Here is a 60,948-nt window from a genome sequence, read left to right as displayed (position 1 = left end):
TAAGCAAGGCACTTGCTCTCAATTACTTCAGTAAAATTACACTGCGTATAAATGGTACTTCTAAGTAGCTTCTGATCTTAAGTTGCTTTGGAGAAAAACATCAGCTGAATGAATAAATGTAAATGGATGAGTGTGTATCTGCAGCTACCCCCCAGTTTTCATCCAGTGATTCCAAGGTAGGCTCTGGACTGCCTTAACCCTGACCAGGACAAGTAGTTAGTGAAACTGAGTGAGTGATATGCTGTTACAACACATGGCAGTACATGCATGAAAACTCTTAAATGCATTCTATTAACATAAAATCCCAACTTCACATACAATAAAATCTGTTTATGCTCGTGTAAACATACATGTTTTTCCCTAGCAGGAATGACATTTCATTGATTAAACTAGAAAGAACTATCAATTTCAAATTAAAATAATTATTGTTTTTCAAAGTAAAGTATCTCTGGTCAGATTTATTTTTTAGTTTTTCACAACGGTTTTGAGTGACCAGAATCGTACAGGAAAATAGTAAGAAAAAAAATAAAGGGGTTACGAAAGGAACATGGTTCAGAGTATGCAGTTTATGCAAATAAACGGTGGCAAAAGCATCTATGCCTGGGCTGCAGCTTGTGTGTTTTTAAAACATACATGTGTAATAAGCTCAAACTGCATAAGGAATCGCATATTGCTCAGCTATAGCAATAAATCTGAATCGTTATATTAAATATTTGCAGGAAGCAACTCTATATTTGGAGTGAGCCACTGTCATTTTTGCATATATCTGAGGAGTATTTAAGAAGTATAAACACACACACACACTTTCTGAACCGCTTGTCCCATACAGGGTCGCGGGGAACCGGAGCCTAACCCGGCAACACAGGGCATAAGGCCAGAGGGGGAGGGGACACACCCAGGACGGGATGCCAGTCCGCCGCAAGGCACCCCAAGCGGGACTCGAACCCCAGACACACCGGAGAGCAGGACCCAGTCCAACCCACTGTGCCATTGCACCCCCTCAGTATAAAAACAGTGATACGATTTCCCAGGAGCTGTTTCTATTGGAATATAGAACCTGAAAAGGCTAAACAAATAAGATTAAATATTTCACTCACTTGTATTCTAAAGGGTTTATATTCGATTCTTGACTGGAAAACCGCAATGAAATTCCCAACTACAATTCAAACCCTATAAACAAATAATATGGGTGAGACCTCATCTAAGCAATGAAGCTCTGATGCAACCTGATATGCATGTTTGCTTCATGGAAAAAGAATGCAAAGAGGTGACAGAGCCACCACACCAATCTACCTTTTAATATGACATTTTAAATACCAGAAGACAGACAATTGTCATTTTGTTATCCTGCATTTCAGACAATATGTTCCCCTTTCTGAGACGTGTTGTTTTCACATGTGTGTCAGTATTAAATTCTAAATGTCACCCTAGAGAATATATCTTCACCTCTGGTCCTTGTAGTTCTGTAAAACACGTTAACTGCATCTTACACACACCGAGATCCTCCATGACCTCCATGACCAGGAGTTAAGTAGCAGGTTTCATTCGTGAACATGCATGTTCTACCTTTCCACATGGACTCATTTAAGGGTTTTAATACTGAGCTTGTTACCTTTTGGAAAACCAAGGGCAAGAAAAACTTGCATGCCCTGTAACTCTAGAGACGAGAGAGAACATTGCAGCGTGGCTGTTTCACAAATAAACACAGAGAAATCTATGCATAACATCTTGAATATGTTTTCCAGTAATTTATTACTCATTTGAGGGCATCATGCTAAATTACTCAGTATAGTATGACAGTATTTGAATTCATTACAATTATTCACAAAATAAATACAGTATACAACGCAAAAGAAATGCAGGAATGACTATGGTTAAAGGCCATGAAAAATAATTTACTTTATTTACTTTCGTGAAAGCAGTTAGTTTGCAAGGCAAATATATTTATTAATTTAGTATTTATGACACATGCATGCATTAATAAATAACTGAAACAATGCAACCTCCAAATATTCTAAAATTGTTTCAAAAACAGAAGGGTGAGAAGGAAGATGCTGAGAAAGCTATATCCCAGATCAATGCTAAGTGGAGCGTTCATCAGCTACAACCACACAGTTGAGTCAGCGCTAGCTTCACCATGGTCATTGAAAACACAGGACCTGGATCTCCTTCGGAACATGGTGGCACCGGGGGCTTTCTTCTTAGTAAGCCGAAGGTAGATGTCAGAGCTCAGGAACCTTGGATAGCAGTCCTTTTTCATTAGGCTGTAAACTTTGCTCTGTGCCACATCGAAGCAAGATGCTGTGGGCTGACGAATGTTCTGCTGGATTGCCACCCTGGTTGGATGGTCAATGTTAATCTGCAAGACAGAACCAAAGTGAGGAAAATCTGCACCACACTGCAACAACCCTTATATGCTTGGGGGGTAGAGTGTGCAACAGGCAGAGCGGCAGGCAGTGTAGAGATTAAAAATGTGGACTCAGGACTGAAGGACTTACAGTATAACCTATCGGTTCAAGCCCCACCCACTGCTGCAACTATAGGACCCTTAGAGAATGTCTTGAATTAATAAAGCAAAATAAAGTACCCAGCTGTACAAATGGTTCAAACTGTGCAAGTTACTTTGGATAAAAGCATCAGCTAAGCAGAGAATTAATAATGACAGGTAATTTCTCCACGTGTCTTCAAGGGACTCAATACAATCATTTCCCTCCATAAGGAAAACAGACAATCTCTGGAACAAGGGCCTGTGTCTCATCTGATGAGTGCATTTAGGAGATCCAAACATTACAGAAGTATCTTTTCACACACCTCATCTGGGGGGCCAGCCACATAAGCATTGCCATATTTCAACACTAATAAATCGCAGGTACAGTATGTGGGTTGGTGAATTTCACATTTTTGTAGGAGCAGGTTCAAGGCTTAGGCTATAATCTATGTATTTATGAGTTTTTATACTAAAACATGACATTTCCAACCATGCTTTGCTCGAGAAGAATGGAACGCAGAGATCTTTGACAGGTAGGGACTCTTACCTCTTTGGGGGCGTCCACCTCTATGTACACAGCATAGATTTGTTTGGCTTTAGAAAGCAGTTTAGTTTCAGAGCTGGTGCTCTTGTAGTCCTCACAAGCCAGCCAGAACTCAATGTTCTCCTCACTAAATTCTGTCCTCAGGAACTGGCTGAAGGTTTCCACTCCATCTACATTGAAAGGGCAAGACACTGCACCCTTATCAATCTTCTATGACCTTGCTGCCAAAGCTGTCTACAGCATGATATATCTGCTTGGCAACTTTTATGAAACTTTAACATGACAGGAACATTCATGACCACAATAAAATGTAAAGTTAAGGAAAAAAAATCCACGACAGGTAATGCCTGACAGATGGTGTCATAAATTCAGTTTGGATATGACTATTTATGATTTGTGGTGAATAGTAATGTAAGGTAATGTAATGGTGTTTAGAATATTATATTCTCTATATTTTTGTTAAGATTAACACATAATAAAGATCTAACTACAGTCTGTAAAGTGAAAATACCTGTGTCTTTTATATTTTTTTCTCAAAGTCAGTTCTTATCAATGGCTATTTATGTACAAAAGTTAAAATAATTTGGGTGAATTAACGTGAAGTCAGTTTAAATTGTGTTATCTTTTGACATGCTGAGGGGTTGAACAGTACTTGTGGATTCTCTACTTCCATAAGTTAAAAAAAAAAAAAAAATCTGTTGGCTGCAGAAATATATCACAGCTGGCTTTAGATGAAAAAGGTAACATTAAAGGTAATCTCATCGCTGCGGTATTTGTGTCACTGTAAATGCCAGTGAAGAAACTGGTTACAGCATAATTGTGAGTGCTTCTCAATAAATAAATAAATAAATAAACAAATACCTGTAAATAAATAAAATAATTAGAAGAGCCTAACCTGAATGATTTAGTAGTTCTTCAAAGGATTCGCCCCATTTGAAAGCATCTTCTGGATTAATGCTGTGAAAAAGCATACACCCACAGTGATGAATATGCAAGTTATCAGGGCTCACACCTAATAGCACACATCCTACTGAACAGCATTGCAAGTATATTTTTCCATCTATTACTGACTGCATTTGCTGTTACTGTGGGAGAGTATCAAAAAATTTTAACTTGATTATGATAAAATGCTGCTATACCACACTATTTTGCTTTGCATTAAACATGTTAAAAATACAAACTTTACAGGCACAGACCATTTAGAGGAAATATAAAACTCTAATGATAGCAGACTCTATAATGAGCTATGTATAAGAGTGTGGTCTTCTGTATGACAAGTCCAAAGACATGCTGATCAGGTTCACCCATAGTGTGTGAGTGACACAGAGAGTGTGTGTGTTCACTGATGTATGGATGAGTGACCCAGTGTAAGTAGTGTATCTAGCAGTTTAAGTCACTGCGGTGAATAAGGTGTGTGGGTTCATAACACTACAGAGAGTTCATTGGAAGTTGCTTTGGAGAAAAGCATCTGCTAAATAAATAAATGTAAATGTACCAGCTGTGGTACTAATGTTAACATTTTTAAGTTTAATCCTGAGTAATGTTTAAACATTAATACTTATTCATAAGCACATTGCAAAAAAGTTAGGGAGCTGCTAAGAGTAGAACAAAAGGTGCTGAATTTGGACCTTTTTGAGAGCTTACCTTGATAGTGCTTATTTCACTCGCTTTATTCTTGTTTGTATTATGCATATACAGTATATTGTGGTGAGACTAATGCAGTTACACTTGAATGATAACAAATCCTGAAATTATTTCTTTGTTTATAATGCTTCCATGTATGCAGTTCCTGATGAGAACTACTTCCATAAAAAGTTTTCATTGTTTTGAAAGGTTTTAGGAAATTAGAAAGTTTATCAGCGAAACCATTTTCGTACCGATAGCATGCATATTCTCAACGTGCAGAACTCTCTTACTTTGTATTTTTTGCTGTCTTTTTTTCAGGGCTGACGTTTTCATGAGAACCCGACCTCGTGAGTAAGAGGCTTAGTCTGCTCTTTTTGTCCTTTTCTTTATACCTAGAAGCACAAAAAAAGAATATACTGAGTTCTTTACTTCTCAATTTTTGTTGTATGCTTTTTCTCGTCTTCACACAGGTAATTGTAAAAAGTTACAGATTAAAAATATCTCTTCAGCAACAAGCTTAAAGTTAAGAAAAAAAAGAGTCTAGCAAAGCTTTTGTGCAGCTTAACGACTAGGAAAATCACATTAATAGAGAATATTTCATTTTATGTCTCACAAATTCCATTCTTTAAAGGTAAGGGAAAGAGAATAAATACCAGAGACCAATGCTACAGAAAAGTTACTGTACTGACAATATGCAGTGTCTGCAGTGGATGGAAACTTCACTCTCAGACTAAGTTTCACATTTTACATTGCACACACTGAATGCAGAACACCATAGCTTTACTTTTATTTTTTTTAATTAGTTCACATATGTTAATACACAATAGGTTTATGCACATGTTAGGTTTAGCTTCTGCAATTTAACTGTCCTATCAGGTGTCATAAATGACATAGAAATTCTGCTGTAAATAACACCCAACTAGTGATTTTCTTGTTTTACCACCACGTATTGGTTTGTTGTTATATTTTTGCCCCTTATTTCAGCTTTACATGACATTATGTTGTGATATGACATTAAATATTCCACATTTATGTAACTTTCCTTAAAAAAGAGTTTTCACTTTTCACACGAGTGTCAAAAGCAGAATAAAAATTTCACAGTCATAAGGTACATCAGATACTATATTTCAAGATCCAAAACAAGTAAAAAGCTGTCATAAGTGCAAGAAACAAAAATGGCGTATGCTCACAGCACCACCTTGAAAATTCATTCAACAAAGCAAAACTAGGAAGTATATGTATCTGATGGGATTATATAAAAATGAAAAAAACTCTGTTTATTAAATGTGCACAGCTTCAGCTTGGCTGTTCTGTGAGTTTCCAAAAGGTCTTGGTACATTTTATTCACACCTACCTGGGTTTGTTATCTTGCATTCTGGCGACTGGTAAATCGTCTGGACCAAGTATTTTGAAATATGCTTCCTCCTTCGGGGCTGCAAAGTTCAATTGAGGAAATAGAAAAACAAATGTCTCCATGGTGTTCCTTAAACTTTACAGAACTTTCAGCTCAGACCACTTGCGATCTGTGTTGCATCTCCATCGAAAAATACGAAACCTTTGCTTATAAAGCTTCTTGATATAGCATTTCCTCCACCTGTAGCATAACTTCCCGCCCTTGGAAATGACAGCACATTTACCAAATTTTCTCAAAGAAAGAATTTCCCACTACCTCTACATCCTGCTGGCAACAATTATAAAATGACTCTTAGCTATGATTTTCCCCTGTCTCAAAATCATGAAACTTAAAGAATTCTGTTCTGTTGACTCTGATTTCACTATTTCTTAAATTGATGAAATAATTAATGTTTTGTTGAACAAGAGCTACAGTTTTGCAGATTAATCTTTCATGTCTATCAATATCTCAGCTTTAATCTATGCAAGATTTTTTTACATTTTAAACCTTTTTTTAATGAATAGACGTATCCACGTATATCTCATAGGAGCAACTGAGGATATTCTTTCGTTGTGTGTAACTGTGTTTCAGTTAATAATGGACGCCTGGAAACTGGTTGAGCAGCATAATTTCAGACTTTCATTTACCTTCTGGGAATTTAACAGTTTTAAAAATATTTTAAAAGATAAACACTGTTTAGAATGGTACACAAACGAATAGCACCAGTTTTCTGTGTATGGCTCTTTCACCGTCAACACAGCAGACAGGAAGGAACTACACACATTTCAGTTTCACTATCTATCTACAGAGTTCCCCATTTTTCTGTTTGCTTTTGTGAGGTGCATCCTCATTTACTGCATAGGCAAACATGTAATGTCTATCCAAGAAAAATGCTTCCCTTAGATACATATATTCATGGTCATACATTTCTCATGTTTAATAGTTTTTAACTGAACTGTAACAGAACTGCAATGGACTTTCAGGCCAGGACTGCTTGAACTAGGTTTTCAATTATTTCTAACTTATGTCTATAAAATATTGGGGCATTCTGTAAATGTGGCTTTGTGAAAACTATTCAATTTCCCCAGTACATATTTTAGAGTTTGACAGACACTGAAGCACACACATTTTCTGAAGCCTCTTGTCCCCTGCAGGAGCCAGAGCCTAACCTGGAAACAGGAGGCATAAGGCTGGAGGGGGAGGGGACAGACACATGACAAGACGCCACTCCGTCGCAAGGCACCCCAAGCGGAACTCAAACCCCAGACCCACCGGAGAGTAGGACCCGGTCAAACCCACTGCACCACAGCACCCCCCCTCCCCACCACCGCTGAAACAATGCCATAAAATAGTGAGCGCCGAATAGTCAAATGTTACCTTAAATGCCTAAGCAATATGAACTTCTGGTACTTGTGAACCAAAGCAAATGGTACCCGTTGAAACTACAAGGCATTGCAATAGATTATTTTGGAGTACTATGTGTTATATTTTAAAAAAGAACACCTTACCTTAAGACCTTACTTAAAAGCTTGCTGGTTCAAGTCTCTGGTGGGAACTTGCGTTCAATGAGGTTGGGCAACACAGTGGCACAGTGAGTAGTGGTGCTATCTCAGCACCTGCGTGGTGTGAGAGGACATGGGTTCAGTTTCCCACTCAGTCTCTGTGGAGTTTGCATGTTCTCCCTGTGTCTGTGTTGGTTTTCTCTGGGTGCTCTGGTTTCCTCCCAAAGACATGCTGATCAAGTTTACCCATAGTGTGTGAGTGACAGAGAGTAAGCAATCAGAATTTCTGTACAACAAAAGAGCGCTGTCCAAGCAGCTAAAAAAGGGAAAAAAAAAATCAAATTTTAGTTTTATTACTACAATGTATGAGATAAAAGAGAAATTTTTGAAGGCAAAGTCAAAATTCTAGCTATATACATACACTTTTTTCTTAACCAGAACCCAGCTGTTGTAAATAAACAGAGCTTAGCTATGTCTGTATTGAGAAGCAATTGATTCCAGATTTGGTGTATGTGTGGTAAACATTCTGTTTAATGAGAGCACACACACACAATGTGGGCAACCACTTGTCCCAAGCAGGGTCCTGGCGAGCCGGGGCATACCCCGACAGCGCAGGGTGCAGGGCCGGAGGGTGAGGAGACACCCCCTGGACGGGACGCCACTCCACCACAAGGCAACCTAAGGAGGACTCAAACCCCAGACCTACCACACAGCAGGCCCCAGCCAAACTTGCTGCACCACCGCATCCCCTGTGAGACTACAGTTAAAGAACAATTAAGAATGCCAAATAACAGTACTGGAGAATTTTCTTAGGCAAAAGTGCATATATAGATCAGGTTGAATATACATAAATATATATATATATATATATATATATAACATGTGTCTATAAAAAGCTAATAAGTGGAAGCTCTCTATCTTTATATATGTATATACATATATACATATATATAGCATATATATATAGCTTTTCCAGCCTTCAGCTGATATATGGGAATGAAGGTGAAGTAGGTAATGTGAAGTCATATCAGCTAATGGGTGGTAAGCTGCATTCTTTTGTAAGAATGCCTTGAACTGTGTGTAATTTTAGGAGAAGGGTATTGTTAAACAGTCTCTGCTGTTGGTAGACATTGATCTTGCAAGAAAATAATGTTCAGCAGGCCACATTATTAAAGTCTTTTAGTGACCAAGCCCCTCAAGCTGATTGGAATACTGGACCTGAGGGCTGGCCCTACATGGTGGCATAAAAAAATGGGATAAATGAGATGAATAGGTTTTAACCTGTCACTATTTCATCACTTCTGTCATCTTCTTGGCAAAAAAAAAAAAAATCTTCAGCAGTCTGCTGTACTGAGGAAATAGTTTTCAGTTCTGCAATTAATGTGCTGCTTGGTGCATGTACAAAAATGGATTACTGTCCATTTACATGGATATTACCAACTTAGGAGGCAAAATTTTGTTGAAAACCTCATAAGTAGTTTTGAGGTTTCACTTTCATGTTTTGCTGATCTTTTGACACATTGCCGTTTAACGTGCTAAATCATTTCAGGGCTAAGTCAACATCGGCTGCAGCTAGCGTTACAGTTCCACTTCTCTCCAGCTTCCAAAAATCTGCTTTAGTAAGTTCTATAAACATTGCGACAGAATGTGCTAAATGGCGCTTGAGCTACGATGCATTTGCGTGGGATCCCCTCGGTCTGTGGTTATGAGAACACCGTTAGCTTCCAGGAAGCCTGCGCATGAGAGATCCAGCGCCGATAGGCAGCCGGCCTGTTCTTGAACCCCCTGGACCAATAGCTTAGTTAGTGCTCGGGTTATGTCTCTGTATTTGGTTTGTTCTCAAAAGCCCCTCTTAATGCGTTAGATGATGAAACCGCAACGAAACCGCGGTGACTGCGTCACTAGCGCCTGAAAATATGCGCAGGACCAGGTGAACGTTTTTTATAAACCTCAAGACTAAAGGGGGAAGTACATCATAAAAAAACCAGATATAAAAAAGTGAAAACTATACTTGCTACCAAGTGATTTTAATGCTTTGCTCTGTTTGAAGGGAACTCAAGCTTTCCTTGAGCTCATGAGTCACATTTTGTTTCATCGCAAAAGCTTGGTATCTTTATTCTGTGAACGCAGACATTGGGTAGTTTCAGTGCGAATGACAATATGTTGTGAAGCTGCCCAGCTGTTGCAGCACCATCTCCAGACACTTCCTGTGGCCTGCCATAATGCTACCTCAACTTACCCGTGGTGTAGTCAGTGGAGGTTGAGTAAGGCCGTCTTACATGCTGTCAACAGGCGCCCATTTGATCCGATTTAAAACAAAAAAAGCCTCTTGTTAAAGGGAGTCCATTGAAATATGTAAGCCAATCCAAATCCCAGTCACAAATGGCTGAGCAAGTACGGTACAGAGCAAAGCAATGGAAATGGATATACTGAATAAAGACGTGGCATCAGGAGGGGGCTACTCTTGTACCGTTGAGACACATACAATTAAAATCCTCAGTCAAGAATATCCAGCTGTGCTACCTTTGCTTTTATTTGTTTAGCTGATGCTTTTCTCCAAAGCAACATATAATGATTTACCCAGTTTTTTCCCCCATTTACACAGCCAGGTAATTTCACCATATCGGTTCGGGGAAAGTTTCTTTCATCAAGGGAAATACAGCACAAAAAGAATCTGAACCTAGTTCTCGGAATGCAAGGAAGTAGCTCTGACCACCATGTCACCTGTGTAAATGGAGAACAAATGGTAAAGTATATATACATAGTGCATATGCATACATGTATAAACAAGGAAAATATTGAAAATTGTCAAAGTTTCTTTTGATGAGAGTGGATGATGAGGTACCACTAATAAATAAATTATATCGATAATAAATTTAAACTTGTGCACAATTCATAGTAATTGCTTTATTGTGAAAAAGAAATTCCTTCAGTACCTTCATCATCCAACTTCTATTATACACTACAGAACCAGTGTTCAGGATAGGTGGGATAATGAAGAACGTGCTACTTTATCAATGCGTAGCAGTGGTTCTAAATTATTTAACTGAATAAAAAGCGGAAAGTTCTATATTGCCAGCAAAATATTGACATTACAAGACCAAACACATACCATATTAATTTCATACAGCTTTCTCTCTGACATTTAAAGGACTAAGCCTCGCTTACATCTGTGCAGTCAAGATTCAAATAGCAGAGTCCTATTGATGTACTTCACCCAGGGCTCTGTTCAGTGTATTGAAATCCACTATTTAATGATAATTATATAGGGTGGAGAAGATTCGCTGAGTAACTCAGTCAATATTGCTATTGATGTGCAGTCAAAACTGTGGGTGTCTTGAGGTATTATTGAATGTCATAGTCTTGCACAGCATCACACAGGAGAAAGTTATGTAAAACAGCAATGGAATACTACTTTATATCAGACATCAATATTAAAAGTTTTCTTTTTTTCATTTTTTAACTTGTAAAGAAATTGCCTGATGCATCAGAATGTATTCATATATAGGCTATTGCCTTGACATGCAGCGTCAGTACATCTACAACATAAATGGATAAATTACTATAAAATTGATTATGTAATGTTTAAGTCACCTTGGGTAAAAACTGTCACGACTACAGCTACTACAACTACTACTAAGATAACAGCTAGTAGTGTTGTGTTTAGAGCTACTGCTTTTGAATCCAAAGGTTGCAGCCTTGAGCCTCACCTCTAGCTGTAATACCCTTGAGCAAAGTACTTAGCCTAAAATTGCTCTAGTGAAGTTAGCCAGCTCTATAAACGAGGGAGTAATTGTAAGCTTATAATAATTGTGTCATTAACATTGTAAGTTGCTTTGGAGAAAAGCGTCAGCTAAAGGGCTAGGGGGGTGCGGAGTTGCAGCAGGCTTGTCCGGGTCCCGTTCTCTGGTGAATCTGGGGTTCCAGTTGCTCTTGGGGTGCCTTGTGATGGACTGGCTCCCCGTCCTGGGTGTGTCCCCTCTCCTGCCCTGTGTTGCCAGGTTAGGCTCCTGTTCACCATGACCCAGCTCAGGACAAGCTGCTTCCGCCTGTGTGTGTCAGCTAAATGAAAAAATGTACTAAGAAGAAGAATATGGTGTATTATGTTCCATTTTGCCAGTATGGTGTCCTTTTTATTTCAGGAATGCTTAGCTTGTTCTTTTATTAGGCAAGTAGACTACAGAATGACTTTTGCCCTAGATAGGGTATAGGGTTCAAGTTTGTCCATGGCCATTTTTATTGATTGAGAAGTTTTAGGAGCTTTGTATGTTAACAATAAAAGCTCCAGTGTTATAATTCAGACCTTCTGGGACCCTTATAAATAGCCGCAAAGTTCAGCACTTTAAAACCCAACTTAGGCATTATTCTGATGATGATGTGATGCTTGAGGAGGTAAAGCTGTGAAACAGGGTACTTTGAAACACAGCAACAAATGAATTTACTTAGACTCATCGTGTACTTCAAAGAGTGCCAAAAAGTCATGCAGCCATCTATCCATCGTCAACAACTGCTTGTCCCAAACGGGGTCGTGGTGAACCAGAGCCTAACCTGGCAACACGGTGCAAGGCCAGAGGGGGAGGGGACACACCCAAGAAGGGACACCAGTCCGTCACAAGGCACCCCAAGCAGGACTCAAACCCAAGGGCTCAAACCTGCCACGCCACCACACCCCCTACACCACCCCCGCTTCGCCCCCCTGCCAGCCCTGCCATACAGCCTTATTAATAAACAATTTGCACCTTTTATTGAAAATGTCAATGCATAATGAAGTGCAACATTGTTATTAATACATAGATACAAATGTGTTGAAGAAATGACTCTATAATGCTAGTAAATGGTATTCACATTCGCATTCTTTCTGCCTTGTTCCAGCCGCTATCCAAAGAGTGTATGCTGAATGACAGAGAATGGACACCTGCAGGACATTCTTAGTGTCATTACAGCATTATTGCGTTTCAGTGACTTTAATTAGACATTCACAGAGTGCTGTGAACTGTGAGCACTTTAGTTCTTCCAGGCTGGTGAGGAACTGGGTGACAGCATTACAGCACACATCAAAACGTTTACATTGGCAGCAACCCCCATTTCACGCAGTAATTTGAATGTAATTTGCCAGTTTTCACTCAGAGCTTCAACGTACTGAAGCTGAGATTGGCCTTATCACTGAGTGTTAATAAGTTTCTTGAGCTCCCAACAGCTCTCTCTGAACATTCTTGTGGATTCAGAAGAAAAACATGCAATGCCTAGGCTTAGTAAATACATCTGTGATAAAATCAGAAGACTTACAGGTGACTATACAAAAACAGAAAGAACTGGGAAAGTGGTTGAAGTTCCGTATTTTTGCTGTCTGCTGTACAACTGCCCTCTGGTGGTTAGTTTTGTCTTCAAAAGCTGCTGGTGGCTATCGGTGCTGGTGACAATTCTGTGATGGATGTGAAGAAGATGTTGGAATGGCCGGCATGCGAAGCGTATCTGCTTCCATCCGCGCTATAAAGACGTTGGTGCATCCCGTAAAATGGGGATCTAATATTTCCATTGCTTTCATTCAATTAACGATTCACAGCTGATAAATGTTTGCAAGAATATATCCCTAATTAAAAGACAAGAGCTCCCAAAGACTCACTTTCCCATTCTTCATCTAGTGTTCCAATGAGGTGGTGAATTGAATCATCAAGCTATTCTGTCTCACTGGCATTTAATTCGTCCTAGAAAATAAATGTGTCTGAGAGTCGTAATCACCGAGCATGTACATTATAGCAGGAAAAAAACTTGATTGAATACCGCGAATGTATTAATGTTACATTTTTATTTTATTTGCATTGGTCTGTTATTCTTTTGACGCCTACATAATGACGTGCTTAATTTCTTTGCAGTCTCCTGCAGGTAGCAGGAAAAGACAAGATTCGGGAGCTCTGGAGAGCTGAGATGTCCTACTTCTTTGACATCCTAAAATATGTGGTTTTCGAAAGCAGTGGACAGCTTTCTTATCATAGGTCCATAAAAGTCCCAGAGTTTCTTTGGTCATCAATATAGAATGCCAATACTGATGGATTCTATTGTCTGAGTGGCCTTTTTTAGAGCACAGTACACATACAAATCTGGATTTACACGGCAGCATCCCTCTCTAATCAATATACATTCTGTCCTCAAAAACATTTTTCCCCTACCCGGAAAGTTTAATATAATATTTGTAACTGTTTACCTCTTGGGTAAATGAGCTCATAAACACAATGTTGCAAGCCACTGAGCTGCAGCATTTAATATGCAGTCTATTTAAACAATGAAAAATCAGGGTTTGCTGTAGACATTTTCAGGCAGTGCTTTTAATTGATTTCACAAGGATGCCATGCAGTCTTCCTTCAAGGCAAACAAAAGAGAAAATATGCTAAATGCAGATTTTGTTCACAATCTCTCCAGGCAAAGCGAAGGGAAACTACCTGACAGATGTTGTTCAAGTGTAAAATTTAAAAAAAAAAAAAAATGTTCACGTTAACATTTTTATTAAAGATTGTATTTCCTTTGGCATGCTGATTTGTTCAGTAATTTCCCTTACTGATTTTGTGGACAATGTTATGAAGCAACACTATAGCAGATTTTTGTGACATCAGGAAAAAACAACATGAAGGACTATGTTTATTTTCTTGGATACATCTTAATTACAATCAAACACAGTCTCAAATCATAATGACGTGCTGAGGCTACATTGGAAAAACAAAAATTATGGTCAAAGCAGAAAATTAAAAATTATATGAAATTCCTTTCCGTTTTGCAGCTGTTAAGGCTTCAGTTCAGCTTTGCTGTCTGTCAGCAATGCCATGTACTGAGTACATTTTACAAGAATACAACAAAGAGCATTAGCTCATCACAGACATGATGAAATATTGTATGAAATGAAATGAATGATACAGAGGTGTGGCAGTGAGCCAGCAAAACCATAGTCCTTTTCTCTCCCCAGGCAGCGGTATCTATGAGAGCTCAATACCTTGGTGTCAGACTAAACCGCTACTAATTCACCATTATACAGAGCACAGAAAAAATCAGGACGTGACAAAGGTTGGTTTGTAAGATGTAATCATCCCATAGTCTGCTCTTTTTTACTTACAACAGCTGTAATGTTTCTTATACTTAATCATTCATGCCCTGGACAAAAATTCTCAGTTCTTACAGAATATGAGTTCCAATAAAACATGAAAATTAAATAGTGTTTTTTAAAAAAGATCTGCTTAGGAATTATGTAATGTAGAGATTTTTATAAGCAGCACACTGAATGCTGAATTCATTCCCAGTTCTTCTACATTCAAAAGATGACCAATAAAGACTGGAACAGTAGGCTGTAAGAGACAAGAGTCTGTAAAAACGACTGAACTTGAGATAGGTGTCTTCCTTTTTTCAGACTTCTGTTTTTACTAGCTACTTGGCTCTAATTAGATCTTGTGACACAATGCATAACATTGTAAGGAAGCTCTCAAAATGGAGTGAATTTAAAGAGTAGACTTACTTTAAAATGACTATACTTCCGTAAGATCAAGTGGGCTTCAAGAGCACACAATGTGTTACAGAAAATTATGTGTCATTGACCGATTCATTTTGTCAGGAAAAAAACAATTTCTGTCACAGCTAGTAACCCAAACAAACCAGTGTAGAGTAGCAGCAATGTGATCTGTCTTTATAATTCCGCAGCAGTCTGAACTGTATGGTTCAAATAAAGACAGGATTCCAGGTTGAAGTCCTCTGAAGTAAACTGGTACCTACAAAAGTGTAAGAACAGAAGACGTTAAATAAACCCTAGATTTTTAACCTGGAAATTATTGGACAATTTGAAGATCTGTAACTGTGTGAGTTAATTCCTTTCAATTTAGATAGCTTTGAATTGGCAGGTTGCTGTATATGCAATGGCATGGCATTGTTGAATATTTCTTGAAGCCTTGAATATCACTGTGAGCAAAATAAGCATTCTGTGTTTGATCAATAATCATTCAGTCGATGTATTACATAGCGGTCGGTCTTTTTTCAGTCATTTGAGTTGTTATTGTGTTGAATGTTTGTGGTCTGTTTTGGCTATGTCTCCCTTGAAAAAGAGACTTCAGTGGGAATACATGCAAATAAATAAATAAATAAGTAAGTAAATTTAAAAAAAGTATAATTTTCCGCTGGCATTGTATAGGTGCTGTGCAATGAAGCATAACAATTATGATTCATTTAACCTTTCAATCCATCACAATGATTCTGGATAGAAACTATCCATTTTTGAAGGTACAATTAACCAACTGAACGTCTGATAATGTCAGATGACAGCTATCTTTTGTAGAATATTTGTATTGACAGTTACTGTTCAGAGTAGTCCAGAACAGACGCATTACTATAATAGAGTAATAAGACTTCTCAAGAAAGTTGTTGTTCATTTATGAATAATCACCCATTTTCAAAGAAATGAAGACAAACTTATTGTGTATAAGAGGCAAAATAAATGTCGAGTTCTTGCATGCTTATAAGAGATGAATGTCATCAGTCAACTTGTGAATAAGCTACTATCTATCTACAGTCTTAAACACTTAAGCCTAACCTGCCGCCATCCAGCCAGACAAAAATTACATTTCTTGAATGTATGAATACTGAAATACTGATTCAATGAGCCTTCAGTCATTAAGCCGTACAGCTTGTGAGCTGTTTTTTGAACAGGCCTTTCCAATGCACATGAATAATGGTTCCGTCTTTTGACTTCCCTCTCTGCCTGTGAAATGTTCGCCAGTGTAACATAACAATCTGAACTGAAATGTTTATTAAATTACAAAGCGCTTGCCAGAGACAAGCAAACCACAGCAAACAAGGCAGCTGACAGAGTGAAGCAAAAAGCAGAAGCCAGTGATTACAGGCTGATGGCTTCTACAGCGATGATGTCTCATAGCCATTTCTGCAGGTACAGTAATATTCTCATCTAGAACCTTATCTCACTGTGTCTCTGAGGATTCCATATGTTTTGAAAGAAGATACGGTAGCTGAGTCAGAAAATGGTACATGAAGCCAAATGACTAGCATCTTTTCTCGTTTTCCCTTTCATTGGACAGTCAATAATCCAACGTCACATCGTTTAATTGTTTGTTTTAAAAATGAAAACATTAAGAAAACAATTTTACACATTATTCAGTCTAGTCCAGTTAACCATCCATACATTTAGAATGCTATATATTTGTCTACCTCCAGGTTTATAATGAAGCAAACACATGACTTCATTATAAACTTGGAGTTGAAATAAGGTTGAAACATAATACCGAAATGAAAGCACAGGCTGCAGAAAGGTCTAGGTGAGGAAACATTCACCTATTTGCTGAAGTGAGGGTCTGTCTGAGACAGTGCCAGCACTGAACAAATACAGCTGGGTTGCATGAAGCTGTTATTATCATATGCAAATCTTTCTATTCGGGTGTATAGGACCACTAAATTGCAAGCACATTTCCAAATACTGTAATTAACTCTTGGACAGATACCAAGTGCCTACAATATGTGGAGAGAGATGGGTTCGAATAAACACTGGATTCCAGGTTAGGGCTGTCTATATATGACTGTGATGAATAGAAAGTACTGAATTGTGCCAGAACTGAACAGTGAATATTTGGGGAAATGCCATTTATTGTTGCAGAAGGAATACTCTCCTACCTAAATAAATACATAATAAGAATATTCAGATGGCCAAGACTTCCTCAAATGTTGATGACTGATTCAATACCTGGCTTATGGAGATGACAGAAGAGATACAGTGCAGTAGACATATGTTTAGTTGGCACAAAAACTGTGGAAACGATCTCTACTCAGGATTCATTATTGCATTTCTGTCAGCTTAGAATTTCTCATGGAAACACCTGCCAAGATACAAAGTTAGACAAACAGTTCAAATTCAAGAAGGAAAACCTTTTACGGCTGAACTTGTTGCTTTGTGACGTTCTAGGGAACACACATGGCATTTTGCCCAGGGAAATGAAATATTTCTTTTATTAAAACTACTGCCAGAAATGGCTTTAACAAATTATTCAGTTATTATAGTTGTATCCATGTGTACTTTAACAACAGCAAAGGGGAGGAAGGTATTAAAACATACTGATGGGTACAATCAGTAACTTTTCAAAAAAAAAAAATAGGACTGGCTTTGATTCTGTTCTTTCTCCTACTACTTTAGATCAATGCCTTGGATTTCTCTGTCTTGATATGTGTCCTAGTTAACACCTCATTGGACAGCTGTTGTTTCCTCACTTCCTTCAGGACAGCCTCTGTCAAACCTTCCCTGAATAGAACTACCAGCTGAAACTCTACAACTGTTTTTTTTTTTTTTTTTTTTTCTCACCCTGCAGCTGTATCTGTTCAGTTTGGATTAAACTCATTCCTCGTCTTTCCCATAAACCTTCTCGGATTTCCACTTCTCAATCCTGCAGAGCGCACTTCATCACCCGATTCATTGTGAACCTCTCTGACTTCTGAGGAATTCACCTAGAACATTCCTAAAATGATTTCCAGAGGATTCTCATTTAACCTCAAGTTAAAATCTGGTTACCGTTTGTGAGAATTACAACACAACGCAGTCTAATATAACACTCCATCCTGAAATCAAACTCAAAGTGCTTTCATGCAGTTAAAGATAAAATAAATGACATACTATCACAATTTGCAAAAGAGATTATATATATCAAAGGACAACAAAGATAATAATAAGGACAAAAGCAAACAGTTAAATAACTGAACAAGTGCTTGAATAAATAATAACAATGCAGTCATCTCCAGTGCAGTTTATAACGAAGAAGCAGCCACCTGGCGACAGAGGAGAGAAAAACAAAAACTTCAGATTGATGTTAAACTGGAGAAAATAAACCTGTGCGGGGGGGTTATGGTCCGGCCCCTAGAGGTTCAATTCATCCAGCGGATAAATCAGGCTGACCCAGGCCAGTTGGCTGCCCACTACATGCTGGGTGAATTCAAGAGTGTCTCAGCCTCAGTGTTTAACGACAGGTGAGCTAATGAAATTGATTCAATTGAACAAATAATAGCAGTGCAAAAAAGTGAATTCGAGCCTGCAAACAGTGTTACTGGTTCAAGAAGAACTCTTGCCACCTGAGCTACCTATTTAAAATAGTATCAGAGCAGCCCTCCATCAGTCTGTTATATTCCGCCTTGCTTTTGTCCCCCAGTCCATTAGCAGGTGTGCAGCACAGAGTCGAAATTCATTCAGGATTAAATTTGTCCAAATTCAGCAGCTCTCAGTTGTTGGAATGGAAATTGATTGGAATGTGTCACATGGATGTCTCTATCCTGATATCCTATTTAATGGCCTCCAGTTTAGTGCCTGATAAAATGGGTGTTCCCTCAAATCAATGAGCAGTAAAAATACCCGAGTTTTCTTCTCATTTTTTCATTCATTTGTTCTCCAGGCTTAATGTTCAGCTTTGAGAGTCTGTTTTTGGAGTGATCCATTTTGCTTATTTTGACCAAAATATGAATCAAGTGCAGTCAGGCCTTTTTTTTCTTTTTACCCCCTTTATATATGCGTTATATATAGAAACATACATTTATAATGCTCTGAGTCCACCATATTTCTATAATATACCATCTGAAATTATTACACATAATCATTGTGATCGTAATCAACAGTTTTCTCTTCCTATGATTTTATTTCATCGTTTTTATCAGTTGGAAAGGCATTAATTTCAGAGTTTACAGAAATCTAGGCAGACTTTAATCAACCCAGAATACACGTAAATATAAAGGATTTTCTGTGTTCACCTAAGGGAAATTGGATCAGGTGTAATAAGTTATCATTCTTGAACCCTGCAGTGCATGTTGGCTTTTATTCCATCCCTCATCAGGACCTCATTTCACTTAATAAAGCAGATAATTTGTTCTGAGTCAAAAATACAAACTCAAGCATTTCGTATAATTATCAGAAAATATTAGTAGCGCTTTTGGTTCATAAAAGCACATGGCAGCTTAGTTTTACAATTTGAAACTTTTTTGGGGGAATTCAGCAAGATAGTATTAAAGAGGGTATTGGTTCCAGAAAAAGCCCACATAAACTGTAACCTGGAGGAACAAAAGTTGAGTGCTGTATTACACAGTGGTAGGATGTAATACCCATCAAGTCACCAAACCTTCTGCAATCCACTGCTCTGAGGAAAATATGAAAAAGTTAACAGAACCATCAAAGAAACATAGAAATCCATTCCGCGTTACTGGCATCAAAACGTGGACTCATAAAGGAAATATCTCTCGCTCCCACCTACCAAGGCACCCTTTAACCCTACAAGATGACTTCTGTCGGTGCTCCTTTCAGACACCTTGAACTCAAGTAGAAAAATCCCCACAAGGGTTAATTACTACTCAGAAGCAAAAGTGTACCTGATGGTGGCATTAAATCACCTCACCAGTTGTGCTACCCCTGTGAAAGGAGGTGGATATGACTCGGACATGATTCAACCTGAGCTTTCTCTTTTGTCCAACTTTGAGATACACAATCAGTTCTGATGTGTGGTAGGCGTGGCAAGGGAGAGAAGAAGCTGTAATTCTTCATGTTTGTGAAAGCACTTGATGGGTTGTTTGTTTTGGTTGGTAGTATTCGTGTAAGTGCTGTGTGGCGGAGGAGTGTGGACATTTTGGACATTTAGTTTTGCCTACTTTAAATGTATGCGAAGACATGGTTTTGGCTCCCCACACACACACACACACACATTTTCAGAACCGCTTGTCCCTGACGGGGTCACGGGGAACCGGAGCCAACCCGGCAACACAGGGCGTTAGGCCAGAGGGGGAAGGGGACACACCCAGGACGGGACGCCAGTCCGCCGCAAGGCACCCCAAGCAGGACTCGAACCCCAGACCCACCGGAAAGTAGGACTGCGGGCCAACCCACTGCGCCACCGCACCCCGTTTTGGCTCCCCATTATGGTACAAAACGGTGTGGGCACTGCCAGTTCCATTTAAGCAAGATGGTTTCATTCAAAGGAGAAGTTAATGTTCTTCTAAAGATCAAATTTGCCCTCATCACTGGCTTCGTTCATTATCTAGCTTACACAGAAGATAGGTAATACTGCACAAGGTTAAAGTGAAAATACTGTATGTATATAAGTGACATTTTTAGAGATGAACCGCAAGATACACTTCTTCAATGTTGACAGAAATATTTTCCAGGGTTGTGAAAATGGAAACCTTTTACCTTGTGCCAGTTGGAGGAGCAGAGGTTTAGGCAGGGTGGTAGGTGGTAGGTGGTGGGGGTGGAGGGGGTGTGTGTGATTTGACTGCTCTACATAGACGATGCACACATCGGTCGAAAATGACTTCTGTCTCGGCTGGATCAGCTTCAGAGGTTTCACAGTAGAAGGGAAAAAAAGAGCTATTTGTGAACACAGTGTTATGCCAGCTCTGTCTGCCTTTTTAGTTTCTTCTACCCCCCTTTTTCTATTAATTGGCCACCTTCTTTTCATGTGGACATTTTTATTATGATCTGAAGCAAGTGCTGTAGCAAGGTTATCCTAAGCGTAAAGATTAAATATAAAGTAGTCAGTTTCAAAGTAATTATCAAAAAAATTAGGTTCAATTCAATTTTTTTTTTCAGTTCAGTTCTTCACAGTTTAGTCTATTTTGTACACTATCCTCCCAAATGGTTTCACAATACAAATAGCAAAGTACTTACAGCATTCATAGTTACAATGGGCTCCCATCATCACCTTGTCATTCTAACTCTACACGAGTGTCAGTTTGTGTTCAGTCAGCAGTTTCTGAAACAGCCTGATAGCCATCTGGACGGTTCCTGTCTGGTTAGCAGGAGATACAGTATGTAGTATGCAATGCAATACAAATTGTGAGGACCTGGGGGATTTAGAGGACAAGCAGGTATTTATGATCAAAAGATATTGATGATTCCTACACACACTGACAGTAAGTATCATAACACTGAGTATGCTACGGGAAAATGGAGAGAATTAAAGCTAGTTTTTGATATATTGACTGCAGTGGAATCCGAAACATTGTGTAGTAGACTGTTTCCCTGTTTGAGACCTAAAACTGAACATTTTCTTTTAAAGAGTTATTTCTTTATTCTTGGAATTGTGTGAATTCTACGTACAACAAAAATTCTATGTACAACGAAATCACCGAATTTAACCCAGAAATATGCACGCTATTCTAGGGTCTATATAAATTAGCACAATAAGCTGTTCCATTTCTGTATCTGGCTTTTGTGTCTCAAAAGACTGAAATTCACCAAGGCTTGAATGTATCTATACATTTGCATTAAGTATAGCTGCAAGGCACCCTGCACATCCTGAGCAATGGGCTTTCTGTGAAAATGTAAAACTGGTACTATCATATGTGAATGTCTAGAAAAGGTTCCTGTCAGTAGGCAGAGATCTCATCTTGTGCTTACTATCAAATCACTAATCAAGACTGCTTTTGGATCTATCTATCTATCTATCTATCTATCTATCTATCTCTCTATCTATCTATCTATCTATCTATCTATCTATCTATCTATCTATCTATCTAACGATATTTACATTTACATTTATTCATTCAGCAGACGCTTTTGTTCAAAGCGACATACATCTCAGCAAAAGTATTATTTATGCATTACATTAAGAAAAAGAGACATAGCTGCAGACATGTGACTCAAGGAAACCTAGTTTGTTACCTACCACTTGCTGCACCGTTCATTGTTCAAGTAGGTGCATAAAACACAGGATAAGACAAATCCTGATACCCTCCTACCATTTTTTTTTATATTATAAGATACACAAGCAAGTAAATAAAATGCTGGAGTAGTGGCTGATTAAAGGCTTTATCTGGTGATGCTCATGAAGTTGGGGTGCATGAACATTTACACTGTACATGAACTGAAGAGATCTTTGGCGAAGTTGCTCTGGAAAAGGTGAGTTTTCAGACCCTTCTAGAATGTAGACAGAGTTTCCGCAGTTCTGAGTGAGAGGGGAAGGTCACGCCACCACAACGGAGCCAGAACCGAGAACCTTCGTGCTTTACTTTTTGTGCGCGGGACCACCAAGCGAGCAGAAGTAGACGAGTGAAGGGGTCTGGCTGGGGTGTAGTGGTTGATCAAGTCCTGCAAATAGCTGGGAGCAGTTCTATTGATGCATTTGTACGCAATAACCAGGGTCTTGAATTTGATTCGGGCAGCTATAGGAAGCCAGTGCAGAGACATGAGAAAAGGAGATATGTGGGAACACTTTGGCAAATCAAAGACAACTCGTGCAACAGCATTTTGTAAAAGCTGCAGAGGTTTGATGGCAGTAGCAGGAAGGCCACACAGGAGAGAGTTGCAGTAGTCCAGATTGGAAGTCACCATGGCCTTCCGCCCATTTGTATGTATGTATGTGTAATCTGATCAATGTCTCCTCCCAAAGACCTATATAGGATAAACAATATACTAGCAGTGGAGTCTTTCAAAGCTGTAGTCTGAATGGTGCTATAAGTATCCAGCAGAACAATTTTATGCCACATTTTTGGACTAGCAATCCCCTTCAGTTTCATTTACAGCTAACCACCATTCCCAAGAAACATCAGCTTTACACCTAGTCTTTATCCAGCACTTTACAGTCATTAATGTAACCTACAGAAGATTACATCTCTTCTACCACCAGGCCAAACACAATTAAGCTTTATTGCACACAAAGTTTAATACCTTATATTGCTCATACGTAAAATTGTTTACTCCACCATGGACAACCAAGTAAATATTTGATTGCCCACATCACATTCAATTGAGCTTTGATGCTGAAAACCCTGGCCCCAGGGAGTTAGTTTGCTGAAACTGCTGCTGCATAAGTATTAAAAGTAAATAGTTTCAACATTCTGAACTATTGGGACACTTGTAATGGGTACCTTATCTGTAACAAGAGGCAAGTTGTTGGAGTGCAACTGTTGGAGACAGTAGTAGTGCAGTGGTTAGTGCTACTGCTTTTAGATCCACAGGTTCTGGGTTTGGTCTCTACCACTGGCTGTAGTACCCTTGAACAAGGTACCTACTCTAAAGTCCTCCAGTAAAATAAGCGAGCTGTATAAATGGGTGAATAAGCATGTGATAATTGTCACCTTAACATTGTAAGCTGCTTTGAAGAAAAGTGTCATGTAAATGTTGAAAACCTGTTTCTTCCTCTATGTGCATGAAATGTCACCTTTGGATAGTGACAGGCCTTTCTCACAGTTTCCCAGGAGTAGCTCTGGGAGGAATTAAGTCCTTATTGTATAGATCTCTGACAATGCAGCCAGTGGGCACAGAGGGGTCAGGGAAGACTAACAGCTACTGTACATCAGAGAGCCAAATGATAAGGTTTTCTGGTCCAGTTCAAGAACTCAATACTTAATATCAATCAAAGTTTTGAATGTGTTCCATCATTGGACAAAATTTGCCCAACTGCTCTGAATTTATTAAACATTTTTGGCTAAGACATTATCGCTGCTGCTTTTTTTACTGCCAGGCAACCTAAGAGAGATACACAAAAATAAATAAATCTCAACCAAAGACATTTGCCTTATTTTGAGGACACGGAAAAACTGGCTTTTCCCTGCTCAGGTTACTGCTGGCTTTAACAGGGCTCATTTCAACAAAGCTATTAAAGAGCAAACTCTTTTGATACTACTTGAAGCTTTACACGGCCCTTTAATTTGCATTTATTCCTTTAACTGATGTTTCGGTCATGTCCACAGAGAGTTCAGCTGAACTCAAGTGCAGAGTTTTATTTACAAGTGCAAAGGTGCAATTGGTGAGAAGTGAAGACTGGGTACCGTGGAGACTTGAGAATGAAGACACAGAGATTCTGGGGTGTGGTGACCAGAGGAACAGGAGGTACAGAGATGTTGCGGCACTGCAACTGAAATACTTCAACAGGAAGGAGGCACAGAAACCTGGAGATGTGATGACTGGAGAACTTGGAAACAAGGAGGTACAGAGAGCACACAGGGAACAGGTATCATGGAGGTGAGGACACACAGAACAACCATAAACTCAGTCAGTCAGGCATGAGTTACAACATGGCTCAGATTCCACAAGTTTCCATGAGGGAGCTTCTCTCTTTTAAGTGATTGATTGATAGCGTGACAACAGGTGTCCAGGTATCCTCCAGATGGCTCCATGTGAGGACCTCTGGTGGTCAGTTTGGGTATTGCTTTTAGTAGAAATGAGCTTTTCAGCAAAGTAATGGATAACATTAAGTTTGCATGTATTTAGCAGTTTGCATTTTCTCCAAAGCGACTTCCAATAAACTCTATGTAGTGTTATCAGCCCACACACCTTATTCGCCGAGGTGATTTACACTGCTGGATACACTACTTACACTGGGTCATTCATCCATACATCAGTGGGACACACTCTCTGTCACTCACACACTATGGGTGAATCTGAACAACATGTCTTTGGACTGTGGGAGGAAACCAGAGCACCCAAAGGAAACCCACGCAGACATGGGGAGAACAAAAAAAAAAATGCAAAAGAAAAGAGCAGCATCTTTAAAGACTACACCACCTGCTGTTTTGCCTTTTGAGACTAACAATAATAACGGCACTATCACTGCTACCCTTGCCTTCCCACAGCTATAACTGAATGCTACTTTAAATGTTATATATGATACACATTATGTGTAGATATATGTGTGTTTTTTGACTTTGGTGAATACTGCAGTATAAATTAAAACAGTAGAAATTTTTGTGAAATGAAAGTACATTCAGTTCACCATTTCAACGGTTACCTAAGATTAAGTGCCCATCTGCTCTCTCTTCTTCCCACTTATTCGTTAAAAAGGCACAGTGTGCTTTTCTAGTTTTCGGGAATTGACTGAAAAAGATCATTTTGTGTCATGTCTTTCCAGCCCCCGTTCATATTTTCGGCGTTATTCTGCCTTCAGCAGGGACTTAATGTGTCTTAAATACACTGGAGCTGAAACAACAGCTTGTATTTTCATCAGAAATTGAGGATAGGCCTGTCCTATTAAGTCAACGTCAATGTCGATGGACGAATTTCGAGTTGCTTGTTAATTAATACTGGGCAGGAATTTTGTTCACTGTGGCCTCTGGGTTTCTTTGAAACTTTAGTCTTGTTCCTGTATCTTGGTTAAACCATTTCTAACCGGGAGACATATTTTTAACATTTCATTCTGAAAATCATTAGCAGATTATTGCTGAGGTTCAGTCTTCCAAGTGAGGGTTCTTTTTGTTTGGTTGCTGGAAATGTTAACAGCATTTGGCAGCATGTGTGAGCGGAGCACACCCTCAAATTAACTCTAACAATCTGAGCAGTGAAACGCAACCGCAATGTTAAAAGACGATGGCAGCTGTGTTGCAAATCAAGTCTGGGCTAGAGAACTTTGAGAAAAAAAAAAAAAAAAAAACCTAGAGATAATGAAATTTATGAGGTTTTTTTCCCACCATTTCTCTAGAGTACAGAGTGGAGAATATTTCAAAATGATATTTTTCCAAATTTATACAACATTCTTACACTGTTTCCAAACACCCAATGAACCTGTTGCTGTGAAGTTGTCCCCAGTATCAGGGTTTCAGCACGCTTCCCTCGAGTAGAGCAGTGTAGGTTATTCTGTCGTGTCTGAGGGCCCTAACAAGCAAAAGATGCTCAGAGCTGCACTGTTTAATAGAAGCAGTAGTGCTGCCTCATGTTATATCTATAAAAGGCCTCATTTCCATGCGCTTATTCTTGTATTTAATCATCTTCATGCTCCTTGCATACAATGAGCTAAATTATCATGGCAGTGGCAGGGTAACCTTGTTCAATTTCACTTTCATAGCTGTCTGCCCTTCGCGCATTTTGAAGCTGAAGGATGCAACTACTTGACATTAGATTAGAAACTAATTTCGCAGTTCAGGCTGAGTGCATTTCAATTTTGGGCCTGTATTGTTGATCCAGGGAAAAGAGGCTGCTTCACAGAGACTCCATTCATACCCAAGGATGAATTGAGCAGGTAATCTAATGGTTTACTAGTAGTCAATAAAGTCAGTGCATTCACATGCAAATTATTGTAGAACAATAGTGTATTTGTTACACAGTGCAAATGTTTTGATACAAATGTTTTGATAGCAGTCTATTTTATAGCGACACTCACTTTTAAGAAGCTAATTGTACTTGTATTTAATAATTTTCTGTTTATGTGGTATTTATCACAAGTTAATTAGTAATGACTGATTTATAAGTAATTTATTGAGTAACATTGCCTGTTTCCAGCGGCAACCTCTTGGCTTTTACATTTACTCATTTAGTAGATGCTTTTCTCCAAAGCGACGTTCATCTCAAAGAAAATACAATTTGTGCATTACATTAGGAGAAAGAGAGACAAAGCTGCAGATGTGTGATTCTTAAGCACAGTTAGTTTTTTCTTTTACCATATTCACCAATGTTCATCGCATGAGTAACTGCATAAAACTTTATCAGAATATCGACGATTCCTGATCACCTTCCTACTAACTTTTTTTTGAGATGCACAAACAGTTACGTACATTACAGGAGCAGCTCTGTAAAGGCTTATCCTGGCATGATTTTAAAGTTATGATGGATGAACATTTACACCTTACATGAACTTAAGAGATCATGGGCAAAGTGAGTCCTGGAAGAGATGAGTTTTAAGAGCCTTTTTAAATGTGGACAGAGATTCAGCAGTTCCGCGTGAGAGTGGGAGGTTGTTCCATCACAACGGAGCCAGAACTGAGACCCTCCGTGCTTTACCTTTCGTGTGCGGGACCACCAAGCGAGCAGATGTGGAAGTATGTTGCAGTCTAGTTGGGCTGTAGTGAATGATCAAGTCCTGTAGATAGCTAGGAGCAGTTCTACTGATACAGTTGTGGGTTGTAACCGGGGTCTTAAATTTGATCTGGGTAACTGTAGGAAACCAGTGCAGAGAAACGAGTAGAGGAGACAAAGGGGTGACAAAATTCATGCAACCAGTCATTAACTGCTTAACCTATTATTTAGTGGAAAAATTGTACAGGAGAAGTCAAAGTTATAATATAGATAAAGTAATTGTAACTTTAAGTGTTAGCAAATTCATTTGGAATAATGCTAGTTTCCATCACATAACATATCTAATTTGTTTCTGAAAACTGGCTTTTACAGAGAATTCTGCTAAAAGAACTTTTCATTGAATTTTAAGAAATTCTCATAAAACCAGTATTATACTTGAGAAACCTGTATAAATATATACATCAACTTAAAGTGACCTGTTTTAGAAAGTTTTTTTTTTTTCCATTTTCATTATAAAAAATGTTAAACAGTAAATTATCACAGTTGTTCTGTACATATTTGAGTGCTCATCCAGTAAATGATGTGATGTAATAAGAGGCAGTTTTTTGTGATGGTGCTCATCTGGGAGCGATGTGAAATGAAACCAGAGCTTGTTCTCAGTGGTCATTATGGCTCTTTTTTCAATATTTTATCCACAAATCTGAGAATCTTCTGAAGATTTGCTGAAATCAAAGCTGGATGGCTACCAAATCCATAACGTTCAGCCCCTGTTTTTTTTACGCTAGCAATACAAGATTGTAGATAGACTCAGCAAATTGTTTTGAAATCAGATTATCACATTTATTTCAACAACACATATGGGGCATAGATGGCAGGGTATTTTGCTTCGTTTACACTGGGCCTTCCTGAAGATTAAAAATTGTCATCATTCCTTCTCTCAGCAGTAGTACATAAAAGTGGTTTTATTTTAATCTGCAAAAATGTCAATTCTCTTGCCGAGTTAGCAGATTGTGTTTATGTCTTTCTCCCTCTTGGAGCCAATCAATCATTGTGATCTGTCGTTACTTTAAAATCTCTGCCCGCCGTGCCTGCAGGTTGCTGACTGCCAGCAGCGAGAGACACAGGACACCTCCACTGAGCACAAGCTCTCCAGTACAGGGTGGGGCGAGCTGTCTAAGGAAAGTATTGGACAGCCTTTTTTTTCTTTTCTAAGTTAACAATCATAATGTTGTAAAAAAAAAAAAAAAATTCAAAGCCTGGAATAAGTAGTGATATTAGCCTAATGAGTACATTCACTCATTTTCTCCAGAGTGACGTACAATATTCAGCTACTTATAGTTTTTTTTTTACCCATTTGTGCAGCTGAGTAATTTTCACAGCAGAATTTTGTACAAGTACGTCGTACAGGAGTATGACAGCAGGAACTGCGATTTGAATTTATCACCTCTGAATCCTGTGGCAGCTGCTCTAATAACAATGGTACCTGCTTCCCCAATTTATAGTGTAATTATAGTATAGCAATGAATAGTTAGTAACAAATCAATGTTTATTAACATGTTGGTCACAACCAGAAATGAGTAGTGTTTAGTAGTGATTCGTGACTTTAGTATCAGTTATGTTGACACAGTTGGTAGGCACTGACTTTTAATGTGCTGTAAAATTTTATATTAGCGCATATCTCTCTCCAGTGAAAATATTCAACCACTTCAGGAACATTTCAAACATCTCTGCCTGTGTTCTGATGATCGTTTGAATTTCGTACGATGGGAAGCCAAAATGACCAAATCTCAAAAGTATACCCTTTAAAATACTCTTTCAAGGACTCCCAAACTATACCCTCTGAGGTGTAATTAATTAAGTATTCTCAACATTTCCATTTCATGTGTTTTATTGGATTGCTATGGTGTGCTGTGTAGAATGGATGGGTACATGTGTGATGCACATCTAACTAAATATCACTGGAGTTAATTTTTTTTTTTTTTTAGCCTTTTTAGCAAAAATTCAGTGCTTTCCCTATTTAGATTGAAATAATTTTATTATTTTTTTAAAAAAAACTTTGTTCCCGAATCCAGTGCTGTTTAACAGATGTTGCATTGCTACTCCATTATCCTTTTGTACTTCACAATGTGAACACATCCACAAAATTGACGGTTGTGTTTTTTCCCCCTCTCAGATTCAAAATCCCAGCTTCTCCATTAAAATAACTCTTTGTAAACATGGACTTTGGAGACCTGCTGTGCTTTTGTGCTTGTTCAGTTGAGTGAGAAAGCAGATGACAGCAAACTGATTTGCTGCCTAAACTACATGAATACGGGAATTATCGACTTTTCATGCTTCCTCAAATAAGCTTAAGAAAATGAATCAAAAATTTTCTAAAATTTGGCTGTCTGCTCCATTACGTAAGTAAAGGGCTATATAATATAAAAATGAATGCAAATAGGGTCTTTTATGCAGTTACTGCATAAAACCAAATAAAATTTGCTAGTTTGTCTTATGGAAAAGTATAGTGCACATATGCTAATGTTAGGTATACTCTAGGTATAGTGTGCTGTATGAATCAAAGTTAGGGTTTATCCTTTAGACAGTGATGAACAATTCTTATTGCTGACAGCAGTTCACATTCTTAATTAGTTTAATTTTTCTTTTTCTTAATTAAATCAAACAGAAAAAGCCTTCAATTCAAATTAGTGGTCCTTTGTTAGAGGAAAGAGATATACCACCACATACCTAATTAGTACTTCACTTCACTGACCGTTTTGCATTTGAAAGGTTAGAAATGACCTCTTCGTTATGGCTCTTGGACCTATACTGATGGGAATATCAATACTTCTCCTGCAATTTGAAATGTAAATTCTGTTAGAAGCATAAAGGTTGATGCACCATTACTAGAGCCGAGACAGTTTTATGACTATTTCAAGAGATAGGAAACTGATTACAGGCATTTTTAATGCCCTGATGGGGCTGTTTTTGTAAGTAACTTTGCACTACAGTAAGAGCCCATATTCCCAAATACATTATGTTCATAAATCAGTTTCTTTGAAAGATTTTTTGTATGTTTGCTGTTTTCTAGAAATGACAGCAGATTTGTATTTTTTCCAAATGGCTGTAATTCCAGTTCCATTTTGGATGATTCAACATCAAACCTAATGCATATTTATGTTTTTCAATATTTGTAAAGATGTGAAACAAATAAAACATGTTTTATGGAATGTGGGCATGAGTTGTAATCAAATAAAGATGTTACAAGGTTGAAGAAGGTGAAATTCCCCACCAGGAAGTTTCCTGACAAGAAGAATCGAACTGCAGAATAGGATGTATCTCAGATCCAGTTGTTCAAAAGCAGGTTAATTCTTCTCCTTTGACTAAACACTTCTGCCCAGCCAACACCTCGTAACGGGCAAAGTACAAGATGTGCAAAAGCTCCCCGCAGTAGGTTTAAGGTTGTTGATGATTGGGGTGGAAAAAAGTTATGTTAATTAGACACACTGCACTGATGAACTCTTTGAAACATTGAAATCCGTTGTGCAATGACAATGAGTTTCATACATTTAGATGCTAATGAGACTTTTTTTGCTTGTGGAATCAATTCTGTCACAGTTTGTGCAGACTGTGGTCAAGGACAAGCAGTTGACACTTTTCTATTCATGTGGAAGCCAGAACACTGTTCAGAGAGCCTGATGAAGTATGTTGTAGCTGCTCAGTTTATGGGCAAAGTAATCCTCAGAATTGTGTATAAAGCACAAAAGCACAGTTACATAAACTATGGCCAACAGGTAGCATAGTGGTTAGTGCTACTGCCTTTAGACCCTAAGGTCACAGCTTTGATTCCACACCTCTGGCTGTAGTACCCTTGCGCAATGTACTTATTCTAAATTGCTCTAGTAGAAAAAGTTATCCAGCTCTGTAAATGATTGTAAGCGTGTAATAATTGTGACCTTGACATTGTAAGTTGCTTTGGAGAAAAGCATCAGCTAAATTAATAAATGTAAAGATCAGGGTGGGAACACCAGAGGGCATTCATCTTTAATTCTCTTTATTGACAGTAACGAATCTCATGTCTTTTGAATGGATCCATGCATGGATATATATGACTGTTTCCTACGTGCCGTTATCATTACAGATGGTCCCCTCTTAACGATGGGGTTACGTTCCACGACACCCATGGTAAGTCAAAAATTTCGTAAATCTAAAATGCATGTAATACACCTAACCTATTGAACATTGTAGCCTAGCAAACGTGCGATGGCCATTACAGGCTTGCTGCCTTCATGCTGGGCAATTATCTTGAGTTTCTCCTCAAGAGTAATTGCCCTCCTCTTCTTCTTGTCACCAGTAGCAGGAGACACAAATGGTTATTTCTGTGATATTATGGATGCACAAAACACAACGTAGATACGGGGGTGGGGGGTGGGGGGGCATCTGTATAGCGACCGCACAGCAGACTGGGAGATGTGGATCGCTGCCATTGCCCAGCATTGCGAGAGAGTATCACACTGCACGTCGCTTGCCTGATTAAAATTCAAATTAAATTCAAAATTCGAAGTAAGGTTTCTACTGAATGTCTATCGGCAGCTCACCATCGTAAAGTCGAAAAATCGTAAGTCGAGGTGTCTGTATACATTCAGGAAACCTGAAGCCCATCGCCACTGGCATTTTTCATGGTATGCAGTTCTGTTCATGTGGATCACGATGTTTCTGTGATGTCCTTGTGTTCTGCAGAAGCATCATTCCACTCGTACATCTGGTTGCTTTGGGGAACAAATTAAGATGAGAGTCAATGCAATATACAGCCCAGGGTGCAAACCAGTGCGTCACATTTAGAAACACAAACAAGCTTGCTTACTTTTTATTGAACAAGGAAATAAAGCATGATGGTGCGGCAGGTTTGGCCTGTACCTGCTCTCTGGCGGGTCTGGGGATCAAGTCCTGCTTGGGGTACCTTGCGACGGACTGGCATCCTGTCCTGGGTGTGTCCCGTCCCCCTCCAGCCTTATGCCCTGTTTTGCCGGGTTAGGCTCCAGTTCACGGGGACTCTGCTTGGAACAAGTGATTGTATACATTGTGGTCCAAGGAAGGACAACTGGTGACATATATGTGTGTGTAAAATTCATGTTAAAATATAGAATTCAAAAATTCAACATTTGGAAATAGACTCCCATTTACATGTTTGTTATGTAGGGTGACACATTATTTGTGACCTGTAATTTCTGAACAGATTACCTACAGTGTGAACAGATATATGTGTTTTTTTGCAGTACTAATGATACTGCTGTGTACAGACAGTGCTTGCTGTATAATGGAATCTGAATGGATAACTTGACAGGTGGTTAATGAAAAAACATAAGAGCGACAGTCTGCTTCATCACAGGGAACACTGTTCTTTCAATACTTTTGATGGTCAGTGTCGGAAGAGCCAAATTAAAAATACTGCTGGGGTTCTAAAGGTAATATGGTCATTACAGCACACCATCTGTTTATCTGCTGGCAGTAGCATTTACTCTATGTATTATGCTGATTTAGGTAACAGATTCTGTTAGAAATTGTCCTGTTCTATTTGGTATAATATTTGTGAAAAAACAGTCACCTGGGATGATTTAACTCTTTTCAGATATTTCAATTCTTGAAAATAATAATTTTTTTTTTTTTTTTTTTTTTTAATGGAGCACACATTTTGACTTGACCTTATCGCATTAATTTCAAAAAAAGGTCACACCACATTGCACACTTGCTCTTTCTGCATGTAATGGAATGTAAAGCGTACTGCACAAGATTAAGCTTAAGCAATAGGTCTGCAGGTTCATATATGTTGACTTGATAACTAGAGGGTTGGTAATCTGTGACATACTCCACTGTATTTTTTTCTGAAATCCCTCATGTCAACTCCACATTGTCATTGATTATGGGAATAGGAATATTTCAGCACTTCAGAACTTGGTGAATGAAGCTAGGAGCTAAGTCTGAGGCTGTTTTTATCCTGCTTCCAGTTTGCTGTTTATGCTCAGAGCAGTGTCACATGTCTGAGGTTGAGGTTTTGTCCTCTCTGTGTGCTTGTGTGGTATACATGGTCTCGCGGATATATATAATCTTCAGGTTTTATGAGAGGGATCATGCTGGTTTTACAACAACAATCTTTGAGAAAGCTGCAGTTTTGGCAGCTGTCCGGCTGAATGTCATTTTTTTGACCTTGGGAGTTTTCCCTCAAATGCTGTTTGGCACTCCAGTGGCATTTTTCTCTATCATTGACAAACACTGGTCGACTCTTGCTGCCGTCGAATTCCCTGACCAGTTTTTCTGCTCTCACACCAATTGCTGTGCGGTTTTCAGACTGAAACAAATGCTTGTGTACCTAAATGATTTTGTGAGCATTTGTCATTTTCTTTGTCAAAATCCTTTTTGTGGAGGCTGCTAAAACACAACTATCAATTTATTTGTCTGTAGGTTTGTTTATTTTTCTAGACTGTTATGTATGTATAGATGTGTGTGTAATTTCACAATGTGTATCGCAAGTGATAGTTCTTCCTTTGTCAGTGCAGGGGACCTCATATGTATAAATTTTAATTCTATTTAGATAGGACTATTTAGAAAACATTTCTCTTGTATTTTTTCTCGGCTGAATAAGACAAGGCGGGAGGCACAGTGGCGCAGCGGGTTTGGCCAGGTCCTGCTCTCTGGTGGGTCTGGGGTTTGTTCGAGTCCTGCTTGGGGTGCCCTGTGATGGACTGGCATCCTGTTCTGGGTGTGTCCCCTCCCCCTCCAGCCCTTCGCCCTGTGTTGCTGGGCTAGGCTCCGGTTCACCGCGACCCCGCTTGGGACAAGCGGTTGTAAACAGTGTGTGTGTGTGTGTGTGTGTGTGTGTGTGTGAATAAAAAAATAAGCCTAAGGCAAAACATTGGCACAGCACAATGCATAAATAGTAACAGATATAATAGCAACAATAGTGTCCTACTGACAAGTATTAGTATTTTTCTGTTATTTAAAGTATAATTTAAATGTTATGCGGAATATGTTATTACTGCCCATTCTCAGGTGTACATGAAGATGCTTAACGATATTAAAAGATTCAGAAAATAAGGTTTTCTTAACCAAAACCTTAATTTTCATAACTGAACGAGTTGGGTGACGGATTGCCATCCGTCAATACCGAAAAGACCTTTGAAAAGTTCTTAAAATTAACGGAGAAGGGCAGCGCATCAGGGTAGAAAACCGCAATGCGTGGAGGTCAGGGTGAATTCTTGGAATACCCCCATGGCAAATCTTTTCAGTCACAGAGCAATGTCAGCGGGCAGCAATATCTGCTCCTCATTAACCTGGCACAACGAATGAATGCAACTCCACCGCAAGGGAGAATCGCAGCGTGTCAGTGACCCTCGTCCACTTCTGCCTGTGAAAACAGACCTCTCTCCACAAAGCAGAAGGCTTGCCCTCAAGGAAGCATCTCTTTCCCTTCTCTTTTTTGAGCATTTCCCAGTGAAATTTAATTGTACCGGAATATAGCTTGTGACAAGGACAGAGGATACCTTTTTCATTTAGATTCAGTAGAAAGCCTGCCTGCCAGTATGCGGGTAAAATGATTAATATTCAGATTTTTTTACTTTTTTGTAGTTTCTTTTTTTATTCCTTCAACTGGATCTGACTCTAAAGACTCGTACTTGTCCTATCATACCTTTTATGCCTCTCTCCCCCTTTTTTGACTGTGATCTCTTCTCTCTTCTCTGGGCCATAAACTTACCATCTGCCTTCAGGACCACAAGCCTCTTCCTCACATTCAAGGTATTTCTTATGATCCCATACCCTTCATTTCATTTCTCATCAGTGCACTTCAGCTATTATTTCATCTCTGGTCCTGAGGTGCATTAATATGTTTCTTTACTCCTCTTACGGTTTTGCGTGACTAGCAACTCAAATACAGCAGTGCCTCATTTTATGTTGCCATATACAGAATTGTAATTCTCACCGCTAGGTCTGGGACACGATTAGACCCAATCAACAGCTTAAGTGACAAAGCCACCTGGGAGTAATTGAGACTCTCCCAATTAAATCGGAAGTACCACGGTGAACTAGAAACACGGGCAATTTTAAAAGAGTGCCAAGTTTCAACTGCAGCAGCACAGGATGTGCTTAATCCATTTTTATATAGGTATTGACTGTGTGAGGAAATGGAAGATCAAAAAAACTGAAACTCTGGACCATTATGCTGCAGGTCTTATGTTAGCTTTGACTGAATATTATGAGGTTATCTTTAGTAATCCTGCGTGTCACTGCCATGCTGCTTTCAGTGCTGCATACATAGTTTCACAAGAATTCATGTCAGTGCTGAACGGAAGCTAGAGACAGTAAAACGAATATCGTTTTCTTTGTGTTTCCAATATGCTCTCTTACGTTCTTTTGCATCTCTGAGTCCAAGTTAAAGCAGAAAATTACAAATAAAATGTTTATCCGTCCTGAACATCCCTACTGAAATTAGGCCTGTCGTTGTGTACCGTTGTGCTGAGGGCATAGAAAGAGCCATTGAGTTTGCCAGCAAAAAAAAGCTAAGAGTCGGAAGGAAGGTGTTCTGATCTTTGACCTGTGTGCTAGTGCTCAGCGATGTGGAACCCACCTCCCATTTGTGAATGTCTTGAATTAAATGGCTCCCTTTAATTTCCCTTTAGCTACCGGGGAATGGTGACAAAAGAATATTGATATCAATCTGTCGCAGTTTACCAGGACCATGTGCAGTGCTGGCATGCTAGAAGCATAATGACATTTTATCGGGAGCCAAAATTGACCAAATTCATCACATTTACAGATCATAAACAAGTTCCTGCCAACAGTGGCAGCCTGTTTCAATCAAAAAAGGCCGGAATCTTCCCAAGGGAAAATATGGCTCAAAATTAATGCTCGCCAATTAAAATTGTTGTCTCCTTCTCATCCATCTGACGTTTTTTTATTTATTTTCCCGCTCTTTCATGTGATAAACGGTCATGTGGTGTAATTGGGGCTAAATATCTCCCTCCGGTTTCTTTGATTTACTCTAAATCCTTGTCTACTTGTTTGCAGCAAATGCGTCAATGGGCAGCAAAAGCACTATTAAAACAAGTCCTGAATAAAAGTCTAATGTTAAGTAAAGAGTAAAGGAAAACATGATGACAATAATTACTTGCACATATTGTATATTCTGTATTTATTCTGAAATAGCTGTGGAAATATTTGTGTAGTCACTTCTTCTTATCTGAATGCCATCTGCTGCTAAGAGCCAGAAACAATCCATCTTTAAATAAGTGTTCATACATGGAGCAATTTAATTGAAAGTTGTCTGAACTGTGCTTCCTTTTTTCTTAAAAAAAAAAAAAAAAAACTTGTATAAGAAGTGCGCAAAAGGATCTGAATGTGATTAATCTCAGTGTGGCTCTTTCAATATTGTGTGACTTTCCCTTTTACGACCTTGTTAGAGTCCGACTTTTTACTTATTCTTAGCCTGTCCGTAAAGCATTGCAAGGATAGTTCTTAGACAGGACGCCAGGCTATTGAAGCGAAAGTACACACACACACACACACACACACACACACACACACACACACACACACACACACACACAATACAGGCAATTGGGTGTTACCATTTCATTTGAAACACATGTCTCTGGATTGTGGTAGGAAACCAGAGCATCCAGAGGAAATTAACTTAAAGACAGAGAGAACATAGAAACTCAGCACAGACTGCATGGAGTTCAAACCGACGCTCAAACGCATAGCCTAAGTATTGTGAGGCAGCTGAGCTAGCCTCTGTGCCACCATACTGTCATATGTGCCCTAATTGCTATTTTCTTTTGTACAGATTTTACAAGCTGCCAAAAGAGCGTTTGCAGTTCTGCAATCCATGCAAATTCTGTACATGAAATACATAAAGTATGAGTGATATCAGGTGGCATAAAGAGCAAGTAATACTCTGCTCCTTGTAGAGGACAGAATAGGAAATCCATCTGGATTTATAGGCCTCTTTATAATGCCATTTTATTTAGGAGCAAGGACAAGGAATTGTCAGAGTCAAACAACAAATTAATTTAATTGGGTAATGAAGGGCTGAGATGGAATAAAAATTAGACTTTCCCTGTCCTTGGGTGAATAGATGTGTAGCTCGGCTACAAATAAAAATCACACCAGGTTGAAACTACTTAAATGCTACGGTGTTTCTCCGCATGAAATCCACTGCTGAAATACAACTTTCTGAAAAGTTATTACAAGAAGATATTTTTGCATCTTTCACAAAAATTTTACTGTCACAGAGTACCTAGCCAGCAAATGAATGACATGAGGAGGTTAGGGAAATTGCAGGCTACAAACTCAGCTGAAACAGCTAGCTTCTTGGTTTGTCTTCCATTGTCCTTTGCTCCCTTTCCCTGCTCATATCATATTTAAATAAACGTCAAATAAAAATCACTGCCATGCCAGTTATCAGACTTAGGCTTGTGTTGACTGCTTCTTGTTCTTGCCAACGTGATCATGGTGACTCATCTAAAAAGAGATGAAGTTTTTATGGGACATTACATGGACTGTAAATACAAAAACTGAGATGAGGCACAAGGTGATACTTGAGGAGGAGACCATATTCAAGCACCTTTTTATCCTCTACCCTCAGAACTTTATACCTTCCATTGTGTCCTGAATGCAGTCTTGAACGGTGACGAATCACAGCATGCACAGGATTTTTCGCAGTGATAGAATACCCCTGAGATGTACATTATTGGTAACTCTCAAATACTTCTTCCGAGACCATAGAATTACTTCACAAATGCATATTTCTTTTTCTTGCAGATCATTTCTCAGCTTTGAAAAAACTTTTCTAATTTTGTCTGCTTACTTGCCTAGCAAATATGGATAAAACAGATTGCATTAATTTCCTATATGCACATTAATGGTGTAGCTTGTTTACTGGGATGAAACATAGATATGATGGATATGACTAATTCCTTATGTGGGAGGCGCAGGACGCTGTATTTACTGGCTAAACTTTTGTGTCTTGCAGATTATGTGTACTGTTGTAAACCGAAGTAACATTTTCCAAGCTGTAGCTGAACTTTCCATCAGCCATAGATGTTACTGTAGCTCCTTATTAGTCCTTGAGAGGGAACTTCTGTGCCGTTGCAATTGAAATCCCCTTTTCTACAAGAGAGACAGGTTTTCGTAGCGCTCAAGTCGGTAGAGGTACCATTGCTGGATGGGGTGAATCGAAAGTGAAATGTAAACTAGACTAGTATAAGTGCAGTATAATTATTGTTTTTTTTTTTTTTAAAAAAAAAAAAAAACTATTGAAACAAGACTATAAGCCTTTTGTTACTGAAACATAAGCAAAAATAAGGGCCTCTGCAGCTGTTTGTTTTGGATAAGTATTGAAATAGCTTGTATTGTTAGGGAAATATACCACAGGATAATCTTTATAATATGAGCCATGCAAATTGACCATCTGTAGTTTTAATTCTCAGCTTGTTTCTCAACATCCATGCAGCTTTTTTATGCTCTTTTTTTCCAAAAAAAAAAACTAACTGTATTAGACTTTATGGGTGGCATGTTGGACAAAGAAGTTCTATTGAAACATATAGTGGAAAAAAGGGCAGGTTAAGAATGCTTAGCCGAATTACTTCAGTAAATAGCTGGCTTTATGGACAGGGGAAAGTGTGAATAATGGTGTTAATTTTAATAACTCGTTCTCACTACCCACTGTCTCTCACAATATGACTAATGTGTGTCTGTGACTAACCTGAGTGCATCAGGGTTATATTATTTAACTTAACTTCACCATACTGGCTTTTTACTGGCTGTATAAATGTATTAGGTAGTGGATATTTGCATATTTCTATTTTGTCTTCATTTGAAAATGTATGTTACTGTTTCTAAGATAGGAGACGCTCGGAGAACTCCTCATGAGCTATCATCTCGGGACTTCACCCTCCAGCTGAAGCCTTTCCTGAAATCTCAATTCAACCGTTCTTTGCCAGTGTGTACCCAGTCGGCTGCTGTCTCCTTTCTTTCAGCCCTCAGATCTACCTGAGCATGATGGGTGGATTGGAATCTCATCCTCAGCTGGCCCTTGCCATGCCCCCAGGCAGATGAGACTCAGCCGTGAAGAAGATCTGCAGCACAAACACAAAAGCTTCCGGGTGTTCGGCTTCCTCCCAATGACTGCCATTGCAGTCAGGATGGAGTTTCTGGGAAATTATGAAAACTGGATTTTTGAAGGAAACTTTCGCTTTCTGATGGTGTCTCCTATAAATGTGGTCATCGGAAAGTCAAACAATAGATCAGTGTATCAGGCATTTTTTTAGGGGTGAACTCAGTAACTGGAAAAGCATTTAAAGAATTTTTGAAATCCGAAAAAGCTGAAATGGATCTGTGCCAAATGGTTTCAGAAACTCTGCTATCGTATTAACCGCGGACAGTTAGGCATTTATTTATTTATTTTTCGACACACTACAGCTCGTTAAGAAAATCAGTGGCGAACATTATTGATTCTTATTAATGAGAAGCTCCAACAGCATATCACAGCATGATTTCTTGGTTTTTGACATGAAAAATTAAAAAATATTGGTACATTTATCAAGTTAGAACTTATTATTAGAACATTCTGTTGTAATTTTTTCTACAGAACACAACTTATGAAAATGAAAAAAAAAAGAGCAAGGATTATATTAAAACTGGAAAAATTCACATCAACCATGAAAGGGGCAGCAAAATGTTTGGGCTGATTTTATTATTCTTACTGCAAGCTCCTTGTTGTGATGCTTTCACAACATCGAAAAAGGCAGCTGGAGGAAAAGCGGAAGACACAATTTAGGAGTCTTTCCAAACGTAATTGTGTAAAGTGCTCTCTGACCAGGTTCGAACCCACATCATTATCGAAGCAGCCAGTTTCGGCAGGTATGGTGGGCGACAACAACTTACCGAGGTAAAAAAAAAAATATCTTTTGAATGTAGAGCTAATTTTTGTCAGATCTTGCTTTTCTATGTCTAACCAAAGCAAGCTTTGACTAATTTCTCAGAGCGCAAAGTAACAACAGTTGATATGGCATTCCTGCAGTACCGGTAAATATCTGGAGCACAGGTCCTCTTCTGAGAATCCCTGGAAGAAATTAAAGGCAGCCACATGCACTCAGTCCCCCGGTGGCCTTGCCCCTGCTGAAGAAATAATATTATAATTAAGAAATCATGCTTCCTGTTCACATTTTTGGAATGGACAAAACAGTAGAGAATTTAATTACCTCAAGCACTGGATATTACTTCTGCAAGTGAGCTGCCTTTTGCTAATGACATGCATGATATTATTCACTGAATAATTTTAATATATTCTGTTGAAATGTCTAAGTCAGATTGATTTAGAAATGTATAGACTAATTCTGTAATAATCTTTTAGTTTGCCGGCTTGAAGTCCGAATTACTGCATAGTATATTTTCCGCACAGCAGAGAGTTGACTGCAAACATAAATTATTTACAGCTGTCAGTTTTAGGTCATTTTTAAGACATGGTTTTTTAATAAAATGCATGTTATGGGTCAGCAACCCTCTGTTCCTTTGTCCTCTGTAAAACGTCTATTCTCATCACAAAGAATGCCTCCCCAGGTGATCATTTGCCGTAGTAATTACCGGGTGCTGCTCTTGTTTCCAGACAGTATTAAAAGTATTTTGAAATGGCATCAGAACAAAACTAAGACTGATCATTGATCTAATAATGACATCACGCTTTAGGTAATTACTGATAGTATCTCTAATCAATCACTCACAGCTTCTTGGCAAATATTTTGGATTCAATGACATGACTTACAACTGAAATTGGCAATCCTTTTGGAGACTTCAGCTGGCATCTTGTTATGGAGTTAGAGGCAGATTTCTTTATTTGCAGTGCATAATTACAATTTCACTGGGTATAGCCCGCCCAATGGCCACCAGACCGAGCTCTGGCATTTATCTGAGATATACCAAGAAAAGGATTCCTTTGCTGCTGTTATGTCAGGTGGAGATATAATGTGTGAATATAAATGCTTCTTCAAAGGCTGCTGTTCTCCTTCAGCGTGCTCCCTTTCCAAACGTGAAAGCCTCTAATGTGTGCCTGGTGAAGGCAAGCATGCGGCAGAACCCAGACAGGGTTATAAATTCATTGTGAGGCACCTCACCTTGAGATGAATCAGCTGATGTTCTTGAAAATGACAAAGGCATGCATGGTTTTTGTTAATTCAGTTCAATGATATCTTATTGTATATTGATAAAATACCGTATGTGTATCATACTTTATATTAAGCATGACTATTGTATCTGTAATTTGAAGAATATGTATTATTCACACATTAAATTACTCACTGTCCTTAACCTCTTGTCCAGTTCAGGGTTGCAGTAATCCAGTCAAGTAGGATATACCTTGGATCAGTCTACTGCAGGATATGTAATATTTAATTTTTCTTTTTTTAGTGGCTACACTCAAATATACTCATAGGTCATATGAATTGCACAAGGAAATAATTTTTATCAATGTCAATAAAATGTCAGTATTTCCACTACATTTTTTACGTTTTGTTTCTTTAGTGTTTTATACCACACAAGTTTTTTTTAGGAAAAAATAAGATTCTTTCAGTTTCTGTATCCCTAATCATACAGTATATCAGTCAATAATGTAAGATTACATTACGCTTTTAATACCACTGTGCTATATCTATTTGTGGGGTGCCACAATCAATGCAAAACTGAAAATGCAGACCGCTTACTAAGATTTATCGCTGAAACTGTGTGTGGCTGCATGAACAAGGTGAAGTTTGAGTCCTGGAATATATTTCAGTGGTATATTATGCATGCATATCTGCCAAATGATGCTAATGCAATTTTGCTGACAAAATATTAAAAATATATATATATTTTTTCTTTCCGAGGCTGTTTATGTATGTATGCGTCCCCATTCTATTCACTCTTATTCTATGGGGAATCTAATTGTTTTATATTCAGCTGTTGGTTGCATCTGTTTTATTGTCTTTAGAAAATTAATATCTTATTTTCCCCGTGTTTCCAATTGCTATTAGAAAGTTCTGAAACCTCTGTGCTTTGCCTGAGAAATCCTGGTTGAACTGTTCCAGACCAATGTCCAGTGAACAAGGGCTCATACGGGCTGCATTGCGCCAAGGGTGTCATATCGAACACCACGCTTTGTGAGCTTCACCTGAAAGCACTCTCATTTCTACCCGAACAACCACAGACATTTCCACCCAGCCGAGAGGTCTCTAAGGAATTTGTTCAGCAAAACAGCCCTCAGTTGTGACAATTTAGAATCAATCTTCCTCTTAGCGTGTCGACTTCTTATCTGGGCCGGAAGAAGAGATAGTTACAAGATCAGCACCAAGTACTGTACATTCTGCACAGACCAAGCTGCAGCATAAGAGCATTGTGCCTGAGGCCTGTTAAACCCTATTTTAAGACTGCATATTTGGTCCCAGGTGCAGTTCAGCTATGGTAGTAATACTGTTTCTATAAATGTGTTGAAAAGCACATGCATCTGCGGTAGTCTGCAGTAAATCTACGTATTTCTTTGCAACTGGGAGCATGGCCATATCTAGCAGTTCTCAGTTCTTGTCTTTGCAACCTCCCGCATATTCAGCTTTTTCTTAAGGCAACCTGCTGATTAATGGCCCTTGACTGAACTGTTTTAACAACCATGGAATACTCACAAGGGAGAAAGACAAATAAGTAACGTTTCTTTTTCATCTTGTAAAATTAAAAAAGGTAAAATAAAGCGATTTTGGGTTTTGACTAATTATATAAATTAAATCCTTTCAGTTCAGTTATTTATTCTTTTAAAATTTAACAAATGTTCCACTGTAAAGAGGACATACTTCAGCACGTACAGTATTCATTTTTATTACTGTCATTCTAAACAAGCATTCCTCAACACGAACTCCACGACTACAAAGCTCACCGCTAATCTGCAACGTACGCATTGGTTGTAAAGTCGTGATTTGAATCATGTAGTATACTTGATGAATAGTCCAATCAAGGCAACATCTCTGCTGGAACAAAAACCACCACACAGGGAAACTGCCAGGACCCGTACTGAGAACCTCAGGTATAGATGTTACATTGATATACCCAGATACCGGTTGTTGAGATGTGCTCTGTCACAGTGTGTGACATCTTTATGAGCTTGGCTTCTGTATCAGTATTTCTTTGAATAAAAACCAAAAAGAATTACACCTCAAACTTTTGACAGTCAGCTAGGAAGTATAAAGAATGCGCCAAAGTAATAGGCTATAACCAAAGGTTGCTGCTATTTGTCTCCCATCTTACCTTATTTGCCTTATAGCTTTTCAGTCAATAAGTAACAGAATGAAGTGTTCTGGAACATTTAACAAACCTTTATATTTAGTATTAGTATTCGTGTTTCGCATATGAAGGTTTCAGAATAAATAAATGGATGATACTGCAACTTCTAGAAAACATCTTGAAACAGTTTGATCAAACTTATAAGCATAACATTTTATAGAAGAATAGGTGGGATTATGAAATACCCTACTGTACAGAAAATATTTGAACAACTATCAACTAAACACACACTTTCTGAACCGCTTGTCCCATACGGGGTCGCGGGGAACCGGAGCCTACCCGGCAACACAGGGCGTAAGGCCGGAGGGGGAGGGGACACACCCAGGACGGGACGCCAGTCTGTCGCAAGGCACCCCAAGCGGGACTCGAACCCCAGACCCACTGGAGAGCAGGACCCGGTCCAACCCACTGCGCCACCGCACCCCCTACTGAACAAGTAACATAGGCTAAAATAAAAGCACTAAAGAAGAGTTATTGTACTGTAAGTTGCTGAAAATCTTAATGCCGGCCATGATAGAAAGGTGTCAGAACACACGATACATCATAGCTTGCTATGTATGGGGCAGACCGGTCAGAGTGCTCAGGCTGACCCCTATCCACTGCCGAAAGTGCCTACAATGGGCGCATGAGCATCAGAACTGGACCATGGAGCAATGGAAGAAGGTGGCCTGGTTTGATGAATCACGATCACGAGTCTTTTAGGTCATGTGGACAGCTGGGTGGGTGTGCTTCGTTTACCTGGGGAAGAGGTGGCAGCAGGATGCACTATGAGAAGAAGGCGATCCAGAGGAGGTACTATGATGCTCTGGCCAATGTTCTGCTGGGAAACATTGAGTCCTGGTATTCATATGGATGCTACTTTGACATGTACCACCTACCTAAAGATTGTTGTAGACCACATACATCCCTTCATGGCAACGGTATTCTCTGATGGCAGTGGCCCTGCCACACTGCAAAAATTGATTAGGAATGGTTTAGAAATATGACAAAGAGTTTAAGGTGTTGACTTGGCCTCCAAATTCTCCAGATCGCAATCCGATTGAGCATCTGTGGGATGTGCTGGAAAAACAAGTCCGATCCATGGAGGCCCCACCTCGCAACTTAAGGACATAAAGGATCTGCTGATAACGTCTTGGTGCCAGATAACACAGGACAACTTCAGACGTCTTGTGGAGTCCATGCCTCGATGGGTCAGAGCTGTTTTGGTGGCACAAGGGGGACCTACACAATATTTGGTAGGTGGTTTCAATGTTGTGGCTGATCAGTGCATATATACCTATACACACGTATTAATATATACATATTTTGGCTAGTTGCCCAGAAACTTATAACATGTACAGTAAAGGTTTCACTTCTTGCTGTATATTTAATAAAAGCAGTTCCCTGAATAGGTCAGCAACCACTATGGTACATGCCATCCAGATACATAAGCTGTGCATTGTTCATTATCTCTAAACCAGCTTACTGTGTTTCCATCTACAGCATAACAGCATAACAAATCTTCCTCAGCCAAAAAAAGCATTTCTGAGCAATTTATCATTCCACCAAGTTCAATTTGCAGGTTTCCAAATGCTTTAGATCAGAATTGCTGTTCATCCTTGAGCAGGGCCCTCACAAATGCCTAAATATTAAGGATTTATGAGAGCTATGGGTTATACATATTCCAATATATAAGATGCATTCATGCAGGAAAGTTAATGGGTGGTTTATTGTTACAGTCTTTAATTTGTCACCCCATAACTCCTGACATTTCTCACAAAATGTCCCTATACCAACTCATCAATGCCGGTGTCAGCACCGATGGGAGATGCCCTCCATGATGTGGCCTGTGGCATTCCGATGACATAATCATAAATGAATCTAGAAACAATCCCTTCGGAATACCTCCACGCGTGTATCCTCACTGAAGCAGACCAGAGTCCACCAGGCCAAGATATGAGAGCAGTGAAGTGTCTATTTCTGACCAAAATGTCACTTGAATAGCTAATAAAGTGTGATATTGAAGAAACCAGATTTGTCTCCCAGCAATCTAGGAGTGACCAATTGAAAGTTTCTGCAGGTTTTCCTGTTTGCCTTGCCCATCTGTTTTAGATTATATTCATCAGGTCAACCATTGCACATTGCACAATTCTGTTATATGTGTACTTAATTTAAGCACAACAGTTTTCTCAGCGCTATACTATTTAGAAATGTAAAATTCTTGACTTTCTGACATCTTGGGTGTAAAAACATTACTTTTTTAAAAACTTTTTTCTCTCAAAAACTTAAAAACCACATTTAAAATTTTAGAATTTTAAGAAAAGTACAACAAAAGACATATCTAAAAGAGAGGAATATGATGTATTGCAACTTTTTGCAATGATAAAGAACTAAACAACAGATGACAGTTTTTATATACGTAAATAGGATGCCTACTCTTTAATAATTTTTGAGCTTATTGTTTGAAAACATCAAAACCACAGAATGCGTAATAACATCAGTAATAACACTCCATTTAGCAAAGGTTCCCATTGTTTTCCTTATACAAACACACAAATGACTTTGTATATTCAAGGAGTATTCCTTTAGTGTGTAATGGAAATAATCACAAATACCTCAGGTCATTTGTAAGAGTGTATTTTCAGATAAATGCCACAAATAATGGGTAAATTAACAGATTGCAGGTTTGAATATTTCCTTTGATCACCATCTCTTCAACCTCCGCATCTCCACACCTGTCAGTCCCAGTTTAGTGGTGCTTTCAATTCTCCAAGTTGTCTGTCACAGCCTGTCTTTGATGACAAGTGAAACTGTTTTCCAAGTTATTTGCTGGTTTTTCTGCTTTATGGCTGAACCCACCTTTAAGCCTCCTAGGGATCACACCCTAGAGTTTGGGAACAAAGAAATTTAGTCAAAAACTGACAGTCAGATTCTGCATCTGCATCTACATCTGCAGAATGCAGTTATAAAACTTAATCTTTTTTTGAAGAAATTAGTGTTTGACTTGCAAGTTGTGCAATTATTTCCATTATATAATGAAAAATTCTGATTTTCAGAAACTTATGAAAAAACTTTTAAATTATTTACATTTACATTTATGCATTTAGCAGATGCTTTTGTCCAAAGCGACATACATCTCAGCAAAAGTACTATTTATGCATTAGATTAAGAGAAAGAAACATAGCTGCAGACATGTGACTCAAGGAAACCTAGATTGTTACCTTCCACTCGCTGCACCGAGGTTCATTGTTCAGGTGTATAAAACACAGGATACCCTCCTACCATTTTTTTTTTTTTTTTAGAAATATTATAAGATAGACAAACAATCACATACAACGCCAGAGTAGCAGCTGAATAAAGGCTTACCTGGGAATGATCATAAGCCCACTTTCAGGTTGGAAAAAAAAACTGAATAAGATGAGTTTTAAGTTTCCTAAAATATGTTTTTGGTAAGACATCCTACCCACACAGGCTGAAACTGTTTGACTCAAGCCGGGTCACAGCAAACCAGAGCCTAACCCAGTGACACAAGGCTGGAGAGGGAGGTGACACACCCAGGACAGGATGCCAGTCTGTCACAAGGCACCCCCAGCAGGACTTGAACCCCTGACCTGCCAGAGAGCAGGACCAGGCCAAGCCCACTGTGCCATCGCACCTGTGCTAGCTATGTTTAAAATATTTGTAAAATTTCATGTTATTTGGTTTAAAATATGAATAGACAAAGTCATATTTTTTCTGCTAAATACAAATTGGTACCATAATATTTGTTTTTTATTTGGTGTTTTAGTATGAATATTTAATATTTAAAGTCACATAACGTCATATTCTTTAACAAAGGAGGTAAGCGTTTAATGCTCAAGCCTGTTTCAGTGAGAGACACCAAAATACATGCACTTCCTTTCAAGAGTATTTGGGTAGAAATACCATACGGGGATCACATTTTACTGGATATTGTTTTTGAATGTTAACGCTGCTGCTTCAGTATCTCTGCTGTCTTTATATTTGTTCAAACAATGTTCTCTTGGAAAACAGAGCATGTTGTTATACTGCTAGCTGAATGCCCTGTTATTCTTCAAACGCCTTGATGGCATTTAAAAATACTTGCGACCGTTGAGCCGAGACCCTTACTGATGGTTCAATATGTCATTTACGGACTTTAACAGCCGTGGTGGCCACTTCAGCCATCCCAGCATCGAGAGTTTGCATTGCTCCGTGATGAAAAGATAACTGCATCAGATGGCAGAGAGGGTCAAGAGTGCGATGTCACCATCATATGAGGGCGTGGCTGGCCTGTGCCACACATGGCCCTGTCCTCATTAATGAGTGCAATCAACACAGCCGTTAGGCTGTGCGGCAAAGAGAAAGGCACACGGGGAACGTTTTAAACTGGAAGGACAATGAGGCAGTTGGGGCTTTGTTTGTGTGCTTCCGGGCAGGCTTAGTTTTTTGAACGATCCCGCATCTCTGTTTCCTTGACTGGAAGTCTTTGCTTTGTTCTTTCCTTTGTAAAAACCATTTTTTGTGAACCCATATCTCTCCCAAACAAATCCAAAAACAAACACACACATAATGAGGGTTCATCTGCCTCTTGGCTCTGTACACTATTCCATTACTAAAGTATTACTTTTCAGAAACCGCTCAGAAATCATTCAGTTCCTTACCCAGACAGCTGTACAAGGAGGAATTACACCTGTTAAGTCAGCATATTAACACTCAGCAGGTAGAAGGCTTGTTAAAAGGTCTGGATGGGTCTTAAATAATTGTTAGTGGCATTTTTGATCTCGGTGCACCGGATGTGCAGGAGTGGTTTTAATGGGGAGATAGCACTATAACAGTGTGCTTTTTGCAAAAAGCACATCAAACCTCACACCTCACAGCAAAGGCACCTTCCCTCAGCCGGGGCTCGTCCTGAAAAGCTGGGATGTTACAGTTCTCAAAACAATTCCAGTGTAAAGAGGGCCAGTAATTGGGCTGTCGTATAATGATAGTATCTTGCAGTGAGGCTATTTCAATTAGGCAGAGCTCATTGTCTTCTTAATTGTGTTTCCAATTATTCCAGGGTCTGGCTTTGAAGGTGGAACTTAACTGAATGGAGCCCCGTGAGGTTTAATTGTCCTCTCCCACCATATTAAAATTGCCATCAAATTAATTAATATAATGTAATGACATTGCATAGTTGTATTACATCTGTCATTCGTAAGTAATGGGAGACAGGAAAAGTCTGGTGCAACAGCACTGAAGTCCAAAGAAGCAGGACAAGGAAGTGTTTTGTTTTCCTGGAGATGTTTACTGCGAGATCTTGTTAGCTACTGCTAATGTCAATAGAAAATTTTGATGTGGATAAAATTGACTTCAGTGAATCTTTTTGACTGAGCAGAAGGCCTGGATGAATGACAACAGAAAGCGAGTATTTTGTGGAAGAAACATCTAAATATGTATTTTTTGATGTTTTATTTATCAGTAAGTTTTTACTGAAATTAGATTCACAGTGCACCGTGATGTTGATCACGTCCTCCGAGAAGCACAACTGAGGTGTATATATTTACTTGTTATTCCCTATGGAAGGGATCATTTAATGCTCTGTGAAAGCGAGCAGCAGAATTGATTTTAGAAAGAAATATATCAACAACTTCAAAATGTACATTTATAGGTTATCCAAGTGGGTTTTAACTTGCATCCTATCTACTGGTTGATGGTCACTGAGAGCAATCATTGATGGCGATGGATGTGCAACCAAACTAAAACAAAATCTTGTCAGAGCCCCACATATACAAAATAACAGTAATATAAGAAAATACAACCTATGTTATTTACCAATCCATTTGCTTTTAAATGTTAGTTAAATGTTCACTGCCATACAAGTACGGTTTTTTTTTTTATCTCTTTTGCAATTAGCATCTTCTTAAAGGTATATCACTGGTTGTGGCATGCAGGACCATGGCTGCACCCACCTCCAGGATTATGGGCTACACCTGATCGATGAGGGTCAGGTGCGGCGATTCTGTTTCAATGCACCATCGGACGACGGAAGGAGTTGCACTGCGGAGCTGGTGTGTATGCAGATCCTGCCAGTGCTCCTGTATGTTTCATTCATGTGTTTTTCCCACTGGTTATTCTACAGTTTTGAATGAAGAACTCTGGAAGTCCACCGTGTACCACCTCATGCCTGGTCACTCCCTGAAGTGGGGACACTTGTTTAACCTTGACAAATTTTGGCCGAAGAAGGTAACAAGAGTTTGTGACCATCCTCATTCTCTGTACTGCAAGACTGCACCTGGATGATGAAAAGCAGCTGAAGTAAGCCTTTTTAGGGGACAAGATGATTGAATAAGAATATGGACAATAGGTTCGCGGAATGAATGATGTCACAGGTTTGGGTTCAAAAAGCTTTGTGTTCCAAGAGCATACGCAGAACGGACGACTGCGGCTGCAGTATAACAAGATGAAGCTTCATTGATGTCCTTTGTTGGCAACTAATTGACACAACCTGACATTTTAAAATAAGTCCTTTTAGGGGGGAAAAGGAGGCTTTTCAAGTCATCACCTGGGATAAAAGCAAGCAGCTGAAAGAAAGTCAGAATTTAGACTGAAGCCAGACAGCTTTTTTCCCCCTAGTTCTTCATTTCGCACATAATGAACCCCCTTGATTGACGTGTTTGCCACTATGCCATGGCTGTACAGAGAGCCCCAGGGTTTGTACTGCCAGTGAGGGTAACATTCTCACCCTGTGGAAATCAATGTGTTAGTCTGAAGGTTTCATGCACCTGACTAAAAGCGCCAATGTGTCCCTCTGTCCCCTTCAGAGGATCGCTTTGATCGGACACCGGGCGTGACGTTTCACTGGAATTAGAGTATTTTAACACTTTGTCAATGGGAACGAGAACCACTTGTGAAGGCAACAAGTAACAAAAAGCATATAGATTTTGTCAGTTGCTTTGCAATGCTCCAAACCAATAAGCCCATATGAATCAGGCAAGGCAACAATTCTGGACCTGATCTTTCAAAGCTCATCAGTACGTGACCTTCCACTTTAATTCACAGCAAGTGTATGATCAGTAGTTTTCATTCCGACTAGAGCCCTGTCTAGAGATATTGCGACCTGTTTCTCGGTATTATTGATATAAAATTAATAGCTACGCAATTAATACTTCAACTGCATTGGCCATCTCATTCAGGGCATGTCCTGACTAAAAGAGTTGACAGAAGAAGGCTTGATCACTGTATACATACAAGTATGGATTCCATGGGGTATGTCACAGTGACAGTAATGCAACTGACTTCTCCCCAGTTCTAATCTATTCTTTCATTTTAGAGGGCATGTTCCAGTGAATGGGATGTTCAGTGTGGGGAATTCAATTTCTACAAGAGGCAGATATGAGCTTGATACTGTATAATGTGTTGTCTGATTCGAGCGTAGTCAATATTAAAAAAAATTGTCGTACGCTGCTGCAAAACTGTCAGTTAAAAAAAAAAAAAAAAAAAAGTCACGTCGCAAGAGTCGATGGTAATCTGTACCCAAATGGTGCCATCATGCTCCACCTTGTGTTTGATGCATGTGATGGTTTTACCTCCACTGCATTACACAGATACCTTGAATCACACCACCTGTCAAAATCCGTCATGATAAGATTGCTTGGACATCAGCCAATATGCACCATAAAATGTTTGAGACAACGGGCTATGCAAGATGGTGCAGCTAGTGTGGCGTACTGCGGTACAGGCCCACTGCCGCGTGTGAGGGTCCCTGCTCCCATTATCTTATGATAATGAGCCCACTTCCAGGCTGCCGATTCATGGCTCACTCACAGCTCTGTGTGATGCCAGCAGGAAGCAGGAAGTTGTGTGGGGATGCCGGCTGGACGATTAGAGCGTTAAATCAAGGCCGCCTGCGGGAGCTCTGGGTAATTGAAAAACGCAAAGAGAGAGATGCTGTTACCCGCTATGCCAATGTGCACATGCCACTTCCCCGCATAAAACAAACAAAATATTTGAAATGCCCTCTGAGTATCTGCATCATTAATGCAGAAACCCTAGGCTCCAGGGTAAAGAGGGGTGGTACTTAAAATCTGTCACTTGGAATGATTTATTTTAGAAACAAGAGTCTCTGATAAATCTAAAATGAGTGAGGAATCGTATGTAGGAGTAAGGAGTATGATGTATAATAGATTTTAACACAGGTTAGATATATCGGGTCTTTCCTTACTTCTAAGCCTACCTCAGATTTTTTTCTTCCATTTCCTAAAAAAGAAGCTTACAATTATTGGTTTCAGACTTTCAATAAAACTCATTAGGGTTTATCCACCATAAGCAAAACTTTTCATTTGATTTTTTTCACTGCTTTCTCTCTTAACTTCATTGTTTTAAATGTTAATGCTATATTTGTAGTAATAGATTTGTAGTTGCATTTTTACAGAACTCTCCAAGATACAATTATGTAAATGAGCTGAAGATTTTCAGCAAATGCAATGTGATCATTAATACAAGGCTCATTTTAATTGGTTTCTACCCATTGACTATGTAAATTCCCTTTGTGATGTCTGTCTGCTCATGGTGGAGCTTTAATTAAAATGTAGCAAAAAAAAAAATTCTTTTGGAAATTCCTTACTTGTATTTCATTTAGCTACTGATTCATTACGTGGAAGGTGAAGTCCAGAGTGGTCCAAGAGGAGCACTCGGGGCTGTGACCCCCCAGATTGGAGAGTGGCTCCAGCAGATTCCGGGAACAACATCTGAAGTGTCTTTTCAGAAGAGTGCCGTCATCGGAAGAGGACCGAACCCTCGAACTCCAAGGCCTCTGGTAGATATACATCTGTATACACAATTATTATTATAGACACTACATCCATATAGGGCAGCACTTTGGGATGGCAGGTAACATGGATGGCTCACATCCCTCGACTTACAAATTTGAGCATGGGTCAGTCAATCTGTCTGTCTGCAGTTTTTCCTATATTTTCATCGGTTTCCCTTGTGTACTCCAGTTTCTTCCCACAGCCTAGCAGCATATGTTTCTAGTTTGTTGTTAACTTTAGTTTTTCTTTGCCTGTCCTGTCTGAATCCATATGGGCATCGCTATTCTCTAATTAACTTTTCTTCTGATTGGGGTTTCAACCTAGCTTAGTGTCCTGTGCTTCCTGAATAGGCTCTGGACCACTGGGACCCTGAATTAGTATGACATTATCGATAGTTAGTGAGTCATCAATAAGGAGTGAGTAAGAAGTTGCCAGATCTGATAGAATTTTGTAGTGGGAAGAATTTTTTTTTCACTGTGCAGGATGAACTGGTCATTGAGATAAGCTGTCTTAATCAACAGAAAAACAGTTAATAAAGCATCTGGAAATTTGCATATTACAGGCTGTAGTGAAGCATGTACATTATGCAAGAGTAGCAGATGACACTTGTATACTACCCATACAATCGGTGGTCTGGACTATAGCACAGTGCTGGGACCTGTCCAACACACACAGGGACTGGTAACGTTGTTGACGACTTTTGTTATTGCGAAAGGCAACACATGGCTGTCCACCATATTAAATGGAAAAAATTAATCTTGACTCGTCACGCTTCCCTGATGCTAAGGAAGCAAAACAAAACAAAATCAACGAAAAGAAAACTTATAAAAACAAGAAGAAAAAAAGCCTGATGGAAAACATTCAACAGGCAGCATTTTGTCCTCACCCCAGGCACCCGCTGAGGAGACAGAGATTTTATCAAATTCTCTTTTCTCTCACCAGATGAGGTATCATTACCTTCACCTCCCACAGGTGTTGAGGGCTCACCCTGCATTTCGCACACAGGCAAAGACACATGCCAAAATCACACACCCCAAAAACATGCATGAGCACACATTCACACAAACACACATGCCTGTACTAAAAGAAACGCAAACAAATGCACACACATGCCCATGACCCATGTTTCATTGAACACGTACATCCACGTTTACGCGTATACATTACACCTACACACCAGGTGAAAGTCTAGAACAAAAATAGAACACCACAGCAGAAAGATGTCAGCATGACATTCAGATCAATCATTCATACAGAACATTTTCAACTGCACAAAAAGTCTGCCTCTAATTTATCCTATAACCCAACCTTCATTCTGGCAAAAGGTGGTGATGGTGATCATATCACAAAGCTTGTTTCGAGGGACCTTTCTCAGACATGCAACATGAAAAGGAAATGCCCAGTTCAAGCAAGCATGAAACATAATGTTGATGTATTACTGTTCAACGTCTGCTGACTTCTAACAAAAAAAGGTAAACCTCAGAATAAATATTTAACAGCCAGAAGTCATGACAAAGCAAATAGCTATTTCTGCATCTAAATGATTTTTATGTGCATGTTATAAACAACCCCAAAAATCCTTGTTTCTATGAAAACAAATCAATTCTTTCTTTGTTTTGCTTCACACATTCAATAAAGGTTATAATATCAGCCTTCTAACCCCCACCCCCAGTCAATAATTTGCTAACTGGAAATTTCAAATACCTCAAAATTTCAGGTTGGTTTGCTTCCCATAAATAAATGAATTCACCCCCCCCATAGTCATTGTATTCTTTCAGCTGTTTTCATTTTTAATTCAAAAAGAAAAAAGTAAAATATGCAAAAAAGACTTTCAGTGTGATACCTTTTTATGTAAGTCAGTACTTCAATAACTGTTACTTAAAGCTTTTTTTTTTAAAAAAAATATAGAGCCATACAGTTTTACATGCAACTTTGTCACTTTTACTCATTTTTAACAGGCAACAGGCATCTGTTTTCTTTTTTTTTAATGCACCACAATGCTACCTCAACATAAAGGGCTACAAAATTAAAGTCCCATAAACCTGAGATAAACTTCTTTACTCTTCTTTAGTAGTCATTGTGATATTCTTCAATATATGTAAATTCTTTAGAATTTTATTGATACAGCTACCATCCTAAGAAAAAAATCAGATGTGAACAGCAGTGACAGAACATGATTACAAAACACATTTCAGTGAAAAGAACATCAACAGGCTTTGCATTATGAGAGTGAAGTTTCAGTCCAGTGTTTTTGCGATGAGTCACTGTGTGAGTTAGTGTGCTTTCATCATTTGCATAAAATGGAAGACTATTAAAATGTATCCTTTATTTATTTATTTATTTATTTATTGTAGTTACAGCTATTCAGTTGATGACTGGATTCACTTTAAATCATATCAAAGGTTTCTGTCTTTTTCTCATGAGATGTAGACCCTGTCTAGGACAACATACCAAACCTCCAAACAGAATTCTGGGCAAGCATCCAGCATTTTGCCTGTAATAAATTTAATGGGAAAACCAAGCCATAGATACTGCTAAATATAATTGAATAAAAGATGCAGCAGGTCTATAAACAAATTAACTTTGACTTTGGTTTGAATCCTATAGATTTAGTGAAAATAAAATACACAGGAACAAAGGAACATGGCAGGATTTGTTTATGCTTCAGCAACAACGTGACAAAAGAAAAAAACTAAAAATGAAAAAAAAAAACAGCGTTGTAACCTCGAAGGGCACAAAAAAAAAAAAAAACATTGTAAGGAAATTATAATCAATAAAATGTGAGGTGCTGGAGGAGAACAACGCCCACACACATGCACAGCTCAAAACTTCAAACAAGCAAATGTGATACCTTTCCAGGGAGGAAAAAAAAATCATTATCATTAGGAAAAGAGTGGTATTAATAAATCTGACAAGGTGAAGCATACTACTGGAGGCCCTTAATGCATATTCAAGGGAATGAAGCCAAATGTGAAAAGCTTTCAGTTTTATTATTATCTGTCCATTTTACTTTTGCAGCAGAAAAGCAGCAATTCAGGGAGGTCTTAAACCTGATGGATTCCAAAGTGAATGAAGGTACGTGAGTTATTTCTGAGATGGGAGAAAATATAATCATCGTTCTATTGCATACTCATATTTTTATGAAAAAAAATCTAAGAAAAGATTCAAGAAAAAAGTAATCAGCTCCAGTTGTCACTTGTACAAATTGCAATATTTTGCTTCCAGAAATTTTATGACAGATGTGCAAAGCTATATTCTGCTATATTATGCTTGTCATTGACCAAGCAATAGGTTGCTGTAACCATGGTTACCTTGAATCTGTTACTTCCTGGCTGACTACTGGAAATAAAGTTCTCTTACGCTTAATACTGTCTGGCAAACCTTCCTCTACAATAAGAGTGCCAAGGTATCTTCTGGCAAGAATGTGTAAATTTAGCTATCTTTCAGAATGTTCTGCAAGTACGGAATTTCTGCACTGGGTAATCTTGTAAGTACAGAGGGCATCTTCATCAGCAACATCATTTTGCAAGGCCAGCAGTTCATTAATGGTCAGTTCAATGTAATATTTCTTCCAGTTTGTTTTGGCAGTTGTCTCCATGGACTGAGATTCAGCATCCTGAAAGACTTACCTAAGTTACCCTCAATTACACTGGCTTCATTTACAAATATGTCTTATTCCTCCAAAAGAGTAGTATAAAAATAAACCATTTACTTACTCAGGCCTGTATACATTAATGTTATAATTTAGTTAACATTACTTACAGTATCTAAAAGACAGAAGACATTTGGAAAACTTGAACATTTGAGTACATCGTGCAACAACACTGTTCTTTATATGCCCTACCTTGCATACAGTATAACAGAAAACCAAGATTAATCTCCTGTAAATGCCTTTTTCTGTTGCTTCACATTTTATTTTTTGCTAGTAATAATTGATAGATTGCTGCCCAGCATAAAGTATAAAAATTATTACCACTTGAGGTCACCCTGCTGTGACAGTTACAGCTGATATGAAATTAAAATGGAAGACCTTCTATTATACATGCAAATGGAGCTACTTTATTTTATTTTTCATAAGAGTTTCTGTGAAGTACGGAGTGGGTTGCTGAGTGGAGTGCCTTTTATCAGAGATTCTCAATCTGGCTGCTTAGTCAGCAAAGTGAGATAAGGAGAGTAACCATGGACTGGAATAAAAATAATAATAATATGTCTCTTTCCTTTGAGACTGGTGCGCTTAACTGAGCAAAATGAAGCCGAAGTGTGAAATGCACTGATTAATTTAACTTCATTGTACAAATTTAGATTGTACTGTAGAACTGGTTTTTACTTAATACATCAAAGAATCAAGTGATGCAAAAAATTATATTGAATAGCTATTGGTTAAATATGTTCTCTTTATTGTATGTTATTTTATTCATTAACTTTGTGATTGACTAGAACAGGTAATTTTTGCTAGGGCATTGATTTTTGTGAGCAAAAACTGAATCAGCATGAAAAGAAGTTATGTTCTCTCACCCATCTGTGCTGTGAGCAGACTAAACATTCACAAGTAGCTATTGCAGAGGCTGGGATTGTCTGTTATTTAGGACAGACAGTATCTTTAAGATGGATTCATTTTCACATATGCCACAGTCATATTATGCATTATCCAGTGTGTACCCTGCCTCACACCCTGTGTTTCCAGAACAGGACATGGATCGCTATGACCCTGCATTGGACAAGTGGTTGAAGAAAATGGGAAATAAATGAACAAATAAGCATACTACACACACATTATTATAAGGCTGCCTGAAAGCCCATTGTCATGACATTTCTGAATAGTATTTGAGAGGTCAAGCTTTCAGGTAATACTATAGTACACAACAATTATTCACTGTGTTTGTGGAAAAAAACACAAATGTTTCTATGATAATGTGCACAAACTGGTACAAGTAAAAGTTGTCTGTGTTTTAATAATTCACATTTTTTGTATATTTTTGTTCCCAGTAAGGTCCTTTGAATGCGGTTAACATGAGATTGACTGCAAAAAGTAAAAGGGAAATGCTTTATTTAAAATACTTAATGGTGTATTTCACACTTTATCTTGTTACAATAACTGTAATTAGATAGATAGGCATTATGCAGTTCAAACCGTTTAAATAAAACGATATCGCTAAAATAATTCATAAGCGATGCAAACACATAAATCTTTACTACAGTTTTCCATAAGTCATGCACAAATAAAAAGATCCAAGTGCCATCAGGTTAAATTTTATTTTATGGCAGCATATTTTCTCTTGAGAACACCATCCACATTTGGTACCAGCTTCATGCTATGAAGATGCATCTTTAAATCCTGCTCTAGAACACTTGAGGATGCAGAATTTAAAAAAGATGCAGCTGTCATGGGGACCAAAAAATGGCATCAGACCCAAGTGCGTGAACTTTCATTTGGTGCTGGCGGTGCAGGGGTAGGCAAAATCGTGGTCCAGACCAGGCAGGGGTTGCCAAGGTGCGTACGTTGGTAAAGGGGAATAGCCAGTAGACAGGGCGCAAGAGACGATGCAAAAGGTCCAAAGCCAGAAACCAAAACAAGGGGCAAACGAGGTAGGCAAGGGGACAAGGAGGAAAGGAGGCAAGATCGCGGTTCGCTGGGTAGCTTCAGTGGCTCAAGTGAGGTTCAGCGAACCGATGCATTTGGGGCCATTCTTATGTAGCTTGTCCTTTGACCTGCTACAGGTGCAGTCATCCGGCATATGGGTGTGACAGCAGGAAAGCACACAAAATATTAGTCAAAGTCAAAGTCAATTTTATTATCGTTCTGCCTATAGGTGAGTTACACAAACAGGAGAATTAAATTCTGTTTCTTTTTGGATTTCCCTGCCACATAGAACATACAGTGCAGTTTGTAAAATAAATAAATAAGCACAACAGATGAGTGCAGACAAGACATCTAATTTACACTGTAAAGTAGAACATAATAAACCTTGGACACCCTAGAGTAGACTAGAGATACTGGACACTTGGTTCAGGAGCAGTAATTAGTTAGGCAACTGTTTTCGGTATGTTGTTATTTGCTTAAAGTGACATGTGCATTGTACAAAGTGACATTTGCTTTATTCAAGTTACTAGCACAGACTTTCTTTTATATGAGTGGATAAAAGAAAAAAAATCAACTATGTCAGGAGATGTGAGTGCGGATGGTCTGGGGGTTCGTGCTGTTGAGGATTCTCACAGCCTGAGGGAAGAAGCTGTTGTACAATCTGGAGGAGGAGGTCCAGATACATTGGTATCTCCTTCCAGATGGCAGGATGACGAGAAGGCTGTCTGAGGACTGGTGGGGTCAGATGTGATGGTGAGGGCTTTTCATATGCACTGCATGTGGTACAGTATACTGTATGTGCAGTATGGAGCGGAGAGCTGCACCAATGATCCTTCCTGCCATGTTCACTATCTGTTGTAGGGACTTGCAATCAGAGACCTTGCAGTTCCCACACAGACAGTGATGCGGTTGATCAGTACACTTTCTATGGTTCCTCTGTAGAAAGTAGAGAGGATGGATGTGGGGTGGCTTGAATTCTTCAGTCGCTGCAGGAAGTGAAGGCATCGCTGGGCTCTTCTGGTAAGGACGGACGTATGTGAGGACCAGGTGAGATCCTCAACAATGAGCACTCCTAGCAAGTTGTTGGAGGGTGTCATGAAATTTGGATTAGTTGTCCAGCAGAAAAATGATCTAAAACGTAACAACTAAAGCCGTACTGAAGTGACTTACATAAACAAGTATTGCAACGGCTTGTTCAAGTCAACCTCGATTTACTTAGTGACAATGTCTGGCAGGAATTGAAAATTAGGAGTTATTTCCCATGTGGCTTGAGGGAGCTTTTCCAAAGAAGAATTTGCAAAAATTGGTGGGCACACTTGCAACTATAGTAGGGCATAATCCTTGAAGACTCACACCTGTGATTTCTACAAAACACTCAATTAACAAAGATTAATTAAGCTGTAAGAATACCTATGACATTTGTTGCTTTCTGTTTTGTTTTAATATTAAAAAAACTAGAATCTGTAGATTTTTTTCCCTTTTGATATTGTAGTGTCTTTGTGCCAGTCAAAAACAGACTGATAAAGACAGGGTTTATGAAAAAAGGACAAGGGCAGTTTATGACAAGTGAACATGTGAGATTGATATTTAATTGCACTGTTAATTTCACATATTTGTTCACTTTTTACTAATATGCTTAATGAAAATATCAATTTTAACCTTAATGCTGACCGGGCAAAATATTTAAGCAATTATTCAGCTATTGTAATGCAAACCTTTGGCTGAGTTTTCCTATCCAAGAAAATCCTTTTTCATTCCCTTTATAATTCAGCCATAATTCTTTGTATGCCCTATTGTGTTAGCATTTCTGTTCACGCACTTTATAGAGTATAAATAACAGAAGTCACTCACCCATCCCAGACATATTAAAAGTCAGGTGAAGACCTATAATTATTTAACAACCTTGAAATCATTTCACATTTAGGGAGCATGGTGCTAAAATTCCCCCCTGAGACACCTTGTGAAAATTAATTATTTTAAATCTGTAAATAGATCAAAATTAATTTAGATCCCATTCCCCTTTGAAACACAATCCACAGTTCTTCAAGTCAGGCTGATGCACAGCAGTTAATCAAGACTCAGTCCAAAAAAGGGACATTCAGAAAATGTGCATGTCCTTTTGTTTTCTGTTTTATAGAATCATTATTACCCCGCTTTCATACTTTCTCATCTGGGAACATGTCAAGAGTAGAGTCGCACCTGCTCTCAATTATCAAAAGAAAGATAATTTTTTACATTATCAATAAGGCTGCTGCCTGAAGTCCTGTATTGATCGAGGACACAAAGAACACAAGGCAGCATGTCCACAAAGTGTCCAGCTTCTTTTCAGATCACTTTATCTTTTACTAATTAAATAAATGCAAAGACAGAGGAGAAGCATTCTCAAGGTGGCTCGTGATACAAAAAAAGAAACAAGGCCACCTTCAGGATTCCCCATTTGCTCAGAGAAATACAACTCACCTGTATCTTTGGCAGACGTTCTGAAAACAATGTCAGTTCCTGCCACAGTTATACTTTCAGAAAAAAAAAGAGCAAAAAAAGCACTTAGCTTATTACAGTGTAGTTTAAACAAGGGTTGGGGGTGCTCAGCTGGTTGACTAAGTCCAGTAGGTTACCCAGCTTTACCTTTCAAAGAGTCAGTAAAGGAACTTACATTGATAGTCTGTGCCTTTGTCCAGGTGGAGTGTACACAGAAAAGGTGATGGACAAAAATCACAGGGCAAAAAATTACAGAAAGACATGTAGCAAATACTATTAGTAAAAGGAGAGATACTGATTTCTTTTTAATTTATTATTTTTCGAGAAGTTTCAAGTGCATAGAAGCAATTGTCAGTAAATTTCCAGGCTTGGTCAATAGCTGATCTTGAGCAAGTAGGGTGTTGGTTAACGCGATAAAGAACATACAATATTATTTTAAAAAGTTTTAAAATATCATGGTACATTATATCAGAATAGCTTACAATTTGTTTCGGTAATTTATTC

General features: G+C 38.7%; 1 protein-coding gene across 1 annotated transcript; it reads right to left on the bottom strand.

The window, feature by feature from the left end:
• Positions 1-1,844: 1,844 nt before the first annotated feature.
• Positions 1,845-6,258, bottom strand: rgs18 (regulator of G protein signaling 18). The gene is made up of 5 exons (XM_018753282.2): positions 6,013-6,258; positions 4,949-5,050; positions 3,928-3,989; positions 3,036-3,202; positions 1,845-2,359 (listed from the first exon to the last, which is right to left on the bottom strand). Exons 1-5 carry the CDS (start codon positions 6,132-6,134, stop codon positions 2,102-2,104), a joined length of 711 nt encoding a protein of 236 aa, XP_018608798.1. The 5' UTR covers positions 6,135-6,258; the 3' UTR covers positions 1,845-2,101.
• Positions 6,259-60,948: the final 54,690 nt, after the last annotated feature.

Source organism: Scleropages formosus, chromosome 3 (genome assembly GCF_900964775.1).
Source record: "Scleropages formosus chromosome 3, fSclFor1.1, whole genome shotgun sequence".
NCBI classification, from domain to species: domain Eukaryota; kingdom Metazoa; phylum Chordata; class Actinopteri; order Osteoglossiformes; family Osteoglossidae; genus Scleropages; species Scleropages formosus.
The sequence above is the reverse complement of the archived record's forward strand: the minus strand, read 5'-3'. Positions and strand labels throughout refer to the sequence as shown.

Coding starts and splice junctions, on each gene's coding strand:
- rgs18 (XM_018753282.2), bottom strand. CDS start 6,134: ATGGAGACATTTGTTTTTCTATTTCCTCAATTGAACTTTGCAGCCCCG. Junction 3,203..3,927: donor AGAACTACTAAATCATTCAG/GTTAGGCTCTTC, acceptor CTTTCAATGTAG/ATGGAGTGGAAACCTTCAGC. Junction 2,360..3,035: donor AGGTGGACGCCCCCAAAGAG/GTAAGAGTCCCT, acceptor TCTGTCTTGCAG/ATTAACATTGACCATCCAAC.